The 72,089-nt window shown below is 37.4% G+C and overlaps 1 protein-coding gene across 1 annotated transcript; it reads left to right on the top strand.

The window, feature by feature from the left end:
* Positions 1-16,693: 16,693 nt before the first annotated feature.
* Positions 16,694-35,236, top strand: SLC40A1 (solute carrier family 40 member 1). The gene is given in 9 exon segments (XM_020993556.2): positions 16,694-17,090; positions 17,888-17,955; positions 23,119-23,278; positions 25,401-25,516; positions 26,509-26,635; positions 30,279-30,524; positions 31,576-32,180; positions 32,183-32,234; positions 33,577-35,236. Coding segments are annotated over 9 exon segments (1,731 nt in total). The 5' UTR covers positions 16,694-17,047; the 3' UTR covers positions 33,891-35,236.
* The last annotated feature ends 36,853 nt before the right edge of the window (positions 35,237-72,089 follow it).

A 72,089-nucleotide genomic window follows, 5' to 3' on the forward strand; every position in this document is an offset into this window, starting at 1 on the left:
TCCATATACTTCTACAAATCCTCTATTAAAGTACTTAACATGTTGGGGACCTAGAAATCAAAAGGACATTTTTTGGCATATTCTCATCTGAGTTCAGAAGAGAAGAAATTTTTTTTTTGTTTCATATCCATATTCACCATATCTATATTTAACCATTTATTTAAGATTGGCATAGATGGATGTACTAAGGGATTTCATTGGAGAAATCAGCACTCAAAATTCTTCTTAAGGATATAAGTAAAATTTAATGTCATTTTAGAATTCAACTGTCAATTAAACTGTTTGTCTGAAACATATATGATGCTGAGGTCCTAAGCAAGTTTAAGAATTGAAGGTACATCATATCAAGAATAGTTCTGAACTGTAACTATGAACTTACTAAAGTTGTTAAAGCATTGGGTAATCTCTTACAAGCTTATATTCTCTGGCCTGAAACAATGTCTTGAGATTGGGACTTTCACACACAAACAAGTCTGACTAGAATTATTTTTTTCTTAAATAGTGGAAGTTAGTGATAGGATTAAGAGGCTCTAAAGTAGGAAGAGATCTTAGATTTCATTTATCTAGTCTAATGCCTCCATTTTACAGATAGGAAAGGTGATCTGCAAGGATATAAAATGATTTGCCCAAGGTCACAGAGGTGGTAAATAGATTTACATAATTTTGCACCCAGAAGAGATCATGGAAAAGTCATTAACTACCCTCTCCCATCCTCCTAGAATATGGCAGACACTTCACACTAAGTTATATTGATCTTATATAATAAAACTAAATAAACCCACATAAATCATCAGCATTTGTATATAATACGACAAAGTCCAGCAGCAAGAGAGAAAAAGAAATTCCATTTAAAATAACTGTAGACAATGTAAAATACTTGGGAGTCTACCTGCCAGACAAACCCAGGAACTATATAAACACAATTACAAAACACTTTTCACATAAATAAAGTCAGATCTAAACAACTGGAAAAATATTAACCGCTCATTGTAGGCTGAGCTAATATAATAAAAATGATAATTCTACCTAAATTAATCTACTTATTCAATGCCATACAAATCAAACTACCAAAAAAGTATTTTGTAGAGCTAGAAAAAAATAATAACAAAAATCAAAGTCAAGAATATCAAGGAAGGAAGGCAACCTAGCTGTACCGGATCTCAAAATGTATTACAAAGTGGTAATCATCAAAACAATCTGGTACTGGCTGTAAGATAGAGTGGTGGATCAGTGGAATAGATTAGGTACACAAGACACAGTAGTAAATGACCATAGTAACCTTATATTTGATAAACACAAAGATCCAAACTTTGGGGACAAGAACTCACTTTTTGACAAAAACTGCTGGGAAAATTAGAAAGCAGTTTGGCAGAAACCAACACTACACACTGTGTACCAAAATAAGGTTAAAATGGGTACATGATTTAGACACAAAGGGTGATATCATAAGCAAATTAGAATAGTGTGGAATAGTTTACCTGTAAGATCTATGGATAAGGGAAGAATTTATTACCAAACAGGAAATATGGGACATAAAACAGATAACTTTGATTACATTGCGTTAAAAAGAATTCACACAAACAAAACCAATATGGCCAAGATTAGAAGGAAAGCAGGAAAACTAGGGGAAAACTTCTATAGTTAGTTTCTCTGATAAAGGCCTCATCTCTCAAAAATGTAGAGAACTGAGTCAAATTGTATAATGATCAACTGTGAATGACTTAGCTATTCTCAGAAATACAAAGATCCAAAACAATTTTGAAGAACTTATGATGGAAAATTCTGTTCACCTCCAGAGAAAGAAATGATGGAATCTGAATGCAGATTGAAATATAATGCATTTTCAAAAAAAAATTTCTTTTTCTTTTATTTGTTTGGGGGGCGTCTTTTCTTTTACTACATGACTAATACGGAAATTTTAAAAATTATAAAACTAAGACTGTAGGCCTTTTTTTTCCCATAGGAACTAGCCCGAGGCAAAATTATGAGGTAGGCAAATTTCTTCCACAAAAGCCTTTCTGTGTCCTCAAATTCAATGCTTCATGTTACTAGGCACAGGTACTGTAAATCTTCTTTACCTCACTGTATCAATCATAATTTACCTGTTCTATGTCCCAGTTTGCTCTGAGACCTGTTCTCTGCTCACTGATGATGGATGGTCATTGGGTTAACTCATAAAAGCACAGACTTGGAAGGAATTTCAGTGGCCATATGGTCCAACCTATTCCTGAAAGGAATCCTGACTATAATGCAGTTGACAAAGGTTCATTTAATCTCCATCAGAAGAGCTTCTGAGGCAGCCCATTCCACTTTTGAAAAACTCTAATTTTTAGGAAGTTTTCCCTAACATTAAGCCTAAAATTTGCCCTTTTTTTGGGGGGGGGCTAGGCAATGGGGTTAAGTGTCTTGCCCAAGGTCACACAGCTAGTAAGTGTCAAATGTCTGAGGTCACATTTGAACTCAGGTCCTCCTGACTCCAAGGTGACTGCGCCACCTAGCTGCCCTAAAATTTGCCTTTTTACAGCTTCTACTCATTATTCTTGGTCGAACCCTCTAGGGCAAAACAACAGGTCTAACCTTTCTTCCCTAGAGCCACCTTTTGAATACTTGAACGCAGCTATCATGTTCTTCCCTGAGTTTCCTGTTTTCCAGGCTAAGCACCCTCAGCTCCCTCAATCTATACTCATTTGACAAAGCCTTAAGGCCATTCACCATCCTCACTGCCCTCCTATGGACACTCTCCAGTCTATCACTGTACTGCTTAAACTGTGGCGCCCAGAACCAAACTCAGATGAGGTCTAATGATAGCAGAGGACCGAGGGATTGTCATTCTGTCATTTCCTTATTCCTGGAAGTCATGCCTGTAGCGCTGTCTCTCTCTCTCTCTCTCTCTCTCTCTCTCTCTCTCTCTGTCTGTCTCTCTCTGTCTGTCTCTCTCGCTCTCTCCTCTCTCTCTCTCTCTCGCTCTCTCTCTCTCTTCTCTCTCTCCTCCTCTCTCCTCTCCCTCCCCCTCCCCTCCCTCCCTCCCTCCCCTCTCCCCCCTCCCTCCCCTCTCCCCCTCCCTCCCCCTCTCCCCTCCCTCCTTCCCCTCTCCCCCTCCCTCCTCCCTCCCTCCCTCTCCTTCCTCCTCCCTCTCCTCTCCCTCTCCTCTCCCTCTCCTCTCTCCTCTCCTCTCTCTCTCTCTGCTTGGCGAGGCAATTGGGCTTAAGTAACTTGCCCAGGGTCACACAGCTAGTAAGTGCCAAATGTCTGGTCTGAGACCAGATTCAAACTCAGGTCCTTCTGACTCCAGGCCCTGCGCTCTATCCATTGTGCCACTTACCTGCCCCTGCCATGTCTCTCTTAATGCAGCCTAAAATCACATTAGCTTCTTTGGTTGCCACATTCTGTTGTTGATTCATGTGGAATTTTCAATCCGATAAAATCTCCAAATCTTGTTTTTCAAATGAAATACTGTCTAACCGTGCTTCTGCTTATGAAGGCACTTTTTCCCAAAGTAATGCTTTACATTTATCTCCACTGAATTGGAGCTTATTATATTCAACCCAATGGTCTAACCTGTCAAGATCTTTTTGGATCCTTACACTGTCATCTAGTGTTAATTATGCCTCAGCTTCATGTACACTCACTCATTCAATCAATCAATATTTATTAAGTGTCTACTATGTTCCAGGCGCTGTGCTAAATGCTAGTGGCACAAAAAAGAGGCAAAAGACAGTCCCTGCCCTCAAGGATCTTACAATTTAATGGGGGAGACAACATGCAGATAAATATATACAAAGCAAGTTATATACAGGATAATAGAAATAATTAACAGATGGAAAGCACTGAAACTGAGGAATTAGGCTTCTTGTAGAAGGAGGGATTTTAGTTGGGATTTAAAGCCAGGGAAGTCAGTAGCCTGGGCAGAGGAGGGAGAGCATTCCAGGCATGGGAGACAGCCAGAGCAAAAGTCGGAGCCAAGAGATGGAGTGTCTTGTTCATGGCACAGCTAGAAGGCCAGTGTCACTGTATAGAAGAGTTAGGCAGTAAGATGAAGGAAGACTAGAAAGGTAGGAGGGGGCTAGGTTATGAAAAGCTTTGAATGCTAAACAGCATTTTATATTTGCTCCTGGAGTTTACTGAGTGGGGTGGAGTGGGGTGGGTATACGGGAGTATATGTATATGACATAATCAGACCTGCATTTTAGGAAAATCACTTTAGTGGCTAAATGAAGGATGGATTGGAGTGAGGAGAGATTTGAGGCAGGCAGCTCCACCAGCAGGCAGTTGCAGTAATCCAGGTATGAGGTGATGAGTGTACAGTAGTGGCATACTTGGTGTTCTTATCTTAATTCTGATAAAACAAAAACAAACACGAAGCCCTTAGCACAAGAATAGATACTGGGGAGTTCTATTGGAAATGTCCTGTCACTTTGACATTGAATCATTAGAGCACAGAATGCTGGACTTGGAGTCAGGAAAACCTGAGTCCAAATCCTGCCTTACTCATATACCAGCTTTGTGATCTTGGGGAAGTCACTTAATTTCTTTCAGCCTCACTTTCCTCATAAAATGAGGATAATCATAGCACCTACCTCACAGAATTGTGAGGAAACAAATAGGATGATATGTAAGACCCTTTGTGTACCTTGAAGTGCTATCTAAATACTAGTTACTATTACTATTATTTAGCCACCCAACCAATTCTGCATCTAATTATACTATCCTATATCCTGCACTTCTCTGTCTTCTCCACAAGAATTGCATAAGGTGTTTTAGAAATACTTAGCTAAAATCTAGGTAAAATATATCTAATGCATTCCTCTGACTTACCGGTTTAGAAAGTCTGTCATAAAAGGAAGTAAGGTTACTATAACATGACACATTTTTCATGAAATTGTGTTGGCTCTTTGTAACCATTGCTCCCCTTTCTAGATGCCCATCAATTCTCTCTTTAATGATCTGTTCTAGAATTTTGCCAGGAAGAGAAGACAAATTATCTTCAATATAGTTCACAAAGCATTTTTTTTCTTTCCTTTTTTGAAAATCAGGACATTTTTCCTTTCTTCAGTCTTGCCTCATTAAACCGATTCATGGTAATTTGTTAGCTAGTTACTCTGATAGCTACTCAGCTCTTTCTCAATGCAATGGAAACCTTCCTCTTTAGTATCTCAAGGTGCCAACGTACCACTAAGGTTGCTATAGAATAACGGAATCTTAGAGTTAGAAAAGACCTTAAAAATTATCCATTTCTACCTCCTAGACCAATCACCTGTGGAACATCCTTGATATGTGATTATCCAGCCTTTGTCTGAATAATTTCAATGACTGAGGTGTTAAACTATCACCCGAGGCATTATACTTTCAGCTAACTTCAGTCCTTCCTACATTGGTATTATCTTTACCAGTCACCCATATGTTATCACTCATTCTTGCTACATGATTGGCCCACCTTCTATGTTCATCATAGATCTTTGTAATGTGCTGTATCATGTGAACACATTGTCCAGAGAAATTTTAAACCAATTATTTGTACATTTATTCAGATCACCTCAAAGGCATCATTTTAATAAGAGAAATACAACTGGTAAGTAGCCAGGGAAGTTATTTTTGGTCAAGGGGGCTTTTATTATGCTTTAACTCATCCTGTGTTGGTGGCTACCTCTCTTACACAGAGTTGTCCCTATTTACACTTGGCTTAGTCTTTAATTTTCAGTTGAACAGATCTGTCATAGTCTATTTACACAATGGTATCCTTGTTAAGGATCTGGAAGTATCGATTATTCTGACCTCTATATAAACATATAACCTCATGGTCTTTGATTCCATAATGTACTCTAGTATATCATGAGAGTAAACTGAGCACTAAATAAGATCAAGGAGGAGTCTCTGGAAAACCAAACTGTAGTTCTTTGGAGAACAGGGTATCAGCTTCTTAGACTAGAATGAGAAGGATCATAGTGGTGGGGGCTAACACTACCCTAACAAAATAGAGTCAGTGTCTTTCAATTCTTATTCAGTGGTAGACAAGAGACAAATCTAGAGAGGAAAAGGTCAAGAGGCCCTACACAAATGGACAAAATCCTTTTGAGTAGTACCATCCTGTTTTCTGTGACCTTCTATGCCCTGGGTGTGGTAACAAGGTGAGAAAGCTAGGCAGTGACCAAGACATAAACACCAGCAAAGAGTTGATAAACCTTGGCAGTATGAGAAGGCTCTTGGTGCTGAACTGTAAGTAACATTGAAAAATTCTCATGTAGGATCTTTAGGACTTGGGCTGACTATAATATCTAATGCTGAAAATCTATATATCTATATGTGTATATATGTATGTGTATATGTGTGTGTTATAAATATATGTGCTGTGTGTATGTATATATGTGTAACATACATATATGTCGATGTATATATACTGTATATTGATTTTTCTTTTAATATAATCTTCCTCTGATACAATATGGTCAACACATTGGCAAGTAGGGAGTTGATGCCAGGCTTCAGGACTGTCTAGGGAAGAGATTTCCAGTGAGACAGTGAAAGACAAATGAAGTTGTAATACCCCTTTTGCAAGGGTTAGATCACAGACATTTTATTTGGCAAAAAGTTATAGTTGGAGTACTTCTGGGATGTTCAGGCCATAGTGCTTGCTGATATTGCCTAATGTGGCTTGCAAAGCAGTTTGGGAACGAATGGCATTATGTACAAGGCAAAATGTATGAGCAAGCCAAAATTCATGAGAAGCATACTTTTTTAGAAGCTGTTCTTCTACAGTTTGAAATCAGAAAATGTGTGTTTCCCTTGTGTCAGGTTGCATCATCATGTATAGCTGAAATAATAGCAGTTTAATAAATTCATGCTACTTTCTTGAGAAATTATTTTGTGAATATCTAATCATTAGCTCAGTATACTCTTATAATAGCTTGATAGATGGAATTTACTTAAAATGTATGGTCATGAGCTTGTTTTTGCAGGTCAAAAGCTTATAAAAAAGACAATTCAAAAAAACATTTTAGAACTGGCTGTTGTAACAAATTACAAGCTATTTCCTAAGGCAGTCTTTCTCTGACATTTGCTACAGCTTAGAGGGTCTTCCCTGTGAAGGAGTAGGAGACAATCATGAACATCAGATATTTAGCTTAAAGGAGAATATTTGGCACATATTCAGTGAGAGACAAATTGTGTATGTCTCCAAGTTAATTGATACCAAGAAGATACTATTAAACTCATTTAATGACACCTTACATGTTCATAAAAATGGTAATTGTAGCCCACGTGTTTTTCAATTGCAATTTAAAATTAGTCAACACATTAATGTTTTCCAATGCCACTGCCCACTACTACATTATTATTTTTTTCAAAGGCCTAAAGCCTTCTAATGCAAAGGAAAACTTGCATGTGCTGATGAAAAGAAAAAAAAAACCCAGACACCTTGTGACCACAAAAAATTATGTGTTCCTGTATTTGCCACGGCACAACAAACCACTGATCCTGCTAATGACCTAGCTGATTCACCTTTTTCTGAAGATATACCTTGTTAACTGGCAACAAATGAAAATGGGAAGACTAGGGGTAGGGATGAAGGGAGAATTATATAGCCATTAGAGCTTGAAGGAACCTTAGAGATAACTTAATGAGGAAACTGAGACCCAGACAGGTGAAGTAATTTGCCCAAGGTCACAGAGCTGGTTAATGGCAGAGATGGGATTTGGCTTAACTTCATAATAAGGGTCAGTTAAATACTATAAATATTATTTGCAGATAGAGAAACAATGGCATCCTGAAACATTGGACTTATCAAAGTGGTTGCATCCCTAAAGCAGGGGAAAATAGTGTTGGGGATTGATAACCATAATCCATTTTCCCCAACCAATTTGTAGCTGCAAACTTGGATGTGATTATCTTTGGTGATGCTTAAAGGTGCATAGTGAAAATCAATTCTTCCTACATAAGCAAAAAGGTCTTCAGGAAGCAAAACTTCAAATATTCACTGCTGCATTTGAGATAACAACTGGAATAAAAGCCTCCCACCATTAAGAAAAAATAATTCAAGTGAAAAGTACCTGAGTGATTAATAAGCCAAATGCCCCAAACTAAGTTACTTGTCGATATTTTTCCAGGTTGTATAAGTTTGTGGGCAGGAAACAGATAAAGCACTATGAAAGCAAATAGATAACATATGTTGCAAAAATAAACATTTCACTTTTTTTCCAGGGGTGAAATAATATAATCAAATGTAAACAAAAATCTGACTGTGGAAACATCTTTCATCTTTTCACTTAAATTTTATATATGTACATATATATGCATATATCTACATATGTACCAGTTTATTAATTTAAAAACAGTATTCTGAGGAGTCTAGAGCAACTTTTTGTTAGACCTCTGATTTCACTGGTAGTAAAGGAAACTTCTGATGACAAAACCCTACCAATGAAGATTGGCATTTGCTTTGCAGTTTATAATCTCAGAGCAGAGGTTCTTGTCTTGGAGTCCATGAACTTAATTTTTTTTTGATAAATGTGTTTCAATATAGTTGTTTTCCTTCATAATCACTTATATTTTTAGTTTACTCACATCAGAAAGGTAGACATTATTTCTATGAAATATTAATATCTTCAATTTTTTAGTCTGTAAGTTATCTTCAATGCTTCATGCCATGAAGGCAATCATAGGTTCTTAAAGGCTATCTGGTAGATGGTATAAAACATTCTCACATAACAGAAAAACTCATCCTCCTATATCCTAAATGCAATTTGTATCTATTTCAGAATTACATGTAATTATTTTAAGCATCAGATACGAAAAATTGCATTTTCTTACAAATTTGTAGAAGGTAGAATTTTTTAACCAGACTTTGTGATTTCATTGGTCTAGGGAACTTCAGAGGAGGAAATTCAGTGCACCAGTGCATGCTGGGAGCTGCTTGGCAATTTAGAGTCTTAGAGTTACCTAAGGTTAGATGACTTGCCAAGGGTCACATAGCTAGTCTGTGTCAGAGCTCCTATTTGAACTCAGGTCTTTCACATTCCAAACACAGCTTTATATCTGCTATGACATGGTACCCCTTTGAAATGAAATTACTTCTAACCACTTCTTGTCCTTCATCTCTTTCTATACTGGCATATAAGGCAAAAAAACTATGGGACTGTATAGAAGAAATTTATTTGGACATTTTTGAGGCTCAAAAAAAGTCTTAAATTCCATTAAGCACACTAATTGCAAAATGTTTCAGATAATTCACCTGCATGCAGCCCAAAGAAAACAAAATGAAAATTTCCAAAACACTTTAACCTTGTATCCTCCTGCCACACACATATCCTTGATACACTTTAAATATCAAAATTTAACATTTTAATAGCCCAAATAACATGTCATCCTACTATTTGTAGGACTGTCCAGCCCCCTCCAGGGCATAACAAAGCCCCTAAGCCTATGGACACTTTGCCTTATGCCAAAAATACTGAAGCCCTCTTAGATGTTGTGCTCAAATCATTGATTACTGTGGGTATTGTTAGGCTTTTGTTATTGTTAGGAATTCTGGAGCCTCTGAGAGCCAGTTACAGGTTTAAGGGCACAAACTAAACATAAGCAACGTCTCAGCTATGTTTTGTTGTTTCCCAGCTACAGGGAGTACTTATTGGTTTGATGATTCATTGTAATTGATGTTGCAATTAAAAAAAAAAACCTACTTTAGGGTAATCTGTCCTTGGGAGGGGACTTTTAAAATTGTATTCTTGATTTTATCAAAAGGTCAGATGTATTTGTGTTGTTTATTGTGATGACTAATTCTAGTTAATGCTTTTTTCATTTCATCATTGGGTTAGAGCTCTTTCAGGATCTGTTTGAAGGTCCTTTCCCATAACACTGGCTTCTTATTCAATGCATGTAATAATAAATCCAAGAACAAAATTGATTTCCAAGGCTTGTCAATTCTACCTCCACAAATGATCTCATATCTGTCCCATTCTCTCTGTTCACATGGCTACCACCCTAGTTTCAGGCTCTTACTATCATCACCCTCCTGGGCTATAATAATAGCCTCCTGCTTGGGTCTCACTGCCTCCAGACTCTTCCATCTCCAATCCATACTTCGCACAGTCATTTATGTGATAATGCTAAGGCACAGGACTGACTGTATTACTTCCCTGCTAAAAAATCTCCATTGGCTACAGATTCTTGCTAGGATCAAATATAAACTCAGTGGGTTTAATATTTACAGCCCTTCTTGTTGCTTATTTTTTCAGATGTATTACATGTTACTTCTCTTCCTTTACTTTCTGGTTAAGCCAAACTGAACTACATGCTGTCCCTCAAATACAATGCTCCATCTCCTATCTCTGTATTTTTTTCATAGGCTGTTCCCCATGCTGGAGTGCATTCCATCTTCTCCCCTGTACCCCTTATATAATTCCTAGGTTCCTTCAAAGCTCAGCTCAAACACCACTTCCTCCAGGAGGCCTTTCCTGATCTTTCCAGCTGTTAATGACTTCTTCCCATCCCTTTACTATCCTGCCCCCCAATTACCTTGTATTTACTTTATATATAATTGTATCTACTTCAATCAATCAATAAGCAGTTATTGAGTACCTACTATGTGCCAGGCAGTGTCCTAGACAGAAGGGATACAAAGACAGTGCCTACCCTGGATAAATCTACAAATATAGACAGGAAAGACAATATATATAGTTATAGTCATATATAGTTCTAGTTATATATAGTTATATACGTAATAGTGTTTCAAAAGTCTTACTGTAGTTTTAAGCTATTAAAGCTTAACTACCTGCATATACAGAACTGATACAAGACAGTTTTGGGGGTTAAGACTAGAGGAATCAGGAAAGGTGCACATAAAAGCATGGCTCTTGAGCTAAGCCTTGAAGGAACCTAAGGATTTTAAGAGGTGGAGATGAGGTATGGGGGACAGTCAGCGCAAAGATAAAAAATGGAGCACCTCTGTTAGGAAGAATGAGAAAGTCAGTTTGTTTGGATCATGCTATGTGTAAAGATGAATAATGTGTAACTAGTCAGAAAGATAGGTTGGACCATTTTGTGAGGGTTTTTAAATGCATTAAAAAAGAAGCTTATATTTGACACTACAGATAACAGGGAGCCACTGAAGTTTGAATAAGCTTCTGGGGGTGGAGGGGGGAGGTTTACACAGTCATCTGCGTGTTTAATAAAAGTCAGTTGTATGGAGGATGGATTGGAGTGGAGAAGGAGACCAGCCAGGGGAAGGAAGGAAAGAAATATTAAAGTGCCTACAAGGCCATAGTAATGTATGGACACCATATTAACCAAAGCAGTTTTGTGTAATGGTGTGTGTTAGACTTAAGAGTCAGGAAGACTTGGGTTCATGTTCTGCCTCCTTCCACGGATAAATCACTGGGGATAGTGCAGTAGAAATACCATTGATTCTAGAGTCAGATGTTCTGAGTTCTAATCTTATCTCCGATATTTACTACCTTTGTGATCTTGGGCAAGTTATAAGCTCCCTGGGCCTTTATTGCTTCATTTATAACATGGGGTTGGGGTTCGGGTTGGGGGAGAAAGTTCAACTAGATAGGCCACTGAGGTTCTAGAACTGCAGTCCTATGAATCTTTCTGGGCTTAGATGATTCTGTAAGACTACAAATTATAACTTCTATTATATGTATATGTGTTGATGGAAGGAACTTTCATACTGAGGAAATCACAAATCCTTGGCCATATTGACCATATTATCCAAGCACTCTTTGCATTTGAGGTGGGGAAAATTCCTCAAATACATGAAGCCTCTCACCATTGGAATGTAGATATTCTAATCCAGAAACAATGTGAAGCCTTTTCTGAAATGTTTCCTAAGGGGGAGGGTCCAAAAAAGTAAATATATACCATAAAATGGACTGACTGAAAGCTATGTTATCAATAGAGTGCTGCTGAAAAAGCAAGTGAGGGGTAAAGCAAATAGGGCTTATAGCAAGGCAATTGTCCCACATTACTTGGGTTTTACTGGGGTATTATATTCAGTTCGGGCCTTGAAAGAGAACTATGAAATTGGGAAGCATCCAAAAAAGAGCAATAAAAATGATTGAATACTTGGGAATAGACCAATAAGTGATGAAAGTCTAAAGCCACTGTGTTTATGTGTACTGAGGAAGAGAAGGCCTACAGGAGATTTGAGCAGAAGGGAGATTGATTTACCATTGCAAGCAACCTCCTTCTGCTTTGCTGAAGACAGATTAAAAGGCAATAAATAGGTTTTCACTTCAGCATGTGAGATCTAGGTTAGACACAACAAAACAAACAACACTTTCTGATTTGAGAGTTCTGAGAAACAGGGATAAATTATTTTAAGGTGATTGTCTACATTTCCTTTTTTGAAAACTTTAAAGAAAATGAGACTATTTCCTTGGACGTTTGTATGTCAAGCAGAGGGGTGATTAACTAGATGACCTCGTTATCTGCTAGCCCTTATGAGTCCATTGGGCCAATAAACATTACTACTGAAAAATGCCACGTGATGCATCCTAGACTCTTGGAAGTTTCTGGATATAGCCCTTATTTCAGTTTCAAACAGGAAACTGTAGCTTATCTATAAAGTGTGTATGTGCTTATGTGTATGTGTCTATCTAGATGCATGCAGACGCCTTTCAGCACCGGGTATGTTTGGAGGTCAGACAACATGATTAGAGGAGCAAGGATATATACATCAAAATTGGTGCTTGCTACTTAACATTTCACAAGGGGACAATTTGATATCCATAGATGATAGAAAATGTCAAGCAATGCTTGAAATATGCCTATAACATGGAGAAGATACAGCTATAATATGGCTTTAAAACTCTGAGGTAGGTTAAAAGGCTTTTCATCCAAAAAGAGCATAGTTTTAGAATCTGAGTTTTTCCTGTAATAAATGATGACAACTGTATTACTTCTTTTCAAAGCAATGTGCTGAGGAGCATTCTTTGCACTCCTTTTGGTGCTGGTGAGACCATCGGATGTAGCAGAGGAAACTCAAGAGTCACTTTGGAGGGTAAGTTAAAAAAAAACAAAAAAAAAACCTCTTTGCTTTCCCAAATGGGGTTGCATTTGTTAATATTTTAAAACTAGAATACATATTTTATTCTCTTCCTAGGATTTAAAAGAAGTTAATCTATTTGTGAACTTTTTTTAATCCAGAAAATTAAATGAAAAAAAAAGTTCTTTTCTTTCCTCTGTCTTGACAGTTCCAAGTTGAAGTAGCGATCAACAAACAGAGGAAAAAGTAGTATTCCTTGCTTTCTGGATAAAATATAAATAATCAGAAAATCAGAGAATTTTGCAACTAGAAGCAATCTTAGAGATTATCCACTCCATTCCCTTAATTGTAAAGATGTGCTTTAAAAAAAAATGAAAACAGAAGCTTTGTTTCTCAACTATTCACATCATCTATTTGTGAAAGACATAGCTGGGTCTTATGATTAAAGCAAGTTTAAAACTCCTAGTTCAATTTAGAGTTTCTACCATTTGTAATCTAACCAAATTTAGGGAACTCACTTCTAATTTTTATCTCCATGACCCTTCCTCTTTATGCAACACAATTAGTGTGTGATTTCCCCCCCCACCTTATTTATATCTAGGAAACCCACTTTTCTATTGTGAAGCTTCAAACAACTCCCCAGGATTTGATCTTACAGCTCTGGTTCCTTTTTCCCCAGAATATTTTTTCCCACTTAACTGAAACATAAACTACAGTCTTATGCTCTACTCCCTGCTTTCCCTCTCTCAAGTTTTGCCCCCAAAGACCTTACTGTAATGAAGAGAAAACAAGAGATTCAACACCCCCTTACTTCCCCCACCTTCACCCCCCCATTCACCTTTTAAGGGGAACTGCCTTGCATTACTCTTCTAACTTTCCTCACTGTGTCCACCTGCTATATGGCATTTAACTTCAATACAACCACCTATAAGTTGAGTACAGTACTACATGAGTAAAGTACTTCCCGAGAAGTATAATAATGGCAAGAATTAATTAATGTTTATGAAATACTTTGAGGTCCTTAAAATAGAAAGACGCTGTAACCAACAAAGTATTATTATCTCTTTGCCCTGAGTCCTAGAAACAAATCCAACTGCAATGATGGACTATTTTTTTTTTATCACGGAAAGACCTTAGTTGTCCTCCTTTCAGCAGTTTTCCCAGCCAAGTGAGTTATGTTTTCTGCTTTTTTTTTTAAAAGATATAATGAAACAATAACCTATTCTCAAATGAAATCACATGAGATGCAGGACACTCCATTTCCCTTCTCATGCCTTTGCACTGGCTGTCCCAACCATTCTCGGAACGTCTTTCCCTCTTCACCTCTACCTTCTAGTTTCCCTGGTTTCCTTGAAGATTCCGCACAGATCCAATCCTAGCCTCTCCAGAAGTCCCTGTCTCAGTCGCCTACTAACTAGCGCCTTCCCCATTGAGAGTACCTTCCATTTATTCTGAATATATCTTGGTAGGTACTTAGTCATTTTTATGTTTGTTTCACCCATTAGAGCATGAGTTCCTTAAGGGTATGGATTATTTTTTGCCTTCCTATCCTCTGGGCTTAGCACCAATGGGCTTAATAATAAAATGCCTATTGACTAAGTATGGAATAGATCTGTAAAGTTAGCTATGTAGACCTTAAAGCAAAAATCACTATAATTCTGCACCTTCAGGAGTGAAAGAACGAAATCTCTTTTGGAGTGAGAAGACAGGGCAGGCTTGTGAATAAAGAAGGGAGAAAAGGGGGCTTGGAAAGGAAAACACCAGTTAAGTAAAGTAACTAAACTGTAAATCTCCTATCTCTACCCTCCAGACCACATCCTAACTGAATCCAACTGTGCCCCACCCTTGTACCCTGTAGCAGTACACACCTAGCCCAGTGAGGCTACTTACTACATAAGTTCTTTCTAGTCTTCCCCTCCACAATTAACTGGCTATTCAGTTCACTTCCACTCCAAGGGCCAAAAGGAAGAGTCCATTTTCCGGGTTTTACTGTGACTGGGTGGGAAAAAGAAGATAGCTTAAAAGTCTGAAGTGTTTTGGTCTCAGTGAAAGAATCTGTAAAAGCAGGGACTGCAGACTGACACAGAGACAAAGAGAAGTAGAGAAAGTTATGGACAAAAAATGACAGTGGGAAAAGCTTGTGAAGAGTAGGATGATGGGGAAAGTGCTTTGCCTCCTTTAATCTCTTCTCTCAAAAGGCATTCTGAGATGATCTGGGAGAACACCAAACTGCAGCCTCAAGAATAAGAACTAAGAGACTTAGACCACAAGAGACAGAAAGGACCTGAGAGGTTTTTGAGTCTAGAGATGTCAAACAGGCTACCATGTGCAGCTCACAATTCCCTTCCCCCACAACAGATTAAAAAGTAACTAGGAAATATTTTTAAAATAAATAAAATACAATGAAATCTAGGTAATATTACATTTTAAAACTAAGTCCATAGGTATCCCTCAGGGTAACTAAGTGCATAGAGGTCTTGGAAGTCAGCCCTGCCCCTGACATATATTGGCTATGTGTTCCTGGGCACATCACTTAATCTCTCAGTTTTCTACACAACTCTCTAAGACTTTTTAGGCAACTTATGTTGCAGAGCAGGTGCTCACTTGCTTTGGAAGATGTTCATTCACATGGGAGTTCCTATAGCAACAAAACTACATTCCCTAGCCCTACTATGCTGTTAGGCTCTGGAAATACAGAGAAAAATAAATGAAACTCAAGCAGCTTACATTACCAGGGGAGACAACATTTACGTTTATAAACATATAGAGAACAAATATAATATAAATGCAAGGTAGTAAGAGAAGGAGGGTACTAGCAGGGGGGTCAGAAAAGTCTTAATGTAGAAGAGTGGTATTTTAAGTAATGGATGTCAGAGATAGAATGTGAATATGAGAGGGGAAGAGAAAAAGTCACAGAGAAGGGGGAGGAGGAGGGTGAGCACGAGGAGGAAGAGAAAGGAAGGAAGGAAGAAGAGGAGAGAGACAAATACAGGCCTCCTGTTTGGGTAACTAAGCTACGGAACTGCGACTTGTCCAAGGTCACAAAGTGGCAGAGCTTGGGACTTAAACTTAGTTATTTCCCCTTACAATCACCCTGTTCTCTAAATGCAATGTGTGCATCAAATCTCTCAGAAAGCTGAAGAAAAGGGAATGGCCAGTGAGGTTATTTTCGTGAAATGGGCTACTCCAGAGATTCCCCTTCACTGGAAAACCCACGATAACGGCTTGAGACTTTCACAAGGTGCTATTATAATATCTGCTCTTCCCCCACTCTCTAGTACTAGGTCGGAGTATACGCAAGCAACTTCTCACCAGAGCCCCTCGGGCTGTCAAGGCTGAGCATATCCCCTCCCTCTCTCCCATATCCCCGCCCCCCTATTTCCAGGCTCGCCTCCCACCCCTCCTCCCACCTAGGTTCTTTTCGCCTTCCTCCTCAGCCCAGGAGAAAACCCGGACAACTGGAGTTTCCACGCACGAAAATGCTCCCAGGCTTCCCACGTCCCGTGCGCGAAGGTGCAAGTCCTGGAGTGTCTAGGCAGCTTTTTATTGCTAAGAGCGAAGGTTCTGCCTCCACGGAGACGACTCTAGGAGAGGGTGGAGGGATGCACCGCAGTTCGCGGTCAGCGCCCGGCACTTGCGGGGTGAGCTCACGTGGGGCGGCGCTGGCCAGGTGCCCCGCCCGAGCTCCACCCCCAGCCCCGGTATAAGAGGTCGGGTGGAGGCCCGGGCCTCGGTGACAGCCTCGGCAGCTGGGAGCCTCTGTTGAGGCCCCCCAACAGCCGTCCGGACCCTGCCTGTCCTTCTCCCCTAGCCATAAGGCTATAGCTTTCCAACTTCAGCTACAGTGATAGCTAAGTTTGGAAAGAAAACAAAGAGAAATCCCGGGTTGCCTTTTCTTTTTTTTTTTTAATTTTTAAAAAGTTTTCCAGAGTATTGTTTTTGTTTTGTTTTCTTGCTTTTTGGTGGTGCTATCTCCAGTTATTTGCACTCCAGTTAACGAGAAAAACATCAAAACATCTATAGCAACAGCAGAGGACAAAGAAAAGTCAACAAGGAGCTCCTGTTGTCATGACCCGTAAAAATGACCAAAACACTCGTGGAGGATGCTGCGGTGAGTGGGGACATGACCAGCTCTGTTTCTTATGTCAGTTAACCTAATGGGTATAAGTGGGTAAGCAGGTTGGGTGAAGATGTAGCTATTAGCTGCAAGAATTTTTTGGTAGCAATCTTGTATTTTTGGTGAAAAATGGGGAGCAGGGGAATTTATGGGTTCAATAGTTTAAAAGTGAGCTAAGAGGGGTCATTTGTGTACAGTATAAACATGCCAGAGAGGCAGCGCTGGGGGCAGTAGTCTGGAAGGCAAGACCCCAATTCCAGCCTTCCTTCTGACACACACCGGCTGTGTGACCCTAGGCAAATCATTTAAGCTCTCCATGCTCTCCGGAACTCTTGAGGAGCAAAAGTTGCAGAGAAGTTGCTGCCCTGTGTTTTAGAGGGACTTTCCTCACCTAAGAGTTCCTTGTAGCAATGGGATCATAGATCTATTTCCTATTTCTGTGTATAGATATTTAAGTAGGTGATGGGAATGGTGTGGGGAAAAGTGTGTGTGGTCCTGGGTAAAAGGAGAAAGGAAGCTGACTGAAGGGGATATCTGTCTTCATTTTATGCAATTCCTCAAGTGCTGGATGTACTCAAATTAAGTGACTTCATAGTCAATAAAACAAGATGTCTTTTTTATTTCAGAGCCCTGGTGAGAGTTGCAGGACTTACTTCATGAAGTGATTTAATCAAAATCAATTTTAAGAGAAAGAAAATGATGGAGACTAGAGAGACTTAGTAGTACAATTAATAAGACTATGTTTTCACAAAGATTGAATACACCCTTTTCTGCCTTTGTCTCCATTGCAGGATCCTTTAAAGACTATGTTACCTCTGCAAAATTTCTTCTCTACCTTGGTCATGCTCTATCCACCTGGGTAAGTAAAAATGTACTGTAGCATTTGCAACATAAATCATACAGTTTACCTTTCCTTCTGATATATGACCATTGAATTGACTTCCAATTGACTTGTAGTGCTATAAAAAAGCTGAATCACTTAATAAGCATTTATATTTATACTAGCATTCTTATCATCACATTTTCTTATAAATCACATTCTTACCTTCACTTTTCCCAATTGATGTTTGTGATATCAGTTTTATATAGAATTACATTAAAATAGGATACAGGTGTCAAAAATGCAAAGCCAAAATGACACAAATCCTTGAGTCATTTAATATGTTGTGTGTGTCTCCTTACTAGATTGGTACAAAGAATAATGGTGATTCTCCCTTTAAAAAGAAGTGAAAGTCACGTGTAACTTTCCTTTCAAACTATTTGAAAAAGATTGTTTTTTAGTGGAAGTTTGCTTCCAGTATGGGCTTCTAGGGACTGTACAATAGGCATTCAGTGGTTGCCAGAATTAACAATTATGTGTGCAAGTAACAGAATCAATGAGAATGAATATTTAGGTGGTTAAAAAGGCTGGTCTTATATGTTATTAGCAGTTAGCCATTGTGAAGCAAACCATTTTGTGGTCCAATGAACTAACATGTTTGAACATCAAAAACTTCATAGAAATTATGCCATTTGTTTGCCGTGTGTGCCTGTTACATTAAAATTATATGTGTTGGTTCTGTCATCAGCAAAATGAAAATAATTATACTGGCCAGCTTCACAAGGAAGGTAGGTCAGTCCCTAACTATTGATTTAAGAATCCCTTCATTAATAAATGCTTCTTACTTTAAAAAAATAGGTGGAGTGCATTGTACTCATGTATCACAATGTATTAAAAATGAGATCACAATTTTGAGAGAGAAGCCGAGGATGATTTTAGGATTTTTAAAAATTCTAAAGTTTTATGTGATCATTTTTGACCCATTAATGAAATTGGAAAAATGTAAGCTCTGTGTTTTTATGTAAGATAGTCTTAGTTTCTTTAATCTCTTTAACATCTAACAGCAGCTTATTGGTAGCTGTTTTAAAAAGGCAAGCACATGTCTTTTAAATTGGGTTGGGCCGATGAGAGTGACTCTGCAAATAAACTGTAAACAAAGTGTGGTTAGTGCGAGTTGGTTGCAGTCCACATAGCAGATTCTGTGTCTGTCTTCTAGTATTCTCTATCTGTCTTCCTCTCTATTTCTCTTGGGAAATTGCCCTTAGTAAAGTTAAACCTGTAGCTTGTTTTTCATAACCAAATATAAGCCCAGGAGATCAATAAATGGCAGTAGAAACACAGTATTTGTCATTCTTGGTTTATTCACAGGATTAGTCCATGCAGTCAGAAGGTGCTTCATTTCCAAATATTTGCCAGGTTTAAGGTTTATTTCTTTGAGCTTTGGTTAATCGGTCTGGGTGGGTGGGGGTTAGATTGTCTAAAAGGGAGACAAACTGCCACTCTGGCAGGATTTCTCAGTCACTTGAAAAATCACCCCTCCTCCCACAAAGTGATGACCAGTTAATATAATCCCAAAGCAACCCAGGCAAAGGGAAGGTTAAATATAAAATACTCCAAAATTTAGCTTCTCTTCCCCCTCTCATTTTGAAGCAAAGGATATTAAAAGAATTTCAAACACTGTAGTTTTCCTCCTGGTTTTAAATTCTAGAAAAACATTTTCCATAAAGAATTTCTTCCTACCATTTGGGAGAACTCTTAGGGTGGAAAGATTATTTTCACCTGTGTTTGCTTGGGTAAACCCTAGAAGTTGGGGTTGAATACCTTTTTGTTTGATAGTAAGGATCAATCAAAAAATAATTATTGAGAGCATCTCTTCTATGCTAATTACTGAGTGATGCGCAGAAGAGGCCTCTGCTCTGTCACTTATAATTCTGTTAGAGAGACTTGATGTCTATGAAAAGATAATGGAAAAATACAAGGTAAAAAGATGAGGGAACAAATTGATCTTCTCAAAAGTCTCTTTGAGACAATGGGGAGAACATTTTAAAGGAAATAAATCTAGTCACCTTTAGTTAGTCTCCTCTTTTTATATCCAAAGTGTTTATTTGCCCAGTTCATCAGAAACTGGTGCTCAGGAAGTCTGTGCCCATGACTACAACCCTAGCTCTCCTGCCTTCCTTCAACTTCAACAAATCTTTCTTAAACTCCTCCTATGTTCCAAGGGTCATTTAGACAATATATGGCCACTGTCTTCCTGAAGTTAATATTCTAGAAGGAACATATGATACTTATATAAATAACTATAATGGAGAATGGTGCCCTTATGTAAAAAGTGGGTTTTGTGAGGTCTGAGGCAAGAGGAAGAATGCTGACTGGGAAGATCCAGGAAAGCTTTATGGAAAAAGTATTTGAGCTAGGTTATAAAGTATGAGGAGGATTTCTACCACTTGAGATTGGAGGTTAATGGAGGAGGAAAAGAATACTTTTCAAGTGTAGGGAAGCTTGCCCCTCTGAACAAAGGCAAAGAGCTTTTATAATTCACAAAGGGGGGACTGTAAAATAGTCAATAAAATCAGTCCCTGTTTCTAGAAAAAACAACATTGTTGGCTACCACCTTACTAACATTCTGGTTGATGGTTTCATTTTTATAGGATGTTTACACTGCAGAAGAACTTAGATCATTTTATCTAGTATCTCTCCCCTACCCCCCATTTAAGAAATGAAGACACTGAGGGTGAATGTGACTTGCCAAAGTCACAGATAGCTAAGTAGCAAAAGTGGGTCTCAAACCCTCATGTTCTGACTACAGTCCAGAGCTGTTGTTTTTACTTCTATCTGCACCACCCTGTCTTGTATACAAAGATATATTATTATTCACTGGGACAATATGGAAACTGAGGCTTCTTTTTTTCTTCCTAAAAACCTGACATCATGGTCTCAGGGACTACCTTTGATACTACTTTGCCATCACTGCTATCCCATTCTTGGACTTTCGTTTAAATAGACTAGAATCTGAAATGCCTTATAAGACTGACTTTCTAGTTCTGTTGGAAGTTTAGGTAACTGGAACAATTGCCTTACTTCCCCATCGTGGCTATAGCAGTGGTATGGAGGAAGGGTTGGGGATGTGAGAAGGCAGGAAGGGGAGGAAAGAGCAAGAAGGAAAGCAAATTTAATAAAGCAGGGTTCCCACTGGTGTACCTCCTCAAGATGATTCAAAACCAAGTCTTTTGGAAGAAGTATAAGAAACAAAAGAAAAAATTAAGAATTGTATTTCTTAATCTTCAGGTTAGGCAAGAAGAATTTCATTTGCTGATGCAACTTCATAGTTTTTGCACTTGTGCTCATTTTTGTAGAGAGAAGTACCTACTGGTTTAGATGCTAGAGGAAAATCTTCCCCTCTCTGTTCTCTATTCAAACATAATTCTGCCCTCAACCAAGGGAATTTTTGCAACATACATATATATATATATATATGTATATAAATATATATATATATGTATATATATATACATATATATATATTTATATATATTTGTGTTTGTATGTAATGTCAACTATAAAAAACACACTACTGAGCTGTAGTTTATTTATGTTATGCACTTTCAATGATTTTGAAAGCCTCCTGTTTTAATTGTAGCATGTGGTAATTTTTTAGCATAGCCGATTCTTGGTTAATTTTTAAGCAAAACAAACTTCCCTATCTCTTATTTCTCAAGTGAAACTCACTTTTAAAAAGGCAGGCACATGTCTTTTAAATCAGGTTGGGCACGATGAGAGTGACTCTGCAAATAAATTGTAAACAAAGTGTGGTTAGTGTGAGTTGGTTGCAGTCCACACAGCAGATTCTCTGTCTGTTAGAGTTGGGAAGGACCTTAACATCATCAAGCATAACCCCTTTAACCTTACCGATGAGGAAACTGGCCTTTTCCTGACTGATGTTTGTTCATTGAACCCTTAAAAAAAATAACTTCACTTATATTAAATGCCCACTATGTGCAAATCACTGTGGAGCATACACTGGGGGATGGGTACTAAGTTTCAATAAAACACTATCCTGGGGCAGCTACGTGGCAAAGTGGATAGAGCACCAGCCCTGTAGTTAGGAGGACCTGAGTTCAAATATGACCTCAGACACATAACACTTACTTAGCTGTGTGACTCTGGACAAGTCACTTAACCCCAATAATAATAATAAATAAATAAATAATAATAAATAATAAATAATAATAATATAATAATAATAAATAAAATAAATAATAATAATAAATAAATAAAAATAAAACACTGTCCCTCCTTCCAGTTTACCTATAGTTCTGCAACATGGTTATATTATCTGACCAAGAGTGTGTCTGGTTTTATCTAAAGTTGTTTTAGTTCTACCTTGATTGGTTTTGGTGTATCCCAAAGTGTGATGCCATTAGGTTGCCCTGTGGAAATACGGATGGGGTGAGGGGAAAACAGCTGCTGATTAAATCTATCTTTTTCTTTAGACTGATGAGTGAGTGTTTTTTTTTTCTTCTGTGTCCAAGGCTTTCATTGTGAACCCTGCTGTTAGGGGTATAATGCCTTCTGTGTCTTATCAGGATTACCAATTTTAACTCCTGATGATTGTATTATCAAGTAGATGTTGACTTTGGGAGACAAAAATGTGTATCAGAAGAGTTGGGTTTTTTTGTTTTTGTTTTTGTTTTTGTTTTGGTGAGTCCTGTCCCAGTTCCCTACCCACCTACTCCTGCCCCTTACCCCAAAGTGTCTTCCCACTGAGATTATCTCTCATTTACCTTATATATACAGTACTCTTCCTTCCACATTTCTGCCTTCTGACTTCCTTCCAGTATCCACTAAAATCCCACCCTCTATAGGAAGCCTTTCCCAATCCCTCTTACTTGTAATGCCTTCCCTCTTTTAATTATTTCCTTATTTCCTGTTTATCCTGTATATAGCTTGTTTGTACATAGGTGTTTGAATGTTGTCTCCCTTGTTAGATTGCAAGCTCCTTGAGAGCAGGGACTATCTATTATCTTGCTTTGTATCTGCTTCTAGCTAGTCTGACAGTGATATGTAAGTAGGTAATGTCTCACTTGGAATCCTTAGCTGGAGGGGATCTTCCAGTAAGAAAGCAGTTTTCTGTGTATAATTGTCTGGAAAATGAAAATACTAATGGACTCTTCCATTTCTTCCATTTTTTTTTTATTCAAGGGAGATCGGATGTGGCATTTTGCAGTATCTGTGTTTCTGGTTGAGCTCTATGGAAACAGCCTGCTCTTAACTGCTGTCTATGGGCTGGTGGTGGCAGGCTCTGTTCTGATCCTGGGAGCCATCATTGGAGATTGGGTAGATAAAAACCCAAGGCTTAAAGGTTCGTATTCTTTGAACTAGCCCTCTTCAATTCAAAGGGACAGACATTTGTCTGATCTGTATTTAAAAGGGTGTGGGGGAAGAAGAAAGAAACAGTCAGTGAATTATCTAATTAGTGATGAGAAATGTTGTGTCAGGAAAACTGCTGTCCTTTCCTTCTGCAAAGTCTTCAACTGTTCCTTCTGCAGTGGCAGTTGTGATCAAATTGGAGGGCAGCTGAGTAGATGAAAAACTTTAGCCCACCAAATATTTATTAAATGCCTACCTTGATGGCCCTTGATGGCAGCATTTTCTATTGGGGTGGGGGACCTAGATCCTGGACTGTGTAGGAATGCCTGTCACATTTATGCTGAGGGAAAGAACTTTTAAAAATACCTATAGCTCCTGATAAAGTCCAGATGTTAATAATTAACATCAAGTGACACTTTTCTGAGAACCATGTTAAACATTAAATGCTGGCTTAACTCTGGCTTGATTTCTTTTGGAAATGAAATGGAATCCCCTTATAAGACTATTGCTAGAGGATAGGATGTATAACTACCTTATAGGCAAACTATCCTTAAATGGGGCTTTCATATAGTGGTTTGGGAGGATTTGAAATCTAAAAGTCCAATATCAGTGCAAGGTTTTATATCTGTATACATAGAGTAACAGGCCATATTATGTTGGAATTTTCATTAGATATTGTTGCTTCTTACATAATTTTCTCCAAACTCCACAACTGGAGAAGCCAGTTCCACACAGCAAAGATATTAATCAAAGGATTGAACAGTTTCAGTTGTCTGCTGACTTATGGCAGTGTAGATGGCCAAAGCAGATAACTCAGGCAAAAATTTCCGAAATTACCCACTTAATTGTAACCAAGAAGGCCTGACAAGATTGTTAGAGGTCCTAGGGAAATATAAAGTTAACTTTAACCTCAAATCAGCTCTCTAAAGGAAAGTTCTGTGTTCTAAATTTTTTCCCTAGTTATTTGGAATGTTACAAGGGGAGGGCATGCTTATTTTTTGGTTAGCGCATAATGTTAACACTGGTGAGCTTTAGTCTTTTTTGTAGTAATTAAAAAATTGAGAAGTAGGGTAAAAAAGGTTTTTAAAAATTATTTTTTACTTATATAGCAGTATATTACTTTCTAAATGCTTTCAGAAATGATAGAACATCATACCTTCACAATAACCCTATGAGAAGTGCAGGGCAGGCATTCTCTCCATTCTTCAGATGAGAATCCTCCAGCACAGAAAGATTAAAGGAGTTGCCAAAGGTCACATAAGTAGCTAGGGGGAAATTTGGGACTTCCATTACCTTGTAGGCTCATTGAGGGCAAGGACTGTCTTTTACCTCTTTTTGTATCCCCAGCATTAGCACAGTGCCTGGCGCATAGTAGGCACTTAATAAATATTTAATGATTGATTAAAATGTTTATTGATTGACTTGAACCCAGGTTTTCTGACCCTAACTCTAGGCTTCTAAGATTGTCTAAGTCTAGACTAATTCTAGATTTCTAATTCTTTCTACCATCATCTACTCTAGAAATGCTAAAATTGTTTGAGGAGAAGATAACTAATGATTTTCCAGCAACAATATTTGTTTATTCTCGGCAAACTTCTCTATGTACTACTTCATCTTGTAGGTTTCAGTTGACCATGTAGAAGATTACTAATTTTAGCGGTAGTGTAAACAGTTTTCATATCTTATCTGTGGATCTTAAGCAGGAATTAAGAGCTGTGTCATTTCTTTGTAATAGAAGCAGTGAGGACTTGATTTCTCCTTGAATCAGGGTAGTTACAAAAAAAAAACCCAAACCAAATCAAAAATGAAATAAACAGTTTCTCACATGATGCTTTAGGAATTGCTCATTATGAGTGATCATAGTCACTTGTGTTGGGTATAGCTTATTTTGTGTGTAAATTATTCTTGTTTGATTTGGAGTACGATTGGGGGAGGTATAGAGAATAGCTAAGATAGGATTTAATTCAGTGAATCAGCAGAGTTGTTATGTGTGTGTATGCTACTTACTGCACTTATATCTTCAAGCAATTCCAACACTGAAGTGAAAGTGGGTATTGTCTCACCCAAATACTGTTGTGTATTATAAGCAATTGTTTTTTCCTCTCTTGCTGTAGTGGCCCAGACTTCTTTGATTGTACAGAATGTTTCTGTCATCACGTGTGGTATCATCCTAATGATGGTTTTCTTACATAAAACTGATCTTCTGACCATGTACAATGGATGGGTTCTTGTAAGTTCTCAATCAAATACTTTAATAAAAAGATATGAACAGGTGCTAGTAATAAAAGATTTAAGCATGATTTCTTCTTTTAATTCTGTTCATGAGGTTTCAGCACATTGTTGAGAGCTGTCTGTTATTGTGAGGAACTACATTGGTATTGGGATTAACCAATACTATAACCCTCAGACACACATGGTATGATGACTTGGGGACTGCATTAAATGATTTTTTCAATAAGCCCTTCATACTGTGATTCTATGGTGGTGGCTGCATCGAGGAAAAGAGGAATAGAGTATTGAAAACTCTGTTGAAAAACAAAGTGCTTAATGTCACTTAATGAAATTGGACCAAGAGGAAAGAAAGAATAGATATTCTATATGTTTCTTTCTGTGGATGTATGTCTGAGGGAAGGGTTGGGGAAGAGAATAAGTATTGATATCTTGCTAGGCACTAGGCTAAGCAATTTTACAAAAACTATCTGATTTGATCCTCCCAATCCTGTTAAGTAGGTGCTATTCTTATCCCCATTTTACATTTGAGAAAACTGAGGCAGACAGTTTAAATGACTTGCCCAGGATCACACAACTAGTAAGTATCTGAAGCCAAATTTGAACTCCAGTCTTCCAGATTCCAGCCTCTGAGCTCTATTCAATGAGTGGCCTTGTTGCCTCAACTGTGTCTAGGGAGAGCATACTTCACAAACATATTTTTGGCCATTTTGCCTTAAATTGTCTTTATGAATATTTCAACATTTACTTAATTTCTGTAAAACAAATGACCTAAGATGAAGAAAATACAGAAATTCCACAGCACTTTCTAACCTTGGGGTACCTCTAACACATTTTACTAATGTATTTGAAAATAAAATGAAGGTTATGAAATGAAGGTTAAAATTTGAACTACTTAATTATGTTACCAGAGAATAATGTGTAAAGTTGTTGTGAAGGAAATTCTTTAGGATTAGAATTTTAACCCTGATTTCTCCCTTTGTGATTCCTTAGACTTCCTGTTATATCGTGATCATCACTATTGCAAATATTGCAAATTTGGCCAGCACTGCAACTGGAATCACAATTCAGAGAGACTGGATTGTTGTTGTTGCCGGGGATGATAGAAGCAAATTAGCAGGTAAAATGGAGTAACCTTCGTTTGCTTTTTTCCTCCCTTTCCCCCTCCCCTTCTTTTAACTGGCTCAGCTATTTAAGGAAATATGCCAGTCAGTGTTGACAAGGAAGCTTTTTTTTATGTTCGAAAAACTCTCTAACATTAATAGTTGGAAAGCACAGTACTTTTGTAGTCACACTCCTCACATCAGTAGCCAAACCCAAACGACAATGACAAAATTGGTTTGTATTATAATGATAAATTTACAAACAATTCTTAATATATTTAAAAAGAGAAGAGAGGAACAACATCTCTCTTTTGCTCTCTTGATTCTGTTGATGGGGTTGTTGTTTTTTTCTCATTACTAAGAACAAGTAGTCGGTTGATTGCTGTCTCAAAACCAGGAAGACCTGGCTTTAAGTCTCCCATCTGACCCCTCCTGACTGTTGTGACCTTGGGCAAGCCCATTGACCTTTCATAGTTCTACATAAGTGGTGTGAAACTCAAATAGAAGTTGGACCATATCCCTGAAGGCTGTGCGTTGACTTGAAAACCACATATTAACATTACCTATGTTCTATTTTTCTATTTTGTATTTTTATTTATTTTGGTAATTGTTCCCCCATTACATTTTGATCTGTTTCTAGTGGTACAGGGAATATTGTGAGTATTTGACCCCTCTGCTGTAAACAACTCTTTAGGATTACAATAAATTGGAGGGAAGGTGCTGACCTGCATTGGTAGATGGAGTTCCTCGTGTGGTAGTTCCCTATCCCAATAAAATCACAGGTCCAGTCCCTAATCTTTAGAACATGAGAGGCAGGGTTGCACACTAGTCCAGGCTAGTGCTGGACTTAGAATCAGGGGTGCATGAGTTCGAAGCCCATCTCTCACTCTTATAACTGTGGGACCCTGACCGCTAACCTTTTTGAGCTTCAGGCAAACTAACTGCCCAAGATTAATCCACTGTTATATTATGTGTAGACAGTAATGTAGTAGACAGTAATGTAGTAGACATTTGAGATACTAAGGAAATAGACAGTATATAATACCTGCCTGCAGAGGCTTAAATTATTAATTATAGATGTGAAAAATGATATTGGTCTCTATATACATCATATTCCTCACACACCCCCTTCCAAACTGAGTGTCCTGTAACTCATGTTCTCTTTTATCATAAAACATACTATACAGTTTTCTTTTCCCTTTCAAAGATCTCTCCTTTTAGGAATGTTCTCTGTATTCAGAGCAATGTAGACCAATACTTGAACTAAAAAGACTTAAAAAGAATCACTGTAGAGAAAGTGAGGCTGTTAAACACCTATACTAATGAGGCTTAGAGTCACCCATTCTACTTGCATCTCTCCTTTACTCAGGAAAAGCTTTCTAGAAGATTTTAGTTTTGATTAGGATTTTGCAGGAGAAAATAGGTATGGAAAATTCAAGTGTACATAAGTTGGACCAGGAAAGTTGTTGGCATGGGATGTGCTAAACAATACTGCTCCAGAGTATGCATAGTGAATTCTTGTTAGTTCATAACAATAGATGAGACTGTGAAAGAGGTACCAAAGTTAGTGGGAGATTTTAAAGGCTAAAAGAGGAGTTTGGATTTGATGCCATTGAAGTTTCTTGAAGAAGGGAGTATTTTGTAGTAGCAATATAATAACTTGAATGGTAATGCCACAGTGCCTTTAGGGACCTGAGTGAACCTATTAACAATTTAGTGCAGGAGAATGCAGTTCAGAAGACTTTAACCTGTGTATCACCTGGAACTAAAGTAATGATTCTAATTTTCTAATTAACTTTTCTTCCTGTGACCAATGTTAATACTTAGCATATCATATCTATTTTACATATTGAACTCTAAGATAAGGCCTAGCCCTTCTGGGATGCAGGCACCTAATAGGTATGACTCATTCTGAGCTTTTTTATTTTCTCTTAAAGTGCCCATCATACTAATTTCTCGGTCTACCTCTCTCTGTCTCCATCTCCCTCTTCTTATGGATGTGTGTGTGTGTGTGTGTGTGTGTGTGTGTGTGTGTGTGTGTGTGTGTGTGTGGTAGGCTAGTTCCTTTTAGATAGTGAATGATTTTTTAAAATGCTGAAATGATTGGCTATTGCATGGCTAACTTAGAATAGCTGCTCACTAATGCATCTTTTTTAAGGGGTCTGTGTATGTATACACATGTGCATTTTCCATGTCTCTCAAAACAATAAAAGCATCTGTAAATGTGTCGAAGAAAAACATCGTTTTTTAAAAAACCATTTGCTTTCATGTGAATTGATTTGTTAGCTAAAATCTTGGCATATTTAATTTTTTCCTATTTTTCTGAAGCTTAGTTTTAAAGGGTTTCCTTACTTGCCTATCCTGTTCATCCTAGAAATCAATATTAATATCTAGTTTGGTTTGTCCACTGTCATTAGTTAAAAATAATTTCACATTCAAATAGTAGCCTGTACTATATGCTATTTATTGAATGAATCCTTGCTATTTAAAATTCTCATTTTATTCATCTTTCTCTTTAATTGTAGTTAGTTACTTAGTTTCATTGATTAGCTATTACAAATATAATACAAACCTCCAAAAATGAAATTGATAAAACTTCTTTTTTTCTATTTGATAGTAAATACAAATTCGGTAGAGTTAATAGTTGTGCAGGAAACAATCAACACATAATAGTAATGAAATTGAAAATTGTACATAGCTACAAAATGAGGCAGAGAGTTCATATGACCTTATCTATTGAATTAAAATTAGTCCTACTTATCTTTATCTTTCAGATGAAAGCATTTTTTGACCCAAATTATCCAGGTATTTGTTTTAATTTGATATTTCTTTTCTGGCCATGTGGGTTGTAGCTACACATAAAAAGTATAAGAGATGGAATCTCAATTCAATATGAATTTAAAAAGTGATTACTGTGGGTCAGCCACGTGGCTCAGTGGATAGATCACCAGCCCTGAGGTCAGGAAGACCTGAGTTCAAATCCAGCCTCAGACCAAACACTTGACATTTACTGGCTGTGTGACCCTAGGCAAGTCACTTAACCCCAATTGCCTAAAAATAAATAAATGAATAAAAGTGATTACTGTATTTCAGGTAATTAAGTCATTGCAAAAATAGCCTCATTTAAAAATCAGTATTACCCTTGCCTCTCTAGAGAAACTAGGAAACATGTCAAAGTTCTTTTGTTATCAATAGGCATTGTATATTCACCAGTCTAATGGGACCAACTAGAAGGTAATTGACTACCAGAAGGAATTAGAAAAATTGTTAAAGGCAGTTTTTTCTAACCACATACTTAGTCACAATGCATTTCTCTCAAGGTGCTTTGAACAATACACAGGATCTTGTTAATTATCTGAAATATAGGAAATGACAAGACAGGTAGGTTTCAGGCCTAAGTTTTCTTTCTTATAGAATGACTTTTTTTTTTATGAAATAGAATCAGTTTTGAAATAGAACCATTTCCAAGTGTACAAAAAATTTGAGACTTTTTTTATAACTTGATAAAACAACAAATATTTCTGCCAAAGCAATATATACTTTTCTTTTTTAAAAGAAGCTTTTTGAGATTAGGTCTGTCTTGATATCATATGTGTGACTTTTTCTATTTCTCTTATAGAATTTTTTACAGATGTCTGTCATTCAATGATTTTTCCACAGACATGAATGCTACAATACGAAGAATTGACCAGTTAACTAATATTCTGGCCCCCATGACTGTTGGTCAGATAATGACATTTGGCTCTCCAGTGATTGGCTGTGGATTCATTTCTGGATGGAATTTGGTGTCCATGTGTGTGGAGTACTTCTTACTTTGGAAAGTTTACCAGAAAACCCCAGCTCTGGCTTTGAAAGCTTCTCCAAAAGCAGATGAAACAGAACTGAAACAACTGAATTTACAGAAAGGTATTCTCAAAAAAGATGATCAAACCTTGTATCCTGATAGTCAAACCAAATGACTTTGAACATAGAATTTCACAAGCATTCAAGGCCCCCAAAGAGGTAATTTGTTGTAGTAGGTAGAGAGTTGGGCCACAAAACCAGTAAATCCTGGATCCAAGATCCTTGCTAGCTCAGTGACCTCAGGCAAGTCTTTTTGATGACCCAGGAAGCTTTGTAAGACTATAAGAAAAGGTGCAGACCTGCATTAGTAGAGGGAGTTTCCTTGCTCAGGAATTCTCTATGCTAATGAAGTCATAGGTCCAGTCCCTATCTTTATCCTCCATCAAAGCCCTAGCCCTAATTAATGAGGAAAACCCCAGGCTTTCTTTAATCTATGTAGATCTTGTCAGGTTTAGCTACCTCTTGACTACCTGGTAGACCCATGGGGAAGCACATGAGCTATGGGGAGCAGAATAGGGTACAATTATTCAGACATGTTAAGGAGGAGTTTTAGGGAAGTTGACATAAGAACAGACAGAATAAAATGACGATGGGATAAAAGAGCACTTTCATAAAATTAGTCAGCTAACAAGCATTTTTTGGCAGTTATTATATGTGAGCTACTGTGCTAAATACTGAGGATGCAAAGAAAGACAAAAGACAGTGCCTACCTTGGAGGATATTACATTCTAATGAAGGTGACAACATGCAAAAAGAAAAAGGAAAGAAGGAACAAGTGTATTCATTATATAAAGGATATCATTAAAATCTGGGTGTGGCAGACTTTTTTTTTAGAAAATTCTCTAGAAGTTCATACTATGTGGGTTGCTTTTTGATCAGAATACTGAAATTATTATTGAAGTAAATATTCAAATAAAATAATAAAATACCATAAATAATTTTTAAAAATTATTATTCTAATAAAATAATAAAAGAACACATTGCATTTGGGGAAGTAGAAGAAAAATATAAGGTTTTAAAGTATAGTTATAAGGTAATTACTGAATGGCTTGTGTTGTTCTCTTAAGTTAAATGCTTAAGGATCAATGCTTTTTTTTTTCTTTCAAATTAACAGATACTGAGAAAGCCCAGGAGGGATCCCATCTGATGGGTGAAAAAGATTCTAAGAAGTGTGAATATGAGGATGAAAAAGAGCCTGGCTGTGCTTCCCAGATAGCAGAGCCTTTCCGTACCTTCCGTGAGGGGTGGATCTCATACTATAACCAACCAGTGTTTCTTGCTGGTTTGGGTCTTTCTTTCCTCTATATGACTGTCCTGGGCTTTGACTGTATCACTACTGGCTATGCCTACACTCAGGGTCTGAGTGGCTCAGTGCTCAGTCTTCTCATGGCAGCCTCAGCTATCACTGGTATTATGGGAACGGTGGCTTTCACCAGACTACGAGAAAAGTGTGGCCTGGTTCGAACAGGTGTAATCTCTGGAATAACACAGATGGCCTGTTTGAGCCTCTGTGTGGTGTCCGTTTTCATGCCTGGAAGTCCTTTGGACTTAACAGTTTCTCCCTTTGAAGACATCCATGCTAGATTAATTCAAAGTAGTGAATTGCCCCCAGTAACTACAGAAGGACCTGAAACTTTCTTCACAACTGGAATGTACAATTTACTAAATGAGTCTTATCCTACTAAGGGATACACAGAGATGAATCCAAAGCCTGTATCTTTAATTTAATCTCTGTCAGTCTGCTGTTTGCAGGAGTCATTGCTGCTAGAATTGGTAAGAAAGTTTTTTTAAATTTTATTTGTCAATCACTTAAGGAAGACAAATAATTTAGAGATAGAAGAGTAAAGATATTTGCTTCCTTGAATGCTTTTTGAAGTAGAATTTAGTATACTTAAGTATCATTAAGAATAACTAGATGCTGGATATTTCTAAATATTCTTAATTCTGATACCTTAATTCAGGTAGCAACAAATTTATAATCAAACTAATACTTACAAGTCCTTTCCCCATCTCTGGCATTTCTTATTTTGTTCCATTGGAATTAATTCCTTAAGAAAGCTTAATGATTGGGAAAGGGGAGTAAGCTGTTGACTCCTTCTTTACAATTTTATTTGGTAATTCAGAGCTTTCATAGCTGTACCACACAAGTCAAAGATTTTTTTTTTGTACTTATAGATTTGTCACAGTATAGTTCCATGAGAATAAAGCAGTGTTTTGGGGGTTATTCAGAAAAAGAATAGATGAGAATAGCTATCTTTTTTGTGGTTTGTTTTATTTTGCTTTTGGTAGATCTAAAGGAAATATTGGTTCACAATGTAAGAATTACTTACAGAGGAAATTTAAATAATAATTAATAGAGTGCTAGCATGTTACTTCTGGACTTCCTTTGAAATGAGATTGCATTCATCTTGTGGCACAAAATGAGTGCACTAATTTATCAGACTTATCAGTATTCAGCCAAGACAGATTTATTGTAAAGAATGAAGCATAGAGGTAGAGAGTTTACTAATTATGTTGTAAAGAGAACTTAAGCCCTTTATCATGAACATGAAAATACCATTTTTTCCATTCTTTAAAAATATTATTTCTAGTAATCTTTACATATGATATCACAGATTGGATTTCAAAGGCTTCCTTCCATGTTGCATATTATACTTCATAAATCAGTAGCAGAATAAAGTTGTGATGGTGCTCGGTTCTTTTTAAACTCTTATTATTTCAGTTGTTTTGAATAACTTAAGGAATTAAGTCATTAGCAAATACTATGGTAGACCTCTATGGGGAACAGTAACATTGAATTTGGAATTGGAAAGGAGCATAAATGAACTTTTTAGCTCTAAATCCATGATCCTCTAAGAAGTACTCAATTTATGTGACATTTAAAAACTTTGAAAGTTTTTCCTTATAAAAAGTCCTATGAGATAAGTGGTGAAAGCATTCTTATTACCATCTTTTACATATGAATGAACTGAAGGCAGTAGTGTCAGATCTTTAAATCTTTATTTTACAAATATAGTAGGGTATTATTTTAGAAATCTGAAAATGTGATCATGAATCAAATATGGAAAACTGAAAACATTTTGTATCTTTTTTTTTTTTGTTACTACCATTACAGGTCTTTGGGCCTTTGATTTGACTGTGACACAGTTACTACAAGAAAATGTAATAGAGTCGGAACGAGGCATTATAAATGGTGTACAGAACTCTATGAACTATCTTCTAGATCTTGTGCATTTCATCATGGTCATCTTGGCCCCCAATCCTGAAGCTTTTGGTTTACTTGTGTTGATTTCAGTCTCTTTTGTGGTAATGGGTCACATGATGTATTTCAGATATGCCCAGAAAACTCTTGGAAATCAGCTCTTTGTTTGTTGTTCTAATACAAAAACAGTCTCCAGTGAAGCCGAAAGTAATGTGTCTGTTGTGTAACACAGCTAATTAGTTGTTGCTATCCCTGTTACTGAATTGTAGCACCAATCCTTACTTTAGGGCACCCATAAATGTTCAAAATGTTTCTTCTGAGTTTATGACCATTATGCCTTAACGGGTAAACTTCAAAGAAACTAAAAATATGTAAATATGAGTTAAGAAGTCCCCTTCATATCTAGGGATTAAACAACTAGGAAAAATACCCCACTAACTGAAATGAGGGGAATAATTGGTAATGCTAATCTTCCCCTTTTGCCCTAAGGGTAGGGAGAATGTAGAATAGAAAAGCAATATTTATGCTTTAATATGGTTGCTCTTTGATAGATGTCCATTATCTATCCATGCATATGCTCTTGAATTCAGATGCATTACTTGCCCCCTAAAATGGTAGTTGTTCTTTTTGAGTAAGGCTAGCCTCATGTTCCTTGTATCTTATCCCCATCATTTAAATATAGTTATTAAAATAATTTCTCCTCCAACCATGAAAATTGGAATTTGTTAATCTGGTCTCATAGTTATCCTGTTGATGGTGAGGGTTTGAGAAATATGTGGAAAGTTTTGATACTCATCTAGTACTTTCTTGCCATGGATATTTTGGTTGAACTTGGGAGAGCACATTTATTTTTATATAACCACATGGTATAGAATAGAGCAAAATCTATTACACATATGTAGCACTTCATATAACAAACTAACATATAAGCCACAGATGTAGTTATAGCATTATAACTATCTTTACATAGATTCAAGACATGCTGAGAGTAGTCTTCATAGGGCAATAACTGGATTATATAAACGAGGAGCTAGCAATGAACGTGAGAGGGACATAGCTGAATTTTACTCCTGTCACTGAACTAAATCAACTCTATAATCTTGGATTAGGAGAATCGTAAACCTGGTGAGTTCAATGTAAAGTATGAAGAGTAAACTGGCGAAGTTTTTGTTTTATAAACCATCTGACTGGCTTTTAAGTAGACTTTTGGTAAAGTAATTGTATCTGTACCCTTTTGTAGCCAGAAACCATTTTAAAATAGTTGTATAGTAAGAATGGGTTCATAAATGTGTTCCATCTAAATGTCTTTAGAAAAAAATAAAGAACTTTTGCATTTTGCTTTCTAAGGTTTACCAGTCATTATTGAGTATGCCAGCATCAAGTTGGTACTTTGGCATTAGCCATTGATGCACTTTCATGGAGACTGCAATATGTTGCTATGAGCACTTTCTTCTTTTTTTATGTTTTAAGTTTAATCTTTTCCTTCTTCCTTTTTCATTTTTCCTACAGTATGACCATGTGATTTACTTTGTTGTAAAAAAAAATCTTTGTAATAAATATTTCTATATAAAAATGTTTCCAAAATGCTTTTCCTTAAGCACTTTGATGGGGTGTTTGCAATAGTTTTGTTTCAACAGATTTTTCACAGAAGGAACTTTGAAAGCCACGTTTTTATAATAAGATTTAACTTTAGTGGGATGGTTCTATTTTCACCCTCTTTATGTTCATGTGCATGGACACACAGAGGTCATTCAGACAAACTTAGATGGACCCTAGGTGGTGAGGAAATGGTGGATTGTCCACGCTAGTGTGATAGAGCTCAGAGGGTATGATGTTTTGGCATCATCCACTAGTGAATGACTTTAAGAACTTGGCCTCATATTTCACTAAAGAATTTGAGGCCATTTGCCAAGAACTTCCTCCTGTTACTTCCTCCTTGTGTCACTCAGATGCCTTCTGCCACTATCTCCTTCACCCTTCTTCATGAAGAAGTGGCCTTTCTTACCAAGGCAAACCTCTCTACACTTATAAGTGATCCAATTCCATCCCAACTTCTCCAGCAGATTGTCCCCTCTATCATCCCTACTCTTTCATTAATCTTCCATTTCTCTCTTTCTACTGGCTATTTCCCCACTGCCTAAAAATATGCCCATGTCTGTCCCATCTTAAAAAACAAAACAATGAAACTCTCATTTGACTCATCCATTCCTGCTACCTCCAGTCTCATATCTCTTTTCCCTTTTGTGGCTAAACTCCTTGTCTACAGTTTGTGCCTCCAGTTCCTTCCTACTCTCTTCTTAATTCTGTAGTTTGGCTTACAGCCTCTTCAACTGAAACTGATCTCTTAATTGCCAAGTCTAATGGCTTTTTCTCAGTCCTCATCCTTCTTGACCTTTCTTGCAGCTTTTGACACTGTTTATCACGCTCCTCTCCCTTTTGGTACTTTTTCTGTCTAGATTTTCATGACACTCCTAGTCCTCCTCCTGCAGGGATTTAATTCCATGTTCTCTCGAATCCAGCATGCTTTACAATGCATGTTTGGGTCTGGTTAAATTACTCTGCAAGTAAATTGCAACTGGCAGACCCTTGCTTGGCTCCATGAAATTGAGGAAGTTACATTAGGGTAGTTTTGCAGTAATTATTATGAACGTAGTTCATGTTCTAGTGGGTTTTGTACTTGGAAATAGTAGCAACGTAATGTAATATAGTACAAGATTAGAAGATATGGGTTTGAATCCCAGCAATGATATTTGCATGGGCAAGTAACTGAAACTTGGAGATTATCTTTAAAATGGGGGGACTAGACTTTTAAGGTTCTTTCCAGAACCGAACATCATTATCTAAATTAGGTAGTAGAGTGATGGGGGCATGGTGAGAAAAGTTGAAACCTGTATAATAATTTAAGGTTTATTATCTCTTCGGAGTCTCACAACTATGTGAACTGGTAGCGATGCTAAGTGTCACAAGCAAGATTAATACCCAGCTCTTCCTGACTCCAGGTCTGGTATTCTGTCCATTATTTATCACACCTAGGACTTCTTTCTACTCTACAAACAAGGAAGGAAGATTGAAGTAAAGGAAAAACATTGTGCATCCAGAAAATCCTTGCCATTCTCTGTCTTTTATGTAGGTTGGATAGGGGTTGAAGTGGGGAAAGTAGATTTGGGATATTGGGAGATATTTTTTACTTCACATTAAATTATACTTTAATTTAGGAGGACAATATGCATAAAATAGAGTGGCAAGAACAAGTGGAAATTTATGCAAGTTTTAAGTCCCTCATTTGGCTACCAAAATGATTTTTTGACCATATCACCCCTTCCCCACTATCAATAAATGCCTATCACCTTCAGGGTCAAATATGAAACCCTCCATTTGGTGTTCAAAGTCCTTTAGAACGTACCTCGCCCCTATCTTTCCAGTTTTCTTACCCTTCCCTCCACATACTCTCTGATCCAGGGATATTGGCCTCCTGTCTGTTCCTCTGAATAAGACATTTCATGCCTCATCTCTGAGCATTTTCACTGACTGTCTACTATACCTAGAATGTTCTTCCTCCTCATCTCTGACTCCTGGCTTCCTTCAAGTTCCAGCTAAAATCCCACCTTCTAAGGGGAGCCTTTCACAATCTGTCTTAATTCTAGGACCTTTCATCTTTATTATTTCCAGTTTATCTCGTATATAGCTTGGTTGTACATAGTTGTTTTCATGTTGTCTCCCTATTAGGTTGTAAGCTCTGAAAGGGCAAGGATCATTCTTTACCTCTTTTTTTTTTATCCCCAGCACTTGTACAGTGCCTGGCACATAGTAGACACTCCTTATTGACTGACCAAAATTCTATTATAATACTACAAAATAATTTATTAGGCATCACTTAGGAGACACCTATCTCCATCTGGTAACTGTGATATTGATGCCAGTAAGAATTCCACTATGTATGCTTTTTTTTTTAATTCCATGAGGATTATACAATTAATAATGTAAAAATCTACTTCATCACACCACTCTACTAGTTTACCAAGATAAGTTTTAAGTTTTCTTTTTCCAAAATAGTGGCTAATATGGCTCTGGGATTTCTTTATTCCCAGTATGTCTGTTAACTTTCCTTTCCTATCCCCTTTTGCCCTAGATAAGAAAAAAAGCAAGGTTAGACTAGAATGCCAACAAAATCCTTTTCACAAAACATTGGAAAAGTCAGAACTACCTTTAGTTTATTATGTTTTAGAAGGTAAATGACTTTTTCCTTAAACTGGAACTTGTTCACTTTTCTAAGGGCAAATAGGAACCAGAATTTTATCTAAAGAATGGACAAATGGTAGATCAAAGTACAAGTAGTTAATTTTTCCACAGTACTTCAACTTGATTTCTCTATGGTCAGTATTTTTTTTTTTGTGAACATTTTTCTGTATTGCATTCTGTCAGAGAAATAAAAATTACAAAATATATTAATAAAATCTCCTCAAAAGAGTCAATAAACATATATCAAATGCCTACTATGTGCCAGGAACTGTGCTAAGTGCTGGAGATCCAAAAAAAGGGAAAAGACAATCCTTCCCCTCAAGGTCACAGCCTGATGAAGGAGACAGCATGCAAAAAGTTATGTGCAAATATGCTATATATACATAAATTGGAAATACTAGACAGAGGGAATGTAATAGGAAAGGCTTCCTGTAAAAGACTGAATTTAGATGAGAATTGAAGGAAGCCTAGAGATGAGATTTTTACTTCATGAGTCTAATTGTAGTAATGACAAACAATTCAAAGGGCTTTAAGGCTTAATAGCAGCAGTATTATGTACCATAAATGCACAGAATACTTCATAATTGATTAGACAACTTATTTGAAATCTCTACTGTTACGAGCTTGTAATCATTTGACCTTAGACCTACTACAAGTTCCCACATAATTAAGAGCATGTTTGAATTGTATTATGTACTTAGTCCTGGAGAAAATGACTTTTCCCAAAATAAATTTAAATTTTATATCTACATCAATCAGATCACAGATTCATTGAAGTACCAACATGCAGAGGGATTTTCTTTTTATATATATATTATATATATATATATATATATATATATATATGATTTATAGTTTTTAAAAATTATAGTTTTTAAGACATTTAGCAAAGTCTGATACAGCATGATTCTTTCGAGTTAAGCAACAGGAAATCCTTAATGTTCATGTGGTTTTTGTTTTTGTTTTTGTTTTTTAGGGCTTGACTTTTAGTACTTCTCCTCAAAATAAAGAATATTATTTGATTTCCTTACCCATAAACTATAAAGAATTTCTGCTTATGTTTCTGCTTGTATTAACATTTTTTCCCCAATGTTCAGTCACCATACCTCATTGGCTTGTTTTTAAGTGTTTTTTGAATCTCATGTAGCACTTAACACTCCAAGATTTTTTTACACACATATTATAGAAATGAGTAAATTATCCATTTTTATTCTAAACTAATTTCATCTGTAATATTCATATGCTGTAGGTGAGACAATTTTGCTGGTTTGAATTACCTAGTTAATTGCTTGAATTAGTCACTTTTCTTGATTTATGCTTTTGTAGTTCACATATCCACATATACATATGAGCCAGTCTAGAAAAAAATGTTGAATTGTCAAATTTCTTTTAAAATTAATATTGTTTTTTGGTTCAGCCTATTTTCATTTAATAGATTTTTATACATTTACTTAGAAAAAAGCTTTTAACCAACTTTACATTATCTTTCTCTATGTCGAAATGAAAACCTCTTTCAAAGAGCTTGCATTCAGTCTGGAGAAGCAATGTTGTTGCTGAGTCATTCAGTCATGTCTGATTCTTTGTGGCCTCGTGGACCACAGCACACTTTTCCATCCTTCACTGTCTTTCAAAGTCTGTCCAAGTTCATATTCATTGTTTCCATAATACTATCTATCCATCTCATCTGCCATCTCTCTTTCTTTTTGCTTTCAGTCTTTCCCAACATCAAGGTCTTTTCCAATGCGTCCCATCTTCTTATGTGACCAAAGTATTTAAGCTTCAGCTTCAATATTTGACCTTCTAGTGAACAGCCTGAATTAAATTCTTTAAGTATTGACTGATTTAACCTCCTTGCTGTCCAAGGGACTCTCAAAAGTCTCCACCAGCACCACAATTCAAAAGTGTCTGTGACAGACAGCTTTCCTTATAGTCCAATTCTCATAGCTATACATTGCTACTGGAAAAACAATGTCTAAGTACATATAGACAAAATAAGTCCAGTTTTGTTAAGCATAAGGTAGTTAGTAAGGTTGCCAAGCCATCAACCCTACACTAGCTATACTCTCCTCCCTTTCCCAGCTTGACCCCTTGGTGAACCAGTTCAACTCTGTAATGTCTTCTCTTCAATCCCTTGCCCCTTTCTCATGTCACCAAATTTGTCTTGCAAAGTCACAATCTTGGATCATTTCCACATTCTGCTGCCTTTTCTCTTACACACACACACACGCTGAACAAAGCTGGAGAAAGTCTCAAAATCATTCTGGGTCTACTACAAATTTATGTTACATAATCTCAACTGGGCTCTCATTATAGCAAGGCAATCTTTTTACACCTCCTTCATCAACTTACTGTTCCACTCACCACAGTGGCTCTTTAAGTCTTTTCATTCCATCTCAAACTCCAATGGCTTCCCCTTCTCCCACTCTCTCAGCTTAAAACTTTGCCTCATATTTTACTGAAAAAAAAATTGAGGCCATTGATCGAGAGGTACCTCTTCTCCCCTCCTCATTTCACATCAATCAGATGCTTTCTGCTACTATTTTCTGCTATACTCCAGTATCACATAATAAGGTGGTCTGACTCCTTGCAAAGACGATCCCTCCACAGACACAAGGATGCCATTCTATTTCATCTTCCCCAGCATATTGCCCCTTCTTTCATCTATCCTCTCTCACTTATCTTCAATCTCTTCTTCTCCTGGCTGTTTCCCTACTGCCTACAAATATGCCCATCCATGTCTTCCTCATCTTCAAAAAATCCCCACTTGATCCATTGACCCATACTACTGATAGATCTATATCTCTCCTTCCTTTTGAAGCTAAAATTCCTTAAGTAGGCTATCTATAATGGTGTCTCTACTTCCTTTCCTCTCACTCTCTTCTTAACTCTCTGCAGTCTGGTTCTGAATAGAAAGTTACTATCTCTTAACTGCCAAATCTAATGGTCTTTTTTTCACAGTTCTTATACATCTTCACCTCACTGAAGCCTTTGGCATTTGATACTCTTGGCTCTCTAGGTTTTATGGCACTATTCTTTCCTAGTTCTCTTCCTCCCTATCTAACCACTCTTCACTCTCCTTAACTGAATTTTCATCCAGGTTATGCCTATTAATAGGATCCAGGATAGAGCTTAATGGGAAGAAGATGGAAGATGCTTCAGCAAAGACTACAAGAAAGTGTGTCATCTGTTTCCTAGAGACAATGTTGATCACTGTAAGTTATGAGTCTGATTGCCTTTTAGTGTTGTTTTTGTTTAAAATTTTTTAGTCATTTGTATATGGTCTTTCTTGTTTCACTGTACTAGTTCATGCAACTCTTCCCATGTTTCTTTGAATTCCTCATTTTGCTATTTCTTGTGGAGCAGTAATTTTCCATGATATTCATACAATATACCTTATTTTGCCAGTCATTCCCAATCATTGGGCATGCATTTTGCTTCTAGGTTTTGTTATTACAACAAGTGGATAAGGAAGACTGACACCTTAGAACCTCACTCAAGAACTGACAACCCTGAAAAATTAAAATGGCTCAAATAGGAAACAACTGGATACAAATTTTACAAAATTTAAGGAGAAAATAAGAAAAATTTAAGGATTTTATATAAAAAATCTAGAAATATATATAAATTTATATAAAAAGCCTGGAAAATAGGTCAAGGAGAGGTAACCCAAGAAGTATCTGACCATTTGAAAACCATAATTAAAAGAAAAGGTCTGGATACCATATTTCAAGAGAGTATAAATGAAAATTACTCCTTCTTTCACTGCCTTGTTCCTCCCAGAACCTCTATTTTAAGGAAAGAGCTCAGGCCAGCCATGTCTTCATTCCTTTTCAGGCTGTACTCCTGACACATTGGACCGTGTCTACCACGCACCTGCTCAGGTAACTTCCCCCAAGCACCCTCTTTCAGTTTCTTTTTCTGAGTTGTGTCCCTTCCTGCACCTTATTAGAATGTAAGCACCTTGAGGTGCTTGTCTTCTTTCTGCTTGCATTTGTATCCCCACTGATTAGCACAACACCTGACCCTAGAAAGTACTTAATAAGTTCTTATTGACTGACTGATGAAATAACTGAGACTATGGCAGCAGCCACTAAAGAAAAGAAGTTGGAATACAGCATTACAAAACTACAGAGAAAAAGACTTATAACCAAGGAAACCTATCTGGAAAAACCAAGTACTAGCCTACAGAAGAAAAGAATTGGTCTTTAATGGTATAGAGGATTTCTAAGCATTCCTGATGAAAAGACCAGAACTGAGTAAGTTTTTTGAAATAGAAGTGCAGATGCCAAGAGAAACATAGGAAGGTACACGTATTTGTTAATTAAAAAGGAATATGTAGGGGGCAGCTAGGTGGGGCAGTGGATAGAGCACTGGCTCTGGAGTCAGGAGGACCTGAGTTCAAATTCAGCCTCAGACACATAACACTTACTAGCTCTGTGACCCTGGGCAAGACACTTAACCTCATTGCCTAGCCAAAAAAAAAAAAAAGGAATATGTGAGGGCAATAAGAAACAAAATGCTTTCTTAGAACCTTTGAAGAATCATAAAGAAAGGTAAAAATTGGCCAAAAGTATGTACAAGTGGTTTTACTCTGTTTTAATGGTATGTGGAGTATGCTGAGGAAGAACAGAGAAAGGAGAGGGAAATCATTATAGCATTGTGGAGGTTCATAGACAGGATATGACTGTAGAGGAAGGATAGGGGAGATTGGGCATCCCTTGAATGTTACTTTCATCTGAACTGGAAAAAGGAAGATTAAACATAGTAACACATAGACTTTGGTATAGAAATACATTAAACTCAAAAGGGAAATAGGAGGGCATAGGAATAAAGGAGGAATAGAGAGGAGTCTAAGAGGGAAAATAGAATAGGTAAGGGTGTGCAGAGTCATTTATTTGTTGTGAGTTTGTCTGGGTGACTCCATTTTAAAACTTTGGTTTTAGCTTTGAATATGGGGCAAGTAGCCTGCATAAGACAATGGTATACCATGCTCATTTATCCTATCTTCCCATGATACAGTAATGAAGGAAGAGCTGAGGTGACCCTAACCCCATCACCCCATAAATTTTATGAACCAAAAAGAGCTGAGGTGGCACTAACTCCATTTCCTCATTTGAAACATAGACTAATAAAAATTGTCTTTCTGTTATATGGAAATTGTTTACTGCTGTCTGTAAAGAGCAGAACACAAGGAAAAGTTAGAGAGGCCTTTTTGATGAGATCTGGAGTAAAGGAAGAATTCCCATCATCACCACTACTATATTTCATAGTACTAGGAATGCTAGTTAAAGCAATTACAAGGAAAAGAAGTTGAAGGGATAAGAAAAGACAAAGAGGAAACAAAAATATCATTGTTTGCAGGAAGCTAGAAGACACAGTGGATAGAATGCTGATCCTGCCTCAGACACTCTGCGACACTGGGCAAGTCACTTAAGCTCTAGTAACCTCTAATTTCCTTGTCTATAAAATGGGAATAATAATGGTATCTACCTCTCAGGGTTATTGTGAAAATAAAATACGATAATATTTGAAAAGTGCTTTAAGAAGAAATCAAAGCTATCTATAGTCATGTGAAAAAATGCTCTAAATCACTATTGATTGGAGAAAAACAAATTAAAAACAACTCTGAGGAACTACCTCATACTTATCAGAAATGACAAATGCTTAAGTTTTTAAAGAAAATAAGTATATTAATGAACTTTTGGTGGAGTTGTGAACTGTTTCAACCATTCTGGAGAGCAATTTGGAACTATGCCCAAAGGATAATAAAACTGTGCATACCCTTTGACCCAGCACTAATTACTAGGTCTATACCTCAAATAGATCAGAGGAAAAGGAAAAGGACCTATCTGTACAAAAATATTTATAGCAACTTTTTGTTGTGTTGAAGAATTGGAAATTGAGGGGTTGTCTATCAATTGGATAAGCTGAAAAACTTATGGGATATTACTGTGATGGAGTACTATTGTGCTATAAGAAATGACAAGGGGGATGGTTTCAGAAAAAACATGGAAAGACCTATATAAGTGGAGTGAACAGAACCAGGAGAACATTGAACATAGTAACAGCAATAGTGTAATGATGATCAACTATGAAAGACTTAGCTAATCAAATGATCCAAGAAAATTGTAAAGGACTCATGATGAAAACTGCTACCTACCTAGTTAAATGAAAGAAACAATCTCTAGAGAAAGAACTGATTAACTCTGAATGCAAACTGAAGTATAATTTTCTTACTTTATAGTTCTTGCTTCCTTTGTGATATAGCTAACATGGAAATATGTTTTATGTGATTTCATATGTATAATTGATATTATTTTTGCTTGTCTTCCCAGTGGGCAAGAGAGCATGGAAGGGAGGAAGAGAATTTGAAACTCAAAATTTTAGAAAAATGTTAAAAAATATGTATTTTTAAGAGTGCTTTGTAAACCTTAATGTACTATATAAATTCTACCTGTGTCTACTATCGTCATATTATCATTGTTATTATCATATGATGGTATATTTAAAAAACCTTAGAGTCAATGAAAATGAATTGAAAACAATTTCAAGATATAACATAAATCCATATATATCATTATCATTCTTGTATTTTACAAAAACAAAAGCAAGAAAAGCCAAAAGGACAAATTTCATTCAAAAGAACTACAGAAGCTATACAATATCAAAATACATGCAGTAACTATATGAATCCAACTACAAAACACCATGTAAAAACAGACAGACCTAAACTATTGGAGAAACATTAGCTACTGTTGGATAGGTCAAGCTAACATAACTGATAATAATAACTAAGTTAATTTACTAATTCAAATCTTTACTAATCAAATTAATATTTTATAGAAATATTTTATAGAACTAGAAAAAAGAATAGCAAAATTTATATGGAAGAACAAATGGCCAAGAATCTCAAGGATAATAATGAAAGAAATGGGAAGAAAGGGTGTCTATCAGTATAAGATCTCAAACTTTATTACAAAGCAGTGATCCTTAAAATGATTTGATACTGGCTTAAAAAAGAGAAGTCAATCAGTGCAACAGATTATGCTACATGGACAAAGAAACAAACACAGTAGCCAAAACACCAAAGGCTGAAAGATAAACCCAATCACCTTAGTTAAACTAGGGGAAGGACTCACTGTTTGACAAAAACTGCCCAGCAAAGCTTTACAGAAGTCTGGGAGAAACTAGATTTAGACCAACACCTCATACCATATACCAAGATAAACTCTAAATGGATGTGTGGCCTGGATAGAAAAGGTCAAATAATAAATTAGATGAGCAAGGAAGAAAGTGTCTTTTAGCTATCTGATCATGGGAGTTTGTGACTAGACAAGCAATAGGGATGATCGCACAAGATAAAATGGACAATTTTGATCCTATAAAATTTTTAAAGTTTTGCACAAAATATTTAATATAGTAAAAATTAGAAGGGAAATAGATAACTGGGAAAAAATCATTCCAGCAAGTTTCTCTGACAACAGTTTTATATCTAATATAAAGAACTTACTCAAATTTATAAGACTAAGAGCCATTTCCCAATATGTATTCAAAAGAAGAAATCTAAACTAAACCATTTGAGAATATGCTCCAAATCACTAATAATGCAAATTAAAGTAACTCTGAAGTTCACACCCATAAAGACTGGCGAAAAGATAAGACTGGCAAAGATAAGAGAGGCTGCAGAAAAACTGATTCCCTAGTGCAGCATTGGCGGAGATGTGAATTAGTCTAGCCATCTAAAAAACAATTTGGAATTATGTCCCCAAAGTCACTCAACTGTGCATACCCTTTCACTCAGTTATGCCACTACTAGGCCCATTACACTTCTCCCACTTCCTCACCAAAACAATCGGCTTCTATAGTAGCTAAAAATTAAAAACTAAGGTAGGGACTGGGAGAGTGCCCTCCTGCTGGGGAAAGACTAAGCAAATTGTAGTATGTGAATATAATGGAGTATTATTGTGCTGTAAGAAATGAGGAAATAGATTATTTCAAAAGAGACATGGAAAGACATATCAACTGATGAAGAGTGAAGTAAATAGAACCAAAGGGGCAGTTTTTACTGTAACATCAGCATTACAAAAATGAACAGTTTGAAGACTTTTATAAACTGATGAAGAATAAATTGAACATAACCAGAATAATTAAATAATAATAACACTGTAAATATAAGTAACTTTGAAAGCTGTAAAAACTTATGATCTGCATATATACTGACCATCCATGTTTCCAAGGGTTGAATGATGATATATACTATCCATCTCCTGATAGATAGTGATAAATTGATAGGATCAGGTATAAAAAAATTGTATACAATCAATGTTGCTGACTCCAATCCCCATGTTCTATCTACTAAACCACTTTGCTGTTTTTTGAGATAAAATGTAGGTCTGCTCCCCTTTAATTCTGGAAGAAGAGTATGAACACATCTTTCTGCTTTCCTCTTCAAGGTCCCTCTTAGAACTCTACCAGCCATCTTGACTTCTGTGAACCCTGTTAGAAGTGCTTTGCTTCTCTGCTTCAAAGTGGAGGTAATGAAGACACGGATCAAACCAAATCTACAATTTTGTTTGAGCACCTACTATGTGTCCACCAATGTGCTAGTTTAATTGTAAAGAGATAGAAAAGAAGACATAGGTCTTGCCCTGGACAGGCTGAATGTATAAGCAAGGGGACTGATAGAAAATACAGTTTTCCCAGCAAGAACATGAGACTGAAGGCTAATGGGAGGCAGAAGTCATGATGGAGGGGAGAAGCCCCCTGAGGAAAGACAAGACAATGAAAGAAGGGCAGACAAGCACTAGTAGCAGCAGCCAGCATATTGCAAGTGAAGGGCACAACTCTAACCTGAATATAATTATTAACATCTAGAATCCTGTTTGGCTCACTGACCCACTTAGGGAGCAATCTGTATGGGCAGAATTTTGCATCTTCTGTGACTTATCAGTGCTACTGAGACCTGGTGAATTCATCTCCTCTTCACTTCCTCTCCCTCTCTTATCTCATCCCTTGCTGGAGAATTGGCATGATTTCCTGCTCTCTTAAACTTTGTTTATATACTTTTATAAGAGGGTTTGTCTCTAAAGATGAGTTGATGGTCACTGTGTTCTGAGTATTTGTTCTAAAGGAGTGAATCTCATAATAGAGAAAGATAAAAAAGAGTAATATCTCCACGTAGCAATAGTCCTAGACTTAACCATCAACCTGTATTGAAGCTGCCTATCTCTGTCTCTCTTTCTAGAGATGAAGGGGAGGCTTCATCATGATCTATAAAGCAGTTCATTTCAATTCAATTCATTTATTCTATAATCATGTGTAAGATCTTGTACTTGACAATAAGGACATTAAGATGGAAAATGACAGACATTTCATGTGTAGCTTATGCTCTCAATTCTGATCCCTTATACTCACAACTTGTACCATCTACATGGGGAAATCTGACTTACCCATATAAAACGGAGAATACTGAGGAGCGGATTTTGACAGTAATAGAAATTTAAAAAGGAAGATATTGGTCTCTTCCAGAACAGTTAGGGAAGGGTCAACTCTCCATGTGTGGTTATGATAGTCCACTGCACCATTAGAAATGATGGAAAGGATGAATTTAGAAAAACCTGGGAAGATTTGTGTGAATGAATGCAGAATGAAGTAAGCAGGAAAAAAATACAATAACTACAATATTGTAAAAGACAACCTTAAAGGACTTAAAAACTCTGAAAAATGCAATAAACAACCAGATAATTATTTATAGTTTATTAGACTAGATTCACAGAATTTATAATTCAGTCCAATTCAACAAGTATTTATGAGGCTACTACTATGTGCAAGGCACTGACCTAGGTGATGGGAATACAAAGACAAAAATGGGATAGTTTTTGTTCCAAAGCAGAATTTATTCCATGGGCAAAGAGCATGTACGTAGATAATATATAAAAAGTAAAATACCTAAAGTCTATACAAAGTAAATATACATACTAAGTGAATATAAAATAAATTCAGAGTGGGGTACTAACAACTAGGGGTATCAGGAATGGCCTCCTAAAGGAGGTGGCTCTTAAGCCAAGTCTTCAACGAAGCTAGTGATTCTGTGAGGTAGTGGTAAGTAGATAGCACTTCCTGGTATGGAGTAAGTCCCTTCAAAGACATGGAAGTGGAAGATGTAATAATAGGGGGAAAATGAATTTCATTCTTATTTCATGTAATATTTCTCTTTTTATGTCATTTACTTTTATAGAAGAAAAGAAATCTCCAAATCTATCCCCCTATTATCATAAAAGAAGTGGATATGTGACAGAAAAATGGAATAATTCCTGTTCACCCTGTTTCACAGCTGCAATTCTTTCCACTTCTGATCCCTCTGGTGCCATCTGAGAATAGTATTGAGTAGGTAAAGATGAAGAGAATGAATAGATGTTCTTGTGATTCGATGAAAGTTAGACTAGCAGTTAAGAGTATAAGGATAAAGGAAAATCTAAATGTGTTCTCCCAGACTAAGGGAGATAAATTTCCTCTTTTTCCAAGTCATTTTTCAAAGCTAGTTTGAGTAGCCATCTGGAAAATTGTCCACCTCAAAAGGTCATCTCTAGCCTGAAAAATAACTTCTAATGCTTCAGCTGAAGAGTCATCATTTAGGGATAAGAGAGCTCTGCAGATAAAAGCCTGACTTGACCATTTTGACTTTAAGCCTTGGAAGATCAGGGGCCAATCTAAACAGAACTGCAGAGCCTGAAAGTTGATCACATGTTTCCCTACAGCTTTTAGCCTTTCAGGAGAAGGTCTGCAGTACATAATTGAAGAGGTCATCCCTCCAATTGAGGACAGACCTAATGGTATAAACATTGCATAACAGTCAGGGGAAGAAAGAAAAAAAAAGGAAGCCACAAAAACTTCTCTTTTGTTCCCTTAGACTTTTTTTTTAAAATTTTGTTTTGTTTTAAAAGATGAACAACTAGTAGAAAATATGGCTTTGGTCAGAACAAAAGGAGCATAATAATGTATATTTTTCCAAGGTGATTGTAAATTTAAATGAAATATGTTGCACACATATTTCACAGAGCACAGGGAGAACTTTTGGCCTCTTCCAGGGATTTGTTGGCATTTGTGGTTAGAAGTTATTTCAGTTTCCAGATTGACTTCATTCCACAGAGACAGCAGTTCTTTGACTGCAGAGTTTACATTGGAAAGGAACTACGGACTCTAAAGAAGAAACCTTCACCACTGTTAGCCATTGCTTTCCTTTCTCTGGTGATCTATTAACCGAACTGACCCCTTTGCTGTCCCTGCCAGGCAGACGAACTGCTTAAGATGTTATAAAAATAAAGTCAAGTGGCGTTGTTCACCAGCAGCTGAATAGGTGCTTTGAACAGGAGATATTACCACTGGACAGTCACTGTTGGTACTGCCTTTAGTCTTTACTGCTATTGGTAAAAAAAAAATATCATCTGGAAGATTATAAAGTAATCTTTGAAGAAAGCCCGACATTGGAAATTAAAACACTTTCAGTTATATTTGGCAAGAGGACTGTTGAAGAGAAATATTTTTTTGGTAGTCAAGGTACTTCATGGCCCAAGTGCTTTATTTTGGGCTGCTTTCAAATGCATTTAGAGGTATGCATTATTATTTACCAAGCATTTAAGAAGCCACCAATCTGCAACAGGTCATACTCTAATCATATCTTATTTATTCTTCCTGTTAGGGTGAAAATCACAGATTATTAGGGGGATGATAGTCACCCATTTCACTTAGGACATGACTTTTTACAGGACAGTATAACAATATCGTCAGACAATTATCACAAATATATAATTCAGGATATGGTTCCCCCCACCCCAAGAATTAGTACAGACAAGGGCTTCCTACATTACTAGCTACAACTGTTTTCAATTGTCACTGACTTAACTTTACCTCTAGATAAAATGTTTCAGTTCATCCTTTGCTCCTATTTATTACTTTTAATTAGCCTGTTACTAGTTTAATTTGATAGATTAAGATAAAGTAGCTATTATTTGAAAGGGGATTTTGGCTTCTTACTGTGGCTTCTTCCAACTTCATTCTATCCCTTTAAAAAGAAAACAATGTCCTCCTCCCCTCCCCCAATGCTTCTTCCATATCTACTAAGCACAATGTCTCAAACAGATCAGGAATCATTAAAAAAAAATTGTTAAATGAAAAAAATTAACCCTGGTATCTGATTATTTCTAGGTTCTTTTTAATAAGATCTAGATCCTAGGGTAACCACATTGAGAGCTATCCTTTCTCCCAAATAGCTAGCCAAACGAAATTTTTTCACTTACCACTTCCTTTTTTTAAAAATGAAGACATGATAAACAGTTATTTTGTGGCAGCATCCCCATGTTACATTTAATATTTTGTAAACTGCTCTAAATGCGGCTTTAAAAGGTGCCCACCTTTCTCCTAAAGAGCAGGGTAGATCCTGGGAAAATCTGGCTCAGCATATGTGACATTATCTGTTCCAAAAACAAGTTGGCCCCCAGTTTCTTGCTCAGCTTTGTTGGCATCTGTAATGGAATTGTCAAAGGCAGAATGGGCACAATGATTGAACCTCCATTCATCATGATCTGTTCTGGCCAATGCTGAAGAACATTCTGTGGGTGGAGGAATAAACTTGCCTGACTGGTCTTTTTTTGTCTGCTGGCAAACATGCTACTTTCCACTACTTTTTCATAGGTATTAAGCTTACACAGGCTGCCCTTGTCAATGTACATATGCATATAGAGATCTTTATGTGTGTGTATACAGTCAGTAGCTAAGTAGTTATGTATATAATAGATTAAAAAATTAAAGGAGTTGTCACCCTCTCTGAGCACCATTTTATTTGAAGGAAATTATAAGCAATCCCATTGATTATTTGCACTAGATGCTTCCAAAATAATTTTTTTTTTTTTGCTTTTTGGTGAGGCGATTGGGGTTAAGTGACTTGCCCAGGGTCACACAGCTAGTAAGTGTTAGGTGTCTGAGGCTAGATTTGAGCTCAGGTCCTCCTGACTCCAAGGCCAGAGCTCTGTTTACTGCATCACCTAGCTGCCCCCTCAAAAGAATTTTTAACATTAAGTTATACTTTGATACTTCAATAGTTCTCATCATTGTGGGTACCCCTTCAGCTAGTGCAGAATACAATCTGTTCATACATTCTCGTCCTATGTGATTCTCATTCCATGCCCTTCTATAAATTATCCATAAGAGATCTACCCAATATGTTTCATATATACCTCTGAGTTGTTTAATAATTTGTGAATACCAGTGCAACCCTCAGGACGTCCCTCTGTTGTACTTTATTCTAGTCATATACAAATCCAAGGGAAGCCTTAATGATTCCATCTATGAATGTCACCAATTAAGCAGTGGATTAATGTCAAGAAATGGATAATAGGATCACAGGTCTAGAACTGGAGAGAAACTCAGAGAACATCTAATCTATCTTCCCCATTTTTTTAAAAAAAGAGGAAACTGAAATCCAAGCTAGTCAAGTTGGTCCTCTCCCTTTACTTCATGGCAGAACATTAAGATGCCAGGTAAAGTGCATCTATCAGGCACCAGAGACATTTGACAGTCCCAGGTGTTCGTAATTCTCTGACTTGCCTGTGGTTGGTAAATTCATATGTGCTTGAGAATTTCATTAGCTCAGAATGGTGCATTTGGAAGGAGTAGCAGCTCTTTTTTGTCTGTTTCTGAAAGTATCATCTCAGTTCACTGGACACCTGATTTCAATTCTGGACAGAGCTAGTTAATGCCTGGAATTGTGTGCTGCAGTGTGTTCCAAGACTAGGATGGAATTGAGACATGGTAGGGGATGGGGTGGGGAGCTGAGGCACATGCTTTTGGCAATATCCTTTTGCTATCAGTAGTTTTGGTACAGATAAATTGGTGGTGGTGCATGAGTCCAGTGCATATCACAGAGAGAGGCCTTCTAGCCCAACGCCTTCATTTTATAGATGAGGAAAGTGAGACACATAATGGTTAAGGAACTGGACCACTAGTAAGCCTGAAAGATAGGATTTAAATACAGGAATCTCTGCTCTTGCCATTGGACCATGCTGCCTTCCTAGACAGGAATGATATCTCTACAACATTTCCAAGCCAATTTTGGAATTTGTTTAGGTGGGCTGTCTGGATTAAAATAATTGGTCTATTTTCAAATAGCAGTCCAGGCCATTCATGAAGCCTCTGGATAACATGATGATCTTGTGGTTCCCTACCCACATTACTTCATAAGATTTAGCTAACTTCCTTCTCCTTCTCCTAAGGCAAATTCATGGAAAAAAAAAACAGATACAGTCTTATCATCTCAAAAATTAAAAAAATCCGAATTCAACCTGATATGTGTCATCCTATACAATTCACAAAACATATCTTTTGTTTGAAGTACAACTCAGACCTATTCTTTTTAAATTTGACATGAGTTTTACAGTGACTCTTTCACAGCTTACCCACATTTCTTCAGTTCACAAATCTCTAAGTTAACTTCATGAAAGAAATAATTAAGAATGCTGTGATTATTAGGTGAAAAAAAACCAAACCTTCATTTTGATTCCTGATCCCCATCTTCCATGGTGGTCTAGAAGTAGTTAGCACTTCCTTTCTTGTGTACCCAGAAAACAATAAATCCTCCCTTTTCTTCTCCCAGATTCAACCCTTTATCAAGTTTCTGCCGTGTAGATGAGAACTAGCTACTTGGGAGAATGTGCAAAAAAACCCAAAACTTTGCTGAAACTCAGGTGTATTTTGTCTGTGACATTTCCCTGGTCCACCAGTATAGTAAATCCTGACAAAAACAGTGGGGTTAGTCTGGTAGGACTTGTTTTTGATGAAGCCATACTGGTACTTATTGAGCAGTGTTTCTATTTCTAAATAAATGTTCACATACTATCCTTTCAACAGTTCTTTCTAGACTTTTTTTTTAACCAGGAACCCAAAACAAATTTGTTGTCTGTAGTCTAAAGAATAACTTTTTTCCTTTCTTTTTTTTTTTTTAACTGGGAAAACATTTGCCACTCTTCACTTCTGGTTCAACTCTTCAATCCACCATGATTTTTGAAAGTTCAGCAATGGTAGTTCAGCAATCATAACTACCAGTTCTTTTGGTGCCCTGGGATGTAGTTTGACAGGCATAGTGATTTACATGTATTGAGGGCAGCCACTGGTGTAATCTTACCATCTTCTCTCTTATCTTTAGTTTAAATGTGCTGTTAATGATTGTTGTTCTATCCTACTAAAGACCAGAGATTGGTTTTCTTGACAGAGAAACAGAAGCAGAATCAGGGTTGAATAAGTAATCCATTGTACTTAGCATCTAGCTACATATCCCAAGCAGCCATGGTCTTTGTTCTTTTCACTCCTCTACATAGCTAAAAGGCCTCCTTTTTGAATCATTAGCATTCATCTCCAGCATTAGCTCCTTTTTGACTTTCAATCCTCAACTCTTACAGGACCATGTTGCTATTTCACATAGCATTTTTCAGAATGTGAAATACTCAGTTACTTGTCCTTGGTTCCGTGTTTTTAAAATTTAAGTTGGTCATTGAATTCTCTGAAAATCCCACTGAAGTCTCTTTAGATAGCTCCATTTTGTCTTCTTATTTGGAATTGTTTGGGTTTGAATAAAAGTCAAGAGAATTTTACTCCTTGAAAGCTTGCCTTCCCCTGGATCAGCTTCCCGTGTAGAATTTTAGAACACAACATCCTACCTATCCTTTATCTGAATGTTGAAATCTTCCCTCCCCAAATCTAGGGTGCCTCTTAGACTTTGTCCAGTTTTCTCTGAAATGTCAAAGGACTTAGGAAAAGTTTCAGCATGTTGAATGGATCCCATATGGAGGATCTACTGAAGAACATGGACAAAGACTGCATAAAGTGACCTCATGAAGATCAGCAAGAAATTTTTTTAAGTATCAGAGTATCTATCACCAATTGAAATGCACAATATGCATTTCCTTCTAGAGTTCCTGTAATTTCTACTTCAACAAACAGTTCTATATTGCTAATTAAAGTCACACCTAGAATATAAATTTCCTCCATTGCTTCCTTCTCCCAACTGAAGTACAACAAAAGATCTTTGGCTAGCATATTAAACTTGAGGTCATGAGATCTTGGTTTGAGTCATCTGGGCTCTGGCACTTAACAGTCAACAAACATTTATTAAGCACCTATTATATACCAGGTTGAGGATATAAAAAAAGGCAAAAAGTCCCTGCTTTCAAGGACCTTATGGTCTAATGGGGAGCTACCATGCAGAAACTATGTATGAACAACTATATATGGAATAAATTAGAAATAATCAATGAAAGAAGATCAGGAAAGTTTTCTCATAGAAGGTCAGATTTTAGATGGGATTTACTAGAAACCAGGAGGTAGAAATGTGGAGGGAGAGAGAATTCAAGGCATCAGGAACAGCAAATAAAAATGCCTAGAATCTGGAGATGTCTTGTATAAAGAACAGGAAGGTGACTAGGATCATCAGTTAATAGATTACATTGAAGGGAATGCATTGAAGGAAAACTGGAAAGGTAAGAGGAATCTAGGTTGTCAAGAGCTTTGAATGCTACACAGATGATTTTACAGTTAATTCTGGAGGTGATTGGGAGTCACTGGAGTTTATTGAATCGAGGGAGGGGGAGCAGTGACATGCTCAAATCTCTATTTTAGGAAGATTAGTTTGAAAGCTGAATGGATAATAAATTGGAATGGGGAAAGACTTGTGGCAGGAAGAATCAGCAAGCTAGATAGGAGGTGATGAGGACCTGCACCAAGGTGGTAGCAATGTCAGGGAAGAGAAGGGGGTAGATACAAGAGATATTGACAGAACTTGGCAACAGATTGGAAATAGGGTCATTGAGAGAGAGCGAGGAGTTGAAGACCTACATCGTTTTCCTGGGTGACTGGGAGGAGGGTGGTGTACTCTACAGTAACAGGGAAGTTTAGAAAGGGAGTGTTTTGGGGAAAAGATAATGAATTCTCTTTTGGACATATGGAGTTTAAGATGTTTAGTTGGGCCATCCAGTTGAGAAGTCAAATGGGAGGTGGAGAAGTGCGTCAGAAGGTCAGCAGAGATGTCAGGGTGTGATAGATAGATTTGAGAATTATCAGCATAGATATGATAATACAGCTGATGAAATCACCAGGTAAAACAGTATAGGGGGAGAAGAGAAGAGGGCCCAGGGTAAAACCCTGGGGCATACCGACCTTTAGCAAGGATGACCTGGATGACCAAGGATGATCTCTGCAAAGGAGATTAAAAAGGAGTGGTCAGACTTGTAGGAAGAGAACCAAGACAGGAACAGTAGAGTAGGATCAAAGAAACCTCAAGAGAAGAGAGAGTATCAGAGAGAAGAGAGTGATAGTGTAACTATGGGACATGGTACAAATAACTTCTCTGAGACTCAGTTTCCTCTTTAAGCAAAATAGAGATAGTAATACTAATACTGCCTACCACATGAGTTCTTGTGAGGATAAAGGAAAACATGCATGTGAAACACACTGTAACTATAAAGCACTATTCTAAAAATAATTTATGTATTTGAAAGTGGGAACCCTTTCTGTAATTAGGAAAGAAGAAAATTGGTTAGAGCCTGATATTTGCCTTCTAAAATTCCTTTTACTAATAGCAGCAAGAAATCATAACTAACAGCCTTTTCTACACATGATTAAGAAAAAAGATTCCTTAAAGACCTTTTTACTCTTCCATTGATCATCTGACTAGGCATGAAATTGTTAGAAATAGATTTTCCTGTTCCAATCTCTCGGTAAACATTGGAAAACAGAGACAATCTTAATATCTACTCTTGGCTGAAATGAAAGGTGGAGATAAAATAATTGGCTTTGTGAGAACAGATGCTGGGTACAAAGTTAGAGATAAGTTTGTACCCTATATTATCGGCCAAGCGTGTGTGCAGACCATATTTGGGTGCTGTGTGTCCAAAATAATGCTTTTGGTTCCCATCATTTGAATTTAGACAGCTTTACTAAGTTGGTCTACAGCACTTAAGGAAACTAGAAAGCAGCAAAACTTGTATTTTATCATGTGGTCCCTGCATTTTTCCTATCAACGTTTTACTGAATTTGAGTCCAAGCCCTGGGAAATTTCCTGGCAAGTCAAGGGGTGCCTCATTGTCTTGGGTGCCTAAGGCACTTAGACAGCCTAGTAAGTATGCAGATAGACTTTGGTTTGGCAATAAATGTCCATTTCAATTCACTCTCTGTGGTTTTGGAGGAAGTTCTGTTTACTTGATTATATTTGCTAATACTTATAAAAAAAAGAATTATAAAGATAGCTCTACTCTTCATGTAAAAAGTAGTGTAGGATAGTGGAGAGAGTGCTGGCATAAGGAACAAGAAGATCTGGGTTTGAGATCTGCCTTTGGCTAGTACTGTCTGTGTGACTCAGGCAAGTAACCTCTTAGAGCCCTCCGGCAATTCTCTTTTTAAAAAAAAATCATAAAAGAAGAAGTTGTTAATCTTCATTGGTAGAGGGAATTTCCCTACTAAGAACTTCCCTAAACTAATGATATCACAGACTTGAACGAAAAAACAAAATTTCTTAACAAACCGAGCCTTCGTGATGCCTAAAACTGTACCTATACATGGTGATAAAATGAAGACTTAAAGAATAATCTTTTGGGGGACCATTTTATGACCAATTTCTGTATAAGCACAATATACGGAGTTACGACAATTAGATTATTGGTCTTTTTCTGTTGCAATCATGAGAAAGGACATATGAAGATAATAATAGCTAACATCTATGTGCCATCTACTAAGTCAGGCACTGCACTAAGTGCTTTACAGTTATTTTTGTCATTTGATCCTTTCACCAATCTTGTGAAGTGGGTGCTATTATTATCACTGTTCTACAGATGAGGAAACTGGGGCAAACAGAGGTTAAGCGACTTACCCAGGGTCATATGGGTAGCCAGTGTCTTATGCTGGATTTGGACTCAGATCTTCCTGATGGCAGGTCCAGAGTTCTATCCACTATACCACCAAGAGAAGCGTTGGATATGCTATCAGCAGACTTGGATTAGAATCCCCGTTATTCTACTTACTGGGTGACCTTAGGCAAGACCTTTCTGAATTTTAGTTTCCTTATCTTTAAAATGAGAATAATAGTTCTTGCCTTACTTGCATTTTAGGAAGAGGAAAAAGGAAGGCAACAAGCATTTATTAGGCACCTACTGTGTGCCAGACACTGTGCTTTATACATATTACCTCGTTTAATCCTCACAGTAACTGTGGGAGATAGATGCTGTTATTATCCAATTTTACAGCTGAGAAAACTGAAGCAGACAGTGGTTAAGTGATGTGACCACGATCACACTGTTAACAGGTGTCCAAGGCTAGATTTGAACTCGTATTTCCTGACTTCAAGCCCAATGATCTATCCAATGTGCCACCTAGCTGTCTGTAAGGTAGCTAAGTTATGGAAAGGTGGTGGTAGTAGTGGTGGTGGTGATGATGTAAAGATCCAATAAGATGAAATGTGTAAAAATTATTTATATCTATAAATCATTATATAAATATAATCTAGTATCATCTTTTTTTAAAGATCAAAGTTTAAGATACTGATTTAGGCAGCCCTCATATCTTTGAAAGGGAACTAGGGTAACTCATTGATTACGGGGACAGGCAGTCATCTTGGAGAGCTAATGCTAATTTTCAAAATTCTTATAGTCCTCATAAGTATGTACTATATGAAAACCCCAAAATAATCTTCCTAAGGTACAAATCTGTCCATGTCATTCTCTGCTCTAAAATCTTCAGTGGTTCCATATTGTCCAGGAAAACATTCAGACTCCCTAACTAGCATTTAAGGCCCTTCACAAACTGGTCCCAACCTACTTTTCCAGGCTTATTTCATGTTATTCTCCACATCAGTTCTGGGAGTCAAATTTTATGACAGACTTTTAAAAAGCAGAAACGTTTCCAGAGGGGTTCATGCCAGATCCATTTAAAGAACTGAGATGTTTAGCCTGGAGAAGAGAATACTTGGATTTTTTTTTTTTAGATGGAGAGTGGAGAGTGGGTTGGAAGTGGGGAGGATATGATAGCTCTCTTCTAGGACTAGGAAGTGGTTTCACATAGAATTTGGAATTATTCAATTTAGCCCCAGAGAACAGAACTAGGATAAATAGATAGAAACTATAAAGATTTGTTTCACCTTGAGATAAGGAAACACAATAAGAGCCATTTAAACACAGAATGGGTAGTTTTGGGAGGGAGTAGGATCCTCCTCAGTGGAGGTTTCCAAGCAAAAGCTGGATGATTATATGGGTGTATCATACTGGGGAATCTTGTTCAGGTTTGGGGTGGACCAAATGGCCACTGAGATCCCTTACAACTCTGAGATTCTGGGATGTTATAGTTCTGTAACACTCCCTGAGCGGCTGCTCAAGTTTTTGTGAAGGTGCCCAGGTCACTAAATTGTTCCCTCGGGCTACAGCTTGGATTAGTGAATGAGTTGCATCAAGGACCTCATTTGTTCCCAAATGACAATTTGATTCAATTTATCCTACAAGTTTATTTACTTCAATTTATTTCTAAAGCTACACCTGTTGCCCCCACTCAACCATGAGAAATTCTGTCTTTAGGTATTATTTAAATAATACCAGTTAGTCAATGAGGAAAAAAAAATATTGTTCCAATGCTCAAAGATTCCCTATTCTCGTGGAATTCCATGTCTCTACTCCCCTCCTTGCTTCCCTGACCCAGGCCAGCCAGACGTCACTGAGAGCACAGGTGGGGGAACAGTGTCACTTAAGGGTTATCACTTTTTTCCTTCCCCTATTGCTTCTTCCTCCTCTTTTCTTGACCTAGGGCACTAGGTAGGAACAGGTGCTGGTAACAGCCCTTCTCCTTCAGCTCTCCTAACAATATCTTCTTTCCCCTGATTGGCTGGATAGTGAACTCCACATTCCCTCCTCTATGAGAAGAAACCCAGAATTCTCATTCTACCCAGTCCCTTGGGACCACTATTCCTTTTCCAGTGCTGGTAGACTGGTCACCTCCTTCAGTGTAGACATGACTGCTCCCACTGCTTGCTTGAGCTGGGAGGTATATAGACTGTAATCCTTCCAGCAAGATGGAGGACTATTAGGCCTTACCATCTTTCCTCCCATAGAATACTAAGGTCGTTCAGGTCTTGCCATCTGTACTGCCCCTGCGCCATCCAGACTCATGGGCATGGCCATCTGCCATGCCAATGTACCTAGGGATGCCTGAGCCTTGCCATATGCCCACAGGTTGCAGAATTTACTGGCCTTTCCATCTATCCTGCAGTTGGACCTTCACTATGTGTTGTCTCCCCTAAATAGAATGTGAGCTCTTTAAGAGCAGGGACTCTTTCTTTTCTATTTATATCTTCAGTACTTAACACAGCATTTGGCACGTAGTAAACATTCAATAATTCTATTATTTCACTTAGTGGCATAGACAATCAAAAGCAGCATGATCTGACAGAAAGTATATTAGATTTGAGTCAGAAGACCTGAGCCCAAATAAGTCTTGTTTTACTATTTACTAATTGTGGGGCCTTGGGAAAATCATTGGCCTTTATTGAGCCTCAACTTCTACAATTGAAAAATATGGATGTAAAACCTGTACTACCAATATGAAAGGATTATTGAGATCCTCAAATGAGATAAAATATATACAACACCTAGAAACTGCAAAACACAATTTAAAGCTGGGACAATGATGATGATGATAATGAAGATGAGGACGATTCTGGTGGACTACCTACTTTGCTTTGCTGCCGGAAAATATATGTCTTCCTAGTTCAGTGATAAGAGGGAGCAGATGGAATATGTACTCTGATATTGTAGATGGCAAGACATTGGTAACACATATCAGACTAATCAAAAGTTTTGCAAACTTCAAGATTTTGGGAAAGTTATTGATAAAATAGTCTTGATTCCTCTTCTGCCTTCTCTGCTCCTATCATAGTATTTCAGTAGAAAGAAATTGGATCGCTGTATGTATATGCCTTAGTAATTAGATTTTAGAAGAAGTTACAGTGAAATAGTTCTCAAGATCCTGACTATCTCCATTAAGAAAGCAGAGTACACAGGATCATGTGAAGATTACATGTAAGGTTTCCTCCTTATATCAAGAAATCTCTCTTTCTTAGAAGTCATAAAATTGAAGAATATGTTCAGTCATGCTCTCTCTCTCTCTCTCTGTTTCTGTCTCTGTCTCTCTGTCTCTGTCTCTCCCTTTGTCTGTCTATCTCCCTCTGTCTCTGTCTGTCTCTGTCTCTCTATCTGACTCCTTCTGTCTCTGTCCCTCTGTCTCTCCCTCCCTGTCTCCCTCTGTCTCTGTCTCTCCCTCTATCTCTCCCTCTGTCTGTCTTTGTCTCTCTCTGTCTCCTGTCTCTCTCACCCAATTTCTCTCTGTCTCTGTCTCTCTCTATCTCTCTCTATCTCTGTCTCTCTCCTCTCTGTTTTGGAATTGGCTTAAAAATAATGTTCAGGATGCAGCTGTTAATGATTACACAGAAAGCTCATTATGGCAGGCTGCAAAATAAAGCACAGTTTTCCTTGTGCTCAAGAAGATGACTCATCAGTTGGCAACGGCTGTTTTGTTTCATCCCGCTCCCAGTTTTAGCCCTCTTGCCCTCTGTTGCATTCATTGTTCCTCTAGTCATAACTGTGCCACTCACCTCAATTATATCACATGGTCTGTCCTCATTTACTGAAGGTTTTACTGGGTCCAACTCAGACTCTCATCACACCCTTGATCTTTGAACTATTGAAAAGTCCTATGACACTCGTTCAGGATTTAACAGGACAGCTTGGAATATGAAATCTAGAGAGCCTGGAATGCAGAATGTTATCCCATTACCAGATTTTTCTAGTCTCTCTAGATTAATTGCCTGAGGAGGGTCACAGAAGTTGCTTAAATAGTTGTGGTGGCTTCTACTCCTGGTGATTTCTCTAAGGGTCTCTTCTAGGCCCTTTAGAAGTTAGGGCTATGTTACATGGTTTGCAACAATGGAAATATGGAGAAGTGGAATGGATAGGGGATCTGGACTTGGAGAACATGAATCCACATCCTTACCCTAACATTTACTGCCTTGTGAATTTGGGTAAACCTCAATCACTCTAAGATTCAGCAACTTCATCTGGACTCAATGACCTTGAGGGTCCCTTTTGATGTGCAAGATTATGTCAGTCCTGGAATTCACCCCTCATCATAAGCATCTGTCCCGGGGGACTCTTCTGACTGGAAGGTAGAGAGCTTCTCCTATAACTTTCATTTGTGCAAGTCACTCAGCTAGCCATCTCTTCATTTCCCACCTTGCTGCTCTCTTTGGATTTCTTCATCATGCTTGGAAGCCTGAACCTTACCTTCTTGCCTCCCCTTCAGCTTCCTTTTGTCTGTTGTTTCCCCTCCATTAGAAGCTCCCTGAGGGCAGAGACTGCCTTTCTTTTTTATATTTGTATTCCCAGCATTTAGTACATTGCCTGTATAGAGTAGGTGCTTAATAAATGTTTATTGACTGACTCCCGTGTGTGTGTGTGTGTGTGTGTGTGTGTGTGTGTGTGTGTGTGTGTGTGTGTGTGTGTAAGAGGGAGAGAAAGTCTTGATCCTACTTTTTTTGCTAACTTTCTGAACTCTGAATAATCGGAAAATGGTAACTCTCTATTCCCATGTATTCTTGATGACTACCCTACTTTTAGGATTTTCCTCTATACCAGCAGTTTCATGTCTGAAATGTTAGTTCCCCTACTTAAACCAAGTAAGGGGAAAGGAAAGGGGAATTGAGTTTACTTAGCTGTAAATACATCTGTCTCATGTTCTTCCCAACTCTCCTCCATATCCATAAGTAAACAAAATAAAGAGATCTATCAGGATTTTGAACTGGAAATATGGTAGGTTGGAGGAGCCTAGAAACACAGAATGTGGGCTGTCCTGCTACTCATTCAGTTTGACCAGTTGAAGAGGATGTACCTTGAATACTTAAGTTTGTCCCTCCTGGGTATGTCAAGATGAAATGGGATCAATGCTGTTACAACATGCTAAGACTAGCTCTTTTAAAACAATCTTGGAAAAAGAAATGGCCATCCTTAAGAGATGGAAGTCAGCTAAAGCCAAGCTACCTGCCAGATTTCCTGCTTGCAAATTAATTTTGCTCTGTCTTGAAAGGGAAACTAGTAGAATTTATTCAAATATCAAATCAAGAAAATCAAATCGACCTACCAACGACATCAATAGAAGGAATATAGCTGTTATTTCAAAGCAGTCCTCTGAATAATATTTATGTTCATGCCCTCATGTTATAAAGGTGGAAACACTGGACAGTAGTGACTGAGAACACAGGGTCACATAGCCTGGGTTAGATCCCAGTGTGAAATAGCTACCTTTAAGAAATATAAATATAATGATTCTAAACAAGGGATATTAGATAAAAGGGCTAGCAGGAAGTCTCTTTCTTTTAGAATTGTCTACTACGAACACTGGCCAGGCAGGAATGCTGTTGGAAGGAGTAAATGGGAATCATTTGTAATTTGTGACTCTAGGGCAGATAAGGCCATGAAATGCTGTCTTAAGGTCTCATTAACATAATATTCTAAATTAGAAAACAGGAAACACTAAGTATGCCATCATACCATATTTCTAATATGTTTTGACTCAACCTAGTTTCAGATATTTTAAATGTAGACATGGCCCCACAACAGAGGAAATTTCTCAGGCATGGGCACTTGCCCCTAACCAGGGAAGCCATCAGAATTTTAGGGATACTAAAGCAGTCCCACTAGACATATTGGGAAAACAGCTCCCCTCCTCTCCTTTCTATGTACTACCTTCCTGCCCATAGATATCAGCAGGACAGGAAGTACTGACCCAAAAGAAGGCACAGTGCATTTCCTGACTGCTGCTGATGCTTCCTGATCCAGCTGTGTCCTAGGAAAAAGCCACCACTGCTTTGTAAGAAAACTTCCTGTGGCATAACCACCCAGCCCCCTGAGGTGGGGGAGGGGAAAGAGTAGGAATGGGTATGAATGGCAATATGAAAGTAGGAGAAAGAAATCTTATCTTTCTTTTATAGTCATTCCTATCACCAAGCACCCCATACAATCTGGCTCTAATGTACCTTTCCACCTTTATTTTACATTATACCCCTGGACCACTAATGCTACCAACCTCAGGCCCTGGACATTTATACAGACTCATGCCTAAGACAGCTGTCCTCCCAGTCTCAGCCTGGTAATTTGAAGTCAGTGGACCTGGGTTTGAATCCAAGCTTTGCCATTTACAAAGTGTGTGACCTTGGACAAATTAATTTACCTCTCTGGGCTTCAATTTCCTCATCTATAAAATGGAGGGCTTGTACTAGGTGATCTCTTTGGTCCCTTCTAGCTATAAACTTATGATTCCAAGATTCCCAACTCTTCCACTTACTACTTACATAACCTTGGACAGGTCATTTCACCTCTCTGAGTCTTATTTTTCTCATCTATTAAATGAGGGGATTGGATTCAGTGACCTCTGCAATCCCTTCTAGCTCTAAAGCTATGATCCTATTGTCCCATGATTTCCTTCTTTTCCTTTAAGGTCCAGTTCAGTTGCCAAGGCTTCTCCATAAAGCCTTCTCAAATTCCCCTTCTCCTACTTAATTTTTTTTAAAGTATTTCAACTACACCCATCCCTTGACTTTTTCACCTTTATACTCTAGCACCTAGCACAGTGCTTTGTACGTGGTAGTCGCTTAATAAATGTTTGTTGAATTGAATTGAGTTGAATCAACTTGTTCTTTTCTGTGGTACTTATCTCTCATTCCTTATTTTCATCTCTGAAATGCAGTTTCTTTAGTACCATCTCCATTCTCAAATTCTTTTTCTATATTCTTTTCCATGCACTGCTTTTCTCTCTGCCCATTTTCACCTGTCACTTCTTTTTGCCTTCCAACTGAAGCATCTAACTGAAATTATTCCAGTTGATAACTGGTTCTAAACAATGGTGGAGCACTATTTTCCATAAAAACCAATTCTGATGCATTGGAGATCTATATCTCACAGTTAAGAAGCTGGGTTTATGTTCCCTGTTGGTTTTCCAAAGAATGGTCTCTCATGAAGAAACTTTGTTTCTTGCTCATATAAATGAGGTCTTAGATAGAGCTCTACAATTGGAGAAGCAGCATGGTGGGTGTATTACAGTGGCATCAAACTCAAATAGAAATGGATCCCTGCAGGCAGCATATGGCCTTCGAAAACCATAAATTAACATTATCTATGTTGTATTGTATTTTAATTTATTTTGGCAGACATTTCCCAATTATATTTTAATCTGGTTCTGTGAGTTTGACACCTCTGATACAGGAGAGTAAGCCTGGGCTATGGAAACAGAACAACTGCCTCTACTGCTGAATACCTGAATGACATGAGGCAAATTACTATACTGTCTCTGGGCCTCAGTTTCCATACCCATAAAATAAAGGGGGGCTATGTCTGAGGCCCTTCCCAACTCTTTTTACTAGTGTTGTGTGCCCTCCAGGACTATCTTCTGATTCTCATTGTCCTGGGCTGCTTCTGTCCACAAACTTGGGGTAGATGGCTTCATACCTCAGTGTTGCTGGTTGATTAGAGTTTCTAAAACTATCACTTACATACCCCCATCCAGTTTACTCTCCTAATACTGATTAACCAGTTGATATCAATTAGATTTTACAAAAAGATATTTACTGAGAAAATAGAACAAAAAATAGGACATACAAAAACATCCCCCCAAAGAGGGAGGCACATTTCCCTCTTTGTACCCATTCAGTCCCTGGGAAGAGTGAGTTCAAACTTCAGTAGTCTGTTTGAAATACTCTGTCTTGCAATCCTGGATGGGTACTTCTAATCCTTGTGAATCCTTTCCTTTCTCCAAGGAGGCCCATGAAGTTCACTTCAGGATGTGGTATAGCTGATGGACAATTTGTTCTCTTCCTGAGATGGGCTGACTCTTTTCTGGGCTGGGTCAAACAGGTCATACTTAAGGGCTAGTTTCTTATGAGGCGGGTACTGCTACCACTACCTCTAGGGCTCCAATTGTCAGTGTAACTTTGAACGACTTTGATGTATATTCCTTTCTCACAAGTCACCTGAGCACTAAAATCTCAGGCTACTCATTCACCCATGATAAGGAAAAAAAGAAGCACAAAAGAGACAAAAAGAAATAGAAGTTCCATGTGTTCACAGACACATGGTACCAGGTGAAGGCAGGCAGTTCACAGTAGTTTTTGTCCTATTTCATTACACTAGGATCCTATGAACCTGAACAATTGTCTCAAATCTTATTTGAAAAGAAAATTTCCAGACATATGGTATGTTATAATCAAGCTTCCTATGTAAAATAAGAAATAGTCAACGACTGTTTTGCAGTTTAAAAAATCTTCTAGGAGGAGTTATTAATTATTCCAGCACTATCATGCAGAAGACTTCTTCAGGTAGCTGAAAAGATGACTTCTACTGGTTTGTGGGAGGTGAGAGTACACTGTTTTAGTTACAGCATGTGCCCAGTTGTCTTGGAGTATGCATTTCCTCCTCTCCCTTCATTTTTAGAAACCCTTGCTTTCTTCATGGTCTTAGTTAATGAATTATCTTCTTCTAGAAGCCTTTCCTTATCTCCCTAGTTGTTAGACAATACTCCTCAAATTATCATCTCTTTTTATATATTGTATCTCCCCAAATAGAACATAAGTTCCCTGAGGAATTTGGCACTATTTTACATAAAAAACAGGAACTATTTTTTATTTTTCAAAGTATCCTTAGTACTGGGCCTTTGCGTATAGTGGTTGTTTATTAAATGCTTTTTGGATTGGACTGGATTGGATTGGAACTATCCCCTCAGCCAACAAAAAAAATAAGAGAGGTTTGTTTAATGAATGACTAATATGTCACACTGGAAGCTGAGGTAAGCCAATAGAGCCCAAATGGAGGGTTGGGTGCAGTAGCTTTTCACCATTAGCAGACTGTTATCAAGTTCTATTATTGGTCGTTATTTAGTTAAGCATGTCTAAGCTTTCATCATAGCCAATTCCTTCATTCCCTAAGGAGAGCATTGCATGACAATATCATATCATTGTGACTCAGCAATTTCAGCGTGTCTGTAATATATCACTGCAATCATACAAATAGTTTTGCTAGGACAGTGGTGAAGTCAGAGAGAGATAGGACAAAATGTTTAGGAGTGTGCACATATCTAACTAATCTCACGCCTATTAAAAGTCAGGAGTCTACTGAGGGCTCAGACCAAGGGCCCAGCTTGTACATGATATCTAATTACCATTTTTTTTTCTTTTCTAGGACATACTGAAAGAGTTCAGAAATGACCAGTGTAGAGAAACATTTTTATGCTTTAACTATTTATATTAAACATCAGATCCCCAGAAGCCAGCATCTATACTTCCACGCCTGGAATGGTCTCTCTCCTCACCCCCCATCTCTGAGATACATTCATTTTTAAAAAATGAGTTCCAAATTATCTCCCTCCCTTCCCCTCTCCCTTCTCCTTGAGAAAGCAAGCAATTTGATATTGATTATATATGTGAAGTCATGCAAAACACATTTCCATATTACCCATGTTGCAAAAGAAAACAGAGACAAAAAAATAAAGAAAAATAAAGTAAAAGAAGTATGTTTCAATCTGTACTGAGTTTGTCAGTTCTCTCTCTGGAGGTGGATGGTATGTTTCATCGTGAGTCCTCTGGAATTGTCTTGGATCATTGTATTGATGAGAGTAGCGAAGTCTTTCACAGTATGTGTATGCATTTTTAAAAAATATATATCCTGAAAACACACACACACACACACACACACACGTACTACATACATATATATATATATATCTATATATATCTATATATATATATATATATCTATATATATATCTATCTCCTGTTCTTATTTATCTGTGAACATGTTCTATCCCTTCAGTTGAATATAATTTCCATGAGGGGAAGGACTATCTCACTTTCTGTCTTTGGGCTCCCAACATTCAGCCCAAGTACCTGGCAGCAATCAATAAGCATATATTAATTGATTAATCTAGAGACAGTCCTGAGTCATCAGAAACATTTTTTGAAAGTAAAGAGGGAACTGATGGAGTCTGAATGCAGATTGAAGCATACTTTTAAATTTTTATTTTTCTTCTTTCTTTCTCTCTGTCTCTCTTTTTCTTTCTTTCTCTTTCTTTCTTGTCCATATTTTCTTTGGCAACATGGCTAAAATGGAAATATTTTTTTGCATGACTTCACGTGTATAATCTATATCAAATTGCTTGCCATCTTGAAAAGGGGGAGGAGAGAATTTGGAACTCAAAAATTTTTTTAAAAATGAATGTTAAAAAAATTTTGCATGTAATTGAAAAAAAATAAAATAAGAAACAACAACAAAAAATAAATTAGGATAATAAAGTTCTCATTTCACCGGGCAATTGTGAAGATCACATGAGAAAATGGAAGTGAAAGCCCTTTGTAAGCCATAAAGTACAAGATGGATGTTGGAGATTATTATTCATTTATAATAAAAGAATTGCTTTTTAAATAGGGGAACCAGAAAAAGCAAAGTCTCTTTGTGGTCACACGACAATACTTGCTTTTCTCAAGGCAATAAGACTATTCAGTCAGGAAACTGACTCTCTCAGGCCTCCATAAACTTGATGCCTTTTGTGGGTCAGATGGAATGAAAACATATAACATTAAAACCTTAGAAGTCTTGCTGATTCCTAGACTGAAAAGTAAGGCAAAGTTCAATTCCCTGCCTCCCTCTCTTTATTGGCAAGCACTGTGTGTTTTTATCCAACCACAAATGCCAGTTCTGCCAAGGACATCAGTTGAAGTGCTTCTTTCTTTAAATCTGGATTAAGCTACAAGGCTTCCCTTTGAAAAGAGAAATCTTTTCAGGCATATGGGGAAAGAAAATAAAAACCTATATCCTTGTGGCTGGAGCCCATAAACAATTTACTGGATCAGCATTTATTTGTGACATGACAAGTAAAACCAAAGCACTTGAATAAGGGAACATCCCATTTTTTTTCTTTTTTAATATATTTCTATTTATTTTGGTAAATATTTCCTAATTACATGTAAAACATCTTTTTTAACATTCATTTAAATTTTTTGAGTTCCAAATTCTCCTTCCTCCCTTTCTTGAGAAGGCAAACAATTTGACATCAATTATACATGTGAAGTCATGTAAAATATGTTTCCACATTAGCCATGTTGCAAAAGAAAACACAGGGAAAAAAGAGAAAAATAAAATTAAAATGCCTTAGTCTGATTAGCTGTAAAATCATTAGGTTTAGAGACAGAAGAAACCTTACAGGACATTAGGTCAAGTCCCTCAATTAGAGATGAGGAAACTGAGAAGAAAGAGACAGAGGAAACTTTCATTAGTCTGTCAAGGGGATCCATGACACACAGAGAGGTTAACAAGTCCTGGAAATGTAGTCTGAAAACCTAAGTGTTCAAAGACACAATTGACTTTGGTATTTATAGAATACGACATAATTTATGTTCTGCTTATGTATTACTTGTGTCATAAATCATATATCATGGGAGACAGGTCATTTAATTCAAGCCCCTCAATTACAAATGAGGAAACTGGGGCCCAGTGAGTTAAATGATTTGCCCAAGGACCCACAGGTAGTAAGCATGAGAGCCACGGTTTGAAAGTTGGCTCTCTAACTCAAAAATGCAGTGCTGTTCCCACTATAATATGATGCCTACTATTACATGAAAAAATAGTACTTTACTTACCTACTACCTCTCAGGGTTTTTGTGAGGACAACAGTTTGAAAATCTTTTTGTCATTGTTGTTTTTAAAAATATGCTATTTATTTATTTTAAACATTCTTTTCTTTTTAAATTTTGAGTTCCAAATTCTCCCCCTCCCTCCCATACCTCCCCTACCCACTAAGAAAGGAACCAAACTGATTATCAATTATACATGTGAAAACATGCAAGACATATTTCTATATTAGCCATATTGTAAGAAAAAGTACAAAAAAAGTGAGAATGTTATATTTCCAATCTCTCTGTCTGTCTGTCTGTCTGTCTCTTTCTCTGTCTGTCTGTCTCTCTCTTTCTTTCTCTGTCTCTGGAGGTGGATACCATTTTTTCATCATGAGTCCTTTGGAATTGTCTTAGATCATTGTATTGATCAGAGTAGCCAAGTTGTTCACAGTTGATCATCATAACATTGCAACAAGGATCTCCCAGTTCTTCTCACTTGACTTTGTATCAGTTCATATAGGTCTTGTCATGTTTTTCTGAAACCACTTCCGTCATCATTTCTTATAGCACTCCATCACAGTCTTATGCCACAACTTGTTCAGCCATTCTCCAATTGTTGGGCATCCTGTCAATTTCCAATTCTTTACCTATAGCTGCTATAAATATTTTTGTACCAATAGGTCCTTTTTCTTTTTCTTCAATCTCTTTGGGGTACAGACTGAGTAGCGGTATTGCTGAGTCAAAGGGTACACACAGTTTTATAGCCCTTTGGGCATAGTTCCAAATTGTTCTGCAGAATGATTGGATTAGTTCATGACTCCACCAACAATTTATTAATGTACCTATTTTCCCTCAACCCCTCCAGTATTTGTCATTTCTGATAAGTGTGAGCTGGTACCTCAGAGTTGTATTAATTTGCATTTTTCTAATCAATAATGATTTAGAGCATTTTTTCATATGACTATAGATAGTTTTGATTTCTTCTCCCAAATACTGACTGTTCATATCCTTTGACTATTTATCAATTGGAAAACTGATTTTTATTTTTATAAATTTAACTCAGCTCCCTCCATGTTTGAGAAATTAGGCTTTTATCAGAGAAACTTTCTGCAAAATTTTTTTAATATTATTTCTTTGCCTATGGTACCTTTTAGCAAAATGTAGTTTCCCTGATTATCTCTTTTAATTAGGTCTATTTTTGGTTTTGTTCTGTATGAGATAATGATTACTACCTTTGCCTTTTTTACTTCAGCTGAAGCACAATAGGTTTTGCTCCAGCCCTTCAGTATTTTTTATGCCTCTTTAACGAAGCTATTAATTTTCTTTTTATAATTTTCTTGCATCACTCTCATTTATTTCCCCGTTTTTCCTCTACCACTCATCTCTTTCTTTAACTTTTCTAGGAATTATTCTTGGGCTTGGGTCCAATTAGCATTTTTCTTTGATGCTTTTTGAGTAGCTGTTTTCATGTTGTTGTCTTCTTCTGAGTTTATGTCTCTGTCTTTCCTGCTATTGTGGTATCCTTTTGCTCATTTTTCAGCCTATTTCTTGACTTTGAACTTTATGTTAAAGTTGGGCTCTGCTCACCTAGGGGTGGGGAAGCACTATGCCAAGCTTCAGGCTTTTATGCTGCTGTTTTCAGAGCTAGTTCTGGGGGTCTGCAAATTTTTGGTTCTTCCAAGTTAGAGTGGTTTGGGGAGATGTGTGGTCACTGCCCTCCTGGTCTGAGCTCTGGTCTTTACCCAGGAACTTTACTCCTGTAGCCAGGGCCCCTGCTCCCTTGTGACTGACCATAAGCACCCCTTTCTACCTAAAACTGAGACCAAGAACTGTGTCTGGGCAATAGAGTTGCCAATCAGTGCCAGCTGCACCCAGTGCCAGCAGAGTGCCCTGTAATCTCTATCTGACCAGTTGTTTAACCTGCCCTTATTATCTCTGGACCACTGCCTGCAAGGCCCTTGTATTGCTGCTATTGCTGCTTGGCTCTGAGCTAGCCTCCATCTCAGAATCACAGACTTGTCCTCCTGACCTCATGAGTTGCCTTAGGCTGTAAAAAATGTCTCCCCCTGACCTTTTATTGGCTCTGCCACTTCAAAATTTGATTTGAGGCATTATTTTAAAGTTGTTTGGAGGGGAATGTAGTGACAGGACAGTTCAGCTGGGTTGCTGCCTATACTGTCATCTTGGCTCACTTTGCAAATCTGAAAGTGCAATATAAGTTTAGGTTATTAATATTACAACTTCCATACGTTAGTTTTTTCTTCTATAAAATGGGAATAATAATGCTTTCTTATCTTACAGACTATAAACACCGTTTAAAGCTGTTGGGCCCATTCACCATGCTGGGGATTCTTCACTGGGGGATATTTTGTTCTTTATCAATGCTACCAATGGGTTGTCCATCAAGGTTTTTCTTTTTCCAATTGTTATGGGTGGTGCATTGATTCCCAACTTCTCCCCCATCATTCTTGTTCATCCTTCCTTCTCGAAGAGAGCCAATGACATCAGAAGGGTGATGTCTTTCATGCAAATGAATTGAATTTTAGTGAGGCAGAGTTGTGCAAAGTCATCAACCTCACTCTCTCCTCCAGAGTCATCAGGGTCCAGTTGTAAGACGTAGAGTAGGATGACTCGCAATGGCCCAAGGAGTGGGAGACCGTGGCCTTTTTTAAATTAAGGTCTTTCCTAGGTCTCAGTTTTTCCGAGGCAATACCCAGTCAGTACTGATTGGCCAATGATAGGTCCCAGCCCAAGCCTCACTTGCTCCTTGCTTGGATTCTCATGGCTCAGAGTGAGTATAAATAGCAATTGTTTCTTTCTGGCCAGAAAATCTGATGGTCTTCTCCTTCTAGACTAATTCTTTTGTGAAGGCAAACTGAGCCATCTTTTGCCTCTCTCTTATCCTTTATCTCATGTGCCACTCATTGTGTCCCTGTTTAGGAACTGAAGGATGGCTTCTGGTATGCTGCATCATTAGATGGAGAGAGATCATGTCTAAGGCAGGGGTAAAGAGCTTAGTATTCCCACGTTTAAGGAATATTTCCTTCTTTTAGACTGTTGGAAAGGGAGATGAGATGGATACAGGGAGATGAGAGTTCCAGACAAGGAAGAGAGTACCTGGGAGGGCATTTGACTGAGATTCTGTATGTTCTCTAAACAGAAAGTAAAGGTCTAATTTCCATTGTTAATCCAAAGTGAAAATTATCCCAAAATTATCCCCCCAAATTGTAAAAGTCATTAGTTGTTAGCAAAGCACACAGAGAGAGACCAAGAACAAATCTTTAATTAAGAGATGAAACACTTGATGGGGAGCCACAAAATCAATAAGGAAAGAAGAAAAATACTCTTGCAGTGGTTAGCATGGAGTTATAGCACTAAAATGTTAATTGATCATCGATAAGAAGATTTAAAAAAATAGATGCCATAAATAGGTAGATCAGTGGCTTGACCAGCCCTG

The sequence above is a fragment of the Phascolarctos cinereus genome, unplaced genomic scaffold (assembly GCF_003287225.1).
Source record: "Phascolarctos cinereus isolate Bilbo 61053 unplaced genomic scaffold, phaCin_HiC Scaffold_726;HRSCAF=1367, whole genome shotgun sequence".
Classification (NCBI taxonomy): domain Eukaryota; kingdom Metazoa; phylum Chordata; class Mammalia; order Diprotodontia; family Phascolarctidae; genus Phascolarctos; species Phascolarctos cinereus.